Source organism: Elephas maximus, chromosome 5 (genome assembly GCF_024166365.1).
Source record: "Elephas maximus indicus isolate mEleMax1 chromosome 5, mEleMax1 primary haplotype, whole genome shotgun sequence".
Classification (NCBI taxonomy): Eukaryota; Metazoa; Chordata; class Mammalia; order Proboscidea; family Elephantidae; genus Elephas; species Elephas maximus.
Window position 1 is genome coordinate 17,186,826 of NC_064823.1, and position 72,089 is coordinate 17,258,914.

Here is a 72,089-nt window from a genome sequence, read left to right on the forward strand (position 1 = left end):
GGCACTCCACTCTATGGAGAGCTCAATACCATCATTTTCTAAGAATAAAATGAGAAGCAGAAAACTGTGTCTTTATCCCTTTGACATCCAAGAATTATTGCCATCAAAGTACTACAGCCCATGAAATTACTTTTCAGGTTACACTCATTAGAATGAGCATTTTCATTCTGTAGAGCTGTGGTTTTAACAGCAAAGAAAAGAAAAAAAATTCCCTCACCTCATAGGACAGCTGTTCCCGAAGACTGGCCCATTGATGGGATACTAATACATATGGAAGTCGTTGTAAAATCACAAATGCAGAGCTGAGAAACAGATTCCAAACATTCATAGGCCCGGGCTTGTTTTGGAAGTTTGGAGGGTAAGAATATATAGGATTCAAGTAGTGTGTTATAGCCTGTATTCCCTGCACATGTCGGCTAAAAAGGCACTGAATTACAGGCTGAGAGTTTTTTTTTTTTTAATCATATTACACAATATTAACTATATAGATTAGACATTAATCAGGAAGCTAACTTGTCTGCCAGAGCCTTTGCCACTGGTTGTGTTAACCAGTTAACAAGCAGCATCAGAGCAAAGAGATTAAGAGAGTAGGCTTTGAGGCCAGTAAGCCTGAGTTCGAATCCATGAGCCACCACTTTCTCACTGTGTGACCTTGGGCAAGTTGTTTAATCTCTCTGTGCCTGAGTTTTCACTTGTGTAAAAGAATGATAATAGTCTGTGCCTCGAGTAAGGATTAATTGTGAAAATGTATGCAAAGCACTAAATCAGGGCCTGGCATTATAGCGAGTGCTCAACAGCAGTTGGTAATTATTAGTATTATGGGGTTGGAGATGTGAGAGAGATGAATCCGGAATGGCTGTGCACCCTGCTGGCTTAGACCAAACCTGCTGAGGCATAGCCGTCCCCAGGTCATCTGAGTCCTCACCCTGCAGAGGAAGAGAAACCAGAGTCGGCCTTCTCTGATGGCTTCTGTGTATCCGAAGGCCTGGCAGTGCACTGGACTTTGCATGGTGTGTAATGCCCTGATGCATTTAGATCACTCTAGCAAGTGATACTGATATTCTGGCCAACTCTTTGTGTGCCTGGTGCTTTTATTGAACAGAAAAATTACAAGATTGTCTATAGCAAACACGAAGGCTAGTTGGAGAGATTCTGTACACCCAGGATTTTCAGCAAGCTCCTTAGAGGACCTAACATGAGTAGGAAGGAGCCCGGTGATGCACTCAGCTGCTAACAGACTCCACCAGCCCCTCCATGGTAGAAAAGACCTGGTGATCTGCTCCCACAGAGATTACAGCGTAGAAAATCCTATGGGGCAATTCTACTCTGTCCTATAGGGCCTCTATGATTCAGAATCAACTCGACGGCAACAGGTTAACATGGGGAGGAACTGTATGTACTAGATGCTGCTAGAATGCAAAGATGAGTAAGACCTCCATCTCTGCTTTCAAGTTTATAATTACCTGAGAGATAAGATTGAGATAAGACCTAAGGTGGTAGAAACCAATTGTTATGGAGTCCCCAAAGGAACTTTCCACTTTGCACATTGAACAAGACACAGTTTAATGGAAATCTAAAATGAGTTCAGTTGATAATCAGAGAACAGCACAGCATTAATTCATTTGACAAATACTGGGAATCGACCAGGTATGGTAGTAGGTACTGGGGATAGAAAAAAACAAAAAACCAAACCCTTTGCTGTCGAGTCGTTTCCAGCTCATAGCAACCCTATAGGACAGAGTAGAACTGCCCCATAGGATTTCCAAGGAGCACCTGGTGGATTTGAACTGCTGACTCTTATGGTTAGCATCTGTAGCTCTTAACCACTATGCCACCAGGGTTTCAGCATCAAAAAAAACACAAAGTCTCTGTCCTCAGGGAGCTGACATTCTAAAGGGCAAGACAGAGGATAAACAAACAAAAAAGCCAAAAATTATGTGTGTATACATACATACGCACATATATTGTATGTCAAGCGGTATTAAGGGCTATGAAGAAAAATAAAGCAAGTTAAGGGATTAGAGAGTGGTAGGGGAAGGAGGGGAAGGAGATGCTATGCAACAAGTTACTAATGATAAGGAAAATGCCCACTACAAGCAGTGCTGCAATTTCGTGCCTGCATTTTCATTTTACTGCATATTCCCTCAACGTGGTCTAGAAGCCAGCACATCTCCTATGGCCAGGGTGCTCATCCCTCTGATGTTTGCTACCTCAAATATATGTGAGTCAAGAAACAAACAAACAAAAAATCTCCTATTTAACATTGTTCTGGAAATCATAGGTAGAGCAATAAGGCAATGAAAGGAAATAAAGGACATCCAAATTGGTAAAGAGGTAAAATTATCCCTATTTGCAGATGATATGATACTATACATAGAGAATCCGAAGAACTCCACAAGAAAACTACTAGAACTAATAGGAAGATTCAGCAGAGCAGCAGCATATAAGATTAACATACAAAAATCAGTTGGATTCCTGTAAAGAGAACTACGAAAAGGAAATCAGAAAAGCAACACCATTTATAATAGCCTCCCCCGCCCCCCCCAAAAATAAAACACTTAGAAATAAATCTAACCAGGGACATAAGACTTCTATACAAAGAAAACTACAAAACACTACTGCAAGAAACCAAGAGTCCTACATAAATGAAAAAACATACCATGCTCATAGATAGGTAGACTCAACATTGTGAAAATATCAATTCTACCCAAAGCGATCTATAAATACAATGCGATCCTGATTTAAATACCAACAGCATTCTTTTTATTATTATTATTGTTGTACTTTAAGTGAAAGTTTACAAATCAAGTCAGTCTTTCATACAAGAACTTATACACACCTTGGTATGTACTCCTTGCTGCTCTCCCCCTAATGAGACAGCACACTCCTCCTCTCCACCTTGTATTCTCCATGTCCATTCAATCAGCTCCTGCTCCCCTCTGCCTTCTCATCTTGCCTCCAGACAGGAGCTGCCCACCTAGTCTCATGTGTCTACTTGAGTCAAGAAGCTCATTTCTCACCAGTATCATTTTCTGTCTCATAGTCCAGTCCAATCCCTGTCTGAAGAGTTGGCTTTGGGAATGGTTCCAGTCTTGGGCTAACAGAAGGTCCAGAGACCATGACCTCTGGGGTCCCTTTAGTCTCAATCAGACCATTGAGTCTGGTCTTTTTATGAGAATTTGAGGTCTACATCCCACTGTTCTTCTGCTCTATCAGGGATTCTCTGCCCTGTTCCCTGTCAGGGCAGTCATCGGTTGTAACCAGGCACCATCTAGTTCTTCTGGTCTCAGGCTGATGTAGTCTCTGTTTTATGTGGCCGTTTCTGTCTTTTGGGCTCATATTTACCTTGTGTCTTTGGTGTTCTTCATTCTTCTTTGCTCCAGGTGGGTTGAGACCTATTGATGCATCTTAGATGGCCGCTCGCTAGCTTTTCAGGCCCCAGACACCACTCACCAAAGTGGGATGCAGAACGTTTTCTTAATACCTTTTGTTATGCCAGTTGGTCTAGATGTCCCCTGAAACCATGGTTCCCAGACTCCAGCCCTGCTACTCTGGTCTTCGAAGCATTTGGTTGTATTCAAGAAACTTCTTTGCTTTTGGTTTAGTCCGGTTGTGCTGACCTCTTCTGTATTGTGTGTTGTCTTTCCCTTCACCTAAAATAGCTCTTATCTGTTATCTAATTAGCGAATACCCCTCTCTCCCTTCCCCACCCTTGTAACCATCAAAAAATGTTTTCTTCTGTGTTAAACTTTTTTTTGAGTTCTTATAATAGTGGTCTCATACAATATTTGTCCTTTTGCAACTGACTAATTTCACTCAGCATAATGCCTTCCAGATTCCTCCATGATACAAGATGTTTCACAGGTTCATAGTTGTTCTTAATGAACAAATAAACAAATTATGGTACATATACACAATGAAATACTACTCAAGAATAAAGAACAATAATGAATCTGCAAAACATCTCACAACATGGATGAATCTGGAGGGCATTATGCTGAGTGAAATAAGTCAATCACAAAAGGACAGATACTGTGGAAACCACTATTTTAAAAACTCATGAAACAATCTTTGATGGTTATTAAGGAGGGGAGGGGTGGGGATGGAAAACACTTAACAGACAATAGACAAGTGGTAGCTCTGGTGAAGGGCAAGACAGTACACAATCACTGGGAAGTTAGCATAACTTGACCACAGCAAGGTCATGGAAACTTCATAGACACATCCAAACTCCCTGAGGGATAGAATTATCAGGCTAAGGGCAGGGGACCATCGTCTCAAGGGACATCTAGCTCAATTGGCATTGCATAGTTTACAAAGGAAATGTTCTACATTCTACTTTGAGTAGTGTCTGGGGTCTTCAAAGCTTGTGAGCAGCCATCAAAGATACTCTGCTGTTCCCACCCCATCTGGAGCAAGGGAGAATGAAGAAAACCAAAGACACAAGGGAAAGATCAGTCCAAAGGACTAATGGACCACAACTACCACAGCCTCCACCAGACTGAGTCCAGCGCAACTAGATGGTGCCCAGCTACCACCATCGAGTGCTCTGACAGGGATCACAACAGAGGGTCCTGGAAAGAGCTGGAGAAAAACGTAGAACAAAATTCTAACTCACTAAAAAAGACCAGACTTACTGGTCTGACAGAGACCGGAGAAACCCTGAGAGTATGGCCCCCGGACACCCTTTTAACTCAGCACTGAAGTCACTCCTAAGGTTTACCCTTCAGTCAAAGATTAGACAGGCCTATAAAACAAAACAGGCAAACCAGCTCAGGGGCAGGGTCAAGAAGGCAGGAGGGGACAGGAAAGCTGGTAATGTGGAACCCTAGGTCAAAAGGGAGAAAGTGTTGATAGGTCATGGGGTTGACAGTCAATGTCAGAAAACAATATGTGTATTAATAGTTTAATGAGCAACTAATTTGCTCTATAAAACTTCATCTAAGGTATAAAAAAAAAAAAACCCTTTGCCATCAAATTGATTCTGAGTAATGGCTACCCCATGTGTTCGAGTAGAACTGCTCCATAGGGTTTTTTTGGGGCTATAATCTTTATGGAAGCAGATCATCAGGCCTTTCTTCCATGGCACCGTTGGGTAGGCTCAAACAGTGCCAACCTCAAACAGTGCCAACCTCAAACAGTGCCAACCTCAAACAGTGCCTACCTTTAGGTTAGTAGTTGAGTGCAAACCATTCGCACCACTCAGGGACCTAAAGAAACCAAACAAGTAGGTCTTTCAAAAATACATGGCTATAATATAAAATAAAAATGAATAAGGCTTTGAATGAGAGCTTAAGGAGTGCGACTCATACCTTTAGCTATGTGGAGTACTCAGAGACCTTTTCTCAGAATTCTGGCTACAGTTCCGTGGATTTAATTGGCTGAAATTCTGATAGGCACCACAAAATATCCTTTATGAAGTAAACAGGATTCTTTCATGTCAAATCAAAAAGCCGGACATCATGGGATTTTGCCTGGCTTGCAAACCAAGCTATGTACGAGAGAGATAGTCCAAACCAAACTATATACAAGATTGGTTTTTCCCTATTTTGTTGTTGATGTTCATTTGTTTGTTTTAACTCAGATCAGCATAGACATTAGTATCTCTGACATGCAGATTCTAGGATGAACAGATCCCTTGGAAGTCCACAGCTTTACTCAAACTGAACTCTTTCACTTCAATAAATAATACATGCTGTGTCCCATTGATATAAAACTGGTGTGTGGAGGTTCATTAATTCACTTCTACATTTATTCAACAAACGTATTAAGCACATGATATGTGCCATGTACAATGGTACGAGCTAAGGATCCAGAGGAGGACAGGATAGGGAGTTCCTGCCCTCCCACAGGTAAAGTCACACTTCTTTGGTGTGTTTAAGTGTGTGTTTCCCTAAACCTCAGGAGAGAAATTCTGCCTGTGGCAATGTTGCAAGAAATCTGTTGTCAGTAGTTCTCTTTTAAGAACTGCATTCCATTTCCGCAATCAAGTCATTAACCCCAGAGCAGAAAAAAACTTCTGTGCAGTCACATTGTCTAAAGGGCTAGATTATAGTCTGAATGGAAGGTGAAAATCATCAATAAGTAAAAGTGGTATACGCTGGAAACCAATACACCTTGTCTGGGTAAAACCAACCGAGCCAACATTCCCTTTAGCTTTGGTTAGGCACTAGTTAAATGGTTGGCTTGCATTAAGGGGCAATATTGCTGATAAATGTATGTCTTTAAAACGCGAGAGCTGCATTCAGCATCTGCTAAACTGGGGACGACTAAGAGAAGAGCAGATTAATGTGCAGAATATTTTGAAATAGCAATTGATGAGTCACATTTGTTTCTAGCCATTCCATCGGCTCCACAGCTCCCAGTCATTGAATCGAAGGCATCCATTGCACCAAAGTGTTTATGTAGATGGCCCTGAGGACAGCTTGGCTGCCGCCCCCCATGTATGCACACTCCTCTGGGTACGGTAAAGCGGAGAAAGTCAGCTGACAGTCCCTGAGCCCTGCAAGGAGGTTGCAGGCATGCTGAGAGGGCTAGTGGATCAGAAGAGGTCTGAGATCAAACAAGAACAGTGTGTAGAGTGTGGACTTGAAGCCTGGTTGCCAAGCATCAGCAGTGGGATGCTGCCACGAGGCCCAAAAACTAGGAAGGAGAAGCCACACCTCAAGTGAGGTCAGCAAAGTGCAGAGGAGGGGCTCAAATGGAACATGTAACTTGGGTCTCTCCTGGAAAGAAGGGTCGAGGGTGGCGAGGGGAGCATCTTAGATTTGTCCAAATGAGTACCTAACTAAATCAGTTGCTGTTGAGTTGATTCCAGTTCATAGCAAGCCCATGTGTGTTCGAGTAGAACTGTGCTCCACAGGGTTTTCAATGCCTGACTTTCAAAAGTAGATCACCAGGTAGGAACCTCTGAGTGAGCTTGAACCTCCAATCTTTCTGTTAGCAGCCAAGAGCATTAAGCGTTTGTTGTTGTTAAGTGCCATTGAGTCAGTTCTGACTCATAATGACCCTATGTACAACAGAACGAAACACTGCCATCCTTACAATCATTGTTGTGGTTAAGCCCATTGTTGCAGCCCTTGTGTCAGTCAATCTCCTTGAGGGTCTTTCTCTTTTTCTCTGACCCTCTATTTTACCAAGCATGATGTCCTTTTTCTGGAAATGATCCCTCCTGATAACATGGCCAAAGTACGTGGGACGTAATCTCACCATCCTTGCTTTTAAGGAGCATTCTGTCTGGACTTCTTTCAAGACAGATTTGTTCGTTCTTCTGGCAGTCCATGGTTTATTCAGTATTCTTTGCCAACACCATAATTCAAAGGCATCAATTCTTCTTCCGCCTTCCTTATTCATTGTCCAGCTTTTGCACGCATATGAGGAGATTGAAAACACCATGGCTTGGGTCAGGTGCACCTTAGTCTTCAAGCTGACATCTTTGCTTTTTAACACTTCAAAGAGGTCTTTTTCACCACCCAGGGACTCCTAAGTACCCAAAGAAATTAAGTATTAAACTAGAAGTGACTGAGATGTTTTGAAGTACCAATACCTCTACATTGCCTACCAGAAATAGGAGCTTGAGAGCTAAGTTGTTTTTGTTATAGAAAAACAAATTTACATTTCTACCCATATGAATAAAAAAATGTGCTATAAATTTTAAACCTGCTACACATGTCTCCCAAATCACACTCTTAAATGTACTCTCAGTAAGTGAAATGGCAGAAGAAATAGCCAGCACAATTAAAATATTTCTCTCTATGCATTGAGAGAAATATATATTGATTCACATAATTTAAATGCCTGTGTGGAGCCATCTCTGCATACTCTTTGTTCTTCCCTTACCACTGCTCTGATAACAATAAGCTCGAAGAACAAAACAACATAGCATATGCAATATACACCATGTATCCACTAATACACACTCCCATTAAAACTCACCAAAAGCACAGGACAAAAGAGCTTAGTATCTTTTAACTCCATGGCTTTTAATGAAACTGAATCTTATCATTTAGGTTCTAGACAACATGTATAGTTTTTCTATAATCAATCATATTACATTCTCTCTTGTCTTCAAATATCAAGTAGAGCACAGAGAGGGGGGCACCAGTAAGCCCCTGAGAATAGATGTTCCATAATATTTCTGGATTGATAGACTAAAAGACTATGTCTATAAGTGGATTTTTCAGCAGGAACTGGGGCATACTGCACATTCATAACTTATATGTACTGATAGAGTATATGGAAATTTAGCTGGATACTATGACATTGAGCCCCTACCCAGTGCCGAGATCCAGGATTTCTAATTTAAACCACCCAGCATACCTGCAGTGTCATCTTCAAGGATAAAAGTCCCGGTTCCCTTGTAGGGAATGAGCGTTATCTTTTGCCACCCTCAGTCTAGTTCTCCACATAGTGTTTTTACAGAGCCTCAGCTTTAAAGGCAAACAGCAAGGTGGGTTGGGCTTGGTGCTGGAAAGGTGGAAATAAATCTTTTTTGTTGAGAAAAGCTACTCAGAGTAGGACACTAAAACCATTTGTGCTGCCCAGGTCAGAGCTCCCTGAGACAGTTAGAAGGTGGGAACTGAGAACAAATCTATTACAGAAAAGCAATAAGCTTTGGAGAGCAGTGCCTCAGAGCTATCCCCAAGGAGGAAGGCGGCATTTCCTGGTGACCAGGACACGAGCCGCACAGCTATCCTGCTAAGGATTTGGTGTTGTTGCTACACCTTTGTCCAGCCTTGAAGGCCTGAGGAGAAAAAGCAAGCAGAGGTGAGCATGTTTGTGGAGATCCCGGTGCCCAGTGGACGTGTCCCTGTCCTCATGTGCTGGCAGGCTGGCAGGCTGCCCAGAAGGAGCCAGCCCAGCTGTTGGGACTGGTGACAGTCTGTTTAACCCAATGATCCAAAACCCACCCACTGCCGTCGAGTCGATTCTGACTCATAGCGACCCTATAGGACTGAGTAGAACTGCCCCATAGAGTTTCCAAGGAGCACCTGGCAGATTTGAACTGCTGACCTCTTGGTTTGCAGCCGTAGCTCTTAACCACTAAGCCACCAGGGTTTCCAACCCAATGATACTGGGAGCAAAATCCCAGCTCTCCAGTCAGTGAGACATTTTCCTGGACCAGCCTCTCATGAGCATTCGGTTCGAAGGTCATCGCAAATCAGGAAGGGCTAAAGGAATGGTGGCTTGATACATCCATCTTACCAAGGAGAAAGTTAGTTTGGATATCTTATGATTAGAGAGGCAATAATACTAGCAGCTGGAGTCATACCAGTTGCCATTGAGTTGATTCCAATTCATGGGGACCCATGTGTGTCAGAGTAGAACTGTACTCCACAGAGTTTTTTGTGTTTTTTTAATATAATTTTTATTGTGCTTTAAGTGGAAGTTTACAAATCAAGTCAGTCTGTCACACAAAAACCCATATACACCTTGCTACACACTCCCAATTACTATGACAGCCCGCTCTCTCCCTCCACTCTCTCTTTTCGTATCCATTTCGCCAGCTTCTAACCCCCTCACACCCTCTCATGTCCCCTCCAGGCAGGAGATGCCAACATAGTCTCAAGTGTCCACCTGATCCAAAAAGCTCACTCCTCACCAGCATCCCTCTCCAACCCATTGTCCAGTCCAATCCATGTCTGACGAGTTGGCTTCGGGAATCTCCACAGTGTTTTTGATGGCTGATTTTTCAAAAGTAGATAGCCAGGCCTTTTTTCTAAGGTGCCTCTGGGTGGAGTTGAACATTCAACCTCCAGTGTTTTTGTTAGCAGCCAAGTGCATTTTTTGCACCACCCAGGGACTTCGTTGTTGTTAGATGTCACCCAGTTAGTTCCAAATCATAGTGACTCTATGTACAACGGAACAAACCGCTGCCCAGTCCTATGCCATCCTCACAATGTTTGAGCCCATTGTTACAGCCACTGTGTCATTCCAGCTCATTGTGGGCCTTTCGCTTTTTTGCTGACCCTTTACTTTACCAGGTATGATGTCCTTGTCCAGGGACTGGTCCAAAAGGACATGAGACATTTGAATAACATGTCCAAAGTACGTGAGACAAATCTTCACCATCCTCACTTCCAAAGAGCGCTCTGGCTGTACTTCTTCCAAGACAGATTTGTTCCTCTGGCAGTCCATGGTATATTCAGTATTCTTCCCTAACAAGATAATTCAAAGGCATCAATTTTTCTCCATTCTTCCTTATTCGTTGTCCAGCTTTCACATTTATATGAGGTGATTGAAAATACCATGGCTTGGATCAGGCACACCTTAATCCTCAAAGTGACATCTTTGTTTTTTGTTTTCGTAACGCTTTAAAGACAAGTGGTGGACCCAGGGACTAGTTACCAACTAAGGATTCCTAAATCATATATATTATAACATTCTAGAGATGAAAGAGGCTTTGGAGATCATCTAGTTTTAGGAAAGAATCAGGAGCCCAGAAGCTAAGAGCTAGTTCACAGCAAAGCTAAGGCAAAAATACAAATTTCCTGACTGCTAATCCAGGGCTCTTTCCTTTATACAGCTTTTTGTGAACATCTAAGACATCTGTCCCTTGGTCACTCTCCTGTGTTTACATCCCCTTTCGCCTAAGCACCTGAAAGGGGTGTTTCTGAGGATAAATACCTGGACAGCATTTGCCAAGTTTTTTTAGAAAGTTTTCATTTATTGCCTACATCCTTTCTATCATTTTGTGACATTTTTCTAAATATATTTAGGTTTCTAATTACAAAGTAAAAAATAATAATTCAAAATATACATCAATAAAATATAGAAATTCCCCTGATTCCTAACCTCTAGAGATAGCCACTCTAAAGATCTGATGTATATACTTCTAGATGTTTTTATATATATATAACGTGATATGATACATGAATTAATAATTTTATCTAGCAGGATAAGAAAGCTCAAGCACATTCTCAGGCTTTTGTTACTTCAAAAGATGCATTTTTAGTGGCTGCGGGTGAACTATATTTCTAAATTTAGAATTTCTACCTAAACGGTAAGATTTCTTACCCGGGGAATGGTTAGCCAGGCCTTTGTCCATAAAGTTTGTGGCAATCCTGGTCCCCAGTGGACATGTCACGTGCTGGCAGGCTGGCAGGCTGCCCGAAAGGAGCTAGCCCAGCTCTTGGGACTGGTGACAGTCTGTTTAACCCAGTGATCCTCTTCACCACCACGCCATAGCACCCTCACCCCTCACTAAAAAAAAAAAAAAAAAATCAACATTGAGCCGATCCTGACTTATGGCAACCCCATGTGTTACAGAGTAGAACTTCTCCCAAGGGTTTTCTTGGCTGCAGTCTTTTTTTTTTTTCAACTGTTGAATTTATTTATTCATTTTATTGTGCTCTAGGTGAAAGTTTACAGAGCAAATTAGTTTCTCATTAAACAATACACAAACTGCTTTGTGACATTGATTGCCAACCCTGTAATGTGTCAACACTCTCCTCTTCTCGACCTCGGGTTCTCCATTTCCATTCATCCAGTTTTCCTATCCCTTCCCGCCTTCTCGTCTTTGCTTTTGGGCTGGCATCCCATTTAGTCTCATATACATGGTTGAACTACATGTTATTCTTTATTTTATAGACTTGTCTAATCTTTGGCTAGTGGTGCTGCGGTAAAGGGCTCAGCAGCTAACCAAAAGTTTGGCAGTTTGAATCCACCAGCCACTCCTTGGAAACCCTATGCGACAGTTCTACCCTGTCCTATAGGGTCACTGAGTCAGAATCAACTCAACAGCAATGGGCTTGTTTTTTTTTTTTTTTAATCTTTGGCTGAAGGAGTGATTTCAGTACTGAATTAAAAGAGTGCCCAGGGCCATGCTCTCAGAGTTCCCCAATTCCTATCAGACCAGTAAGTCTGGCCTTTTTTTGTGAGTCTGAATTTTGTTCTACATTTTTCTACAGCTCTCTCTGGGACCCTCTGTTGTGATCCCTGTCAGAGCACTCGGGGGTGGTAGCTGGGCACCACCTAGTTGTGCTGGACTCAGACTGGTAGAGGCTGTGGTAGTTGTGGCCCATTAGTCCTTTGGATTGATCTTTCCTTTGCGTCTCTGGTTTTTTTCATTCTGCTTTGCTCCAGACAGGGCGGGACCAGTAGATGTATCTTAGATGGCCACTCGCAAGCTTTGAACACCACAGACTCCACTCATTGAAGTAGGATGTCCCCACAGCCCACAGCCCAGTAATTTGATCTCCCAGGGAGTTTGGATGTGTCTATGAAGCTTCTAGGACTTTGCCTTGGTCAAGTTGTGCTGACTTCCCTAGTATTGTGTACCACCTTACCCTTCACCAAAGTTACCACTTATCTATTGTCTAGTTAGTGTTTTTCCCTCCCCACCTTTTCCCTCCTATAGGACAGGGTAGAACTGATCCATAGAATTTCCAAGGAGTACCTGGTGGATTCAAACTGCTGACCTTTTGGTTAGCAGCCATAGCACTTAACCACTACTCTACCAAGGTTTCCTCCTCCTCCCTAGAAACCATCCAAGATTGTTTCTTTCTGTGTGTAAACCTTTTCATGAGTTTTTATAAGAGAGGTCTCACACAGTATTTGTCCTTTTGTAATTGTATTATTTCACTCAGCATAGTGCCCTTCAGATTCATTCACATTGTGAGTTATTTCACAGATTCATCATTGTTCTTTATCATTGCGTAGCATTCCATTGTGTGTATGTACTGTAGTTTGTTTATTCTTTCATCTGTTGCTGGAAACTTGGGTTATTTCTATCTTTTTTGCTATTTGTGAATGATGCTGCAATAAACATGGGTGTGCATATGTCTATTAGTGTGATGGATCTTATTTCTCTAGGATATATTCCTAGAAGTGGGATTGCTGAATCATATGGTGTTTCTATTTCCAGCTTTTTAAGGAGGTGCCATATCTTTCCAAAACGATTGTACCATTTTGCTTTCCTACCAGCAGTGCATAAGAACTCTAATCTCCCCCACAGCCTCTCCAGCATTTGTTACTTTCTGTTTTTTTGATCCCTTCCAGTAATATTGGGGTGAGATGGTATCTCACTGTAGTTTTGATTTGCATTTCTCTTGGGTTGGGTTGTTTTATGGCTAGTGACTGTGAGCATTTCCTCATGTGTTTGTTAGCTGCCTGAATGTTTTCTTTGGTAAAGGGTCTGTTCATATCCTTTGCCCATTTTTTATTTGGATTATCGTTTTGTTGTAGAGGTGTTGGATTTTGCTATGGATTTTAGAGATTAGACATTTGTCAGATATGTCATAGCGAAAAATTTTTTACCTGTCTGTGGGTTCTCTTTTTACTCTTTTAGTGAAGTCTTTTGATGAGCATAAGTGTTTGATTTTTAGAAGATTCCAGTTATCTAGCTCATCTTCTGGTGTTTATGTATTGTTAGCTATGGTTTGTATCCTATTAATGTCATATATTAGGGCCCTTAGCATTGACTCTATTTTCTTCCACGATCTTTAAAATTTTTTGTTTTATACTTAAGTCTTTGATTCATTTTTAATTAGTTTTTATATGGTGTGAAATATGGGTCCTGTTTCATTTTTTTACAGATGGACCATTCAGTTTGGCCAGCACTATTTGTTAAAAAGACTGTCTTTTCCCCAGTTAACGAACTTTAGGCCTTTGTCAAAGATGAGGTGACTGTAGGTGGATGGATTTACATCTGGGTTCTCAATTTTGTTCCATTTGTCAATGCATTTGTCTTTGTAACAGTACCAGGCTGTTTTGACTACCATGGCTGTATAGTAGGTTCTGAGGTCAGGCAGTGTGGAGGCCTTCTACTTTGCTCTTCTTCTTCAATAATTCTTTACTCATCTGGGGCCTCTTTTCTTTCCATATAAAGTTAACACTTGATTTTTCCATCTCCTTAAAGAATGCAGTTGGTATTTAGATAGGGATTGCATTGTATTTGTAGATTTCTTTAGGTAGAATTGACATTTTCACAATGTTGAGTCTACCTATCCATGAGCATAGTGTATTTTTCCATTTATTTCGGTCTCTTGGTTTCTTGTGGTAGTGTTCTGTAGTTTTCTTTGTATAGAAATTTTATGATTTATTCCTAAGTATTGTATTTTTTTTTTTTTTATTGTATTTTTTTAGGGGCGATTATAAATGGTGTTGCTTTCCTGATTTCCTTTTCGTAGTTCTCTTTATTGGTGTGTAGGAATCCAACTGATCTTTGTATGTTAATCTTGTATCCCGCGACTCTGCTGAATCTATTAGCTCCAGTAGTTTTCTTGTGGAGTTTTTAGGGTTCTCTATCTGTAGTATATCAGCTGCAAATAGGGACAGTTTTTTTGCTTCCTTGCCAATTTTATTGCCCTTACCAATTTGAAGTCTTTTTCTTGCGTTATTGCTCTAGCTAGGCCTTCCAGCACAATGTTAAATAAGAGGGATGATAAACAGCATCCTTGTGTTGTTCCCATTCTCAGGGGGAAGTTTTCAACCTCTCTACACTGAGAATGATGTTGGCTGTTGGTTTTGTATAGATGCCCTTTATTTGGCTGCAATCTTTACGGGTGCAGATCACCAGACATTTCTTCCTTGGTGCCACTGGGTACATTCAAACCAGCAACCTTTTGGTTAGTCAAGTGCAAATCGTCTGTGCTATCCTCATTACTCCCCTGTTAATTTGTGTTTTGTTTTTTCAGGCCCAGAGATGGAAATTTAAGCTGAATCCCCTAAAGGAGTGTTGATCAAGGGTATGTGCTTGGAAAGTAAGAAGCTAGATGGCCTCAACCATCAGAAGAGCTGGTTTCCATAAGACAGCAGGATGGGGCATATAGGTTTTCTGAGTGGCAGGGGTAAATACACACACCTAGAACCCAAGAGAAGGAGCCCTAGTGGAGCAGTGGTTAAAGTATGCAGCTGAAAACCAAAAGATCAGCAGTGCGAACCCTTCAGCTGCTCTGCAGGACAAAGGTGTGGCAGTCTGCTTCCGTAAAGATATGTAGCCTTGGAAACCCTATAGGGTAGTTCTAGTCTGTCCTATAGGGTTGCCATGAATCAGAACCAACTCGACAGCAGTGGGTTTGGTTAGAGCACAGGATCTGGTTGGAACCCCATGGAGATAATTGTGTGTGTGCTCAGGCAGGCCAGGAATGAAGCACCCCCGGTCAGAGGGTCTCATTAAAGATATCAGTGCCTGTACCATTACTGAATGTTTTGATCAAAAATTCTATAGAGGAATACTAATCAAGAGGAGGGAAAATATGGAACAGACTCCTAAATTCTTGTTGAATTTAGACTGTTTGTAGCCACAGAGGCTAGATGTACCCCTGAAACTATTTCCCTGAGATAATCTTTAAACTTTAAACGAAAAATTTAGAAGTTATAAAAGAAAAAAAAATTGACATACTTAATATATAAAAATAGAAAAGTTTTGGCACAGAAAAAGATACTATTGATAAAGTTAAAATGCAAATATAGATTAGAGAAAAATTTCCGTGGATATGTCATATGCCAAAAACCAAGCCCGTTGCCCTTGAGTTGATTCCTACTCATAGTAATCCTACAGGACAGAGTAGAACTACCCCATACAGTTTCCAAGGAACTGTAAGAAAAAGACTAAAAACCTAACAGAAAAAATGGAAAAGACTATGAATTCACAAATGAATAAACACAGTGACCAATAAATGTTTGAAAATATGCTTAACTCTAGAAATCTGGGAAATAAAAACTATGGATGAGATGCAATTTCATACCACAAGATTGATAAAGATTAAAAAGCACTAGTAAACTACAGGGCCATGGGAACTCCTATACATTATAGGAGTGTAAATTGGTACAAATTTCACAATACCATGTAAAGATGAAGATAAGTATACCATCTAGCCCACCAACTCCAATGCTAGGTGTATACACCAAAGAGGCTCTCAAGGAGACAAGTACAAGAAGGATTAATGAAGCAAAATTTATAACGAATGATTGGAAACAGCATGAATGGTGTTGTATTATTTTATTTTATTGTGCTTTAGGTAAAAGTTTACAGCCCAAATTAGTTTCTCATCCAAAAATTTATACACAAATAGTTTTGTGACACTGGTTGTGATTCCCACAATGTGCCAGCAATTGATATTGTGTTTTATAAGTAAAATCAGGTAAACAAACTGTGGTGAATTCATATATCTGTCAAAAAGAAAGAATTGGTTTTACATGTGTCACATGGCTAAGTCTTAAAAAAAAATGTTGAATAAAAAACAAATTACAGAAGGATACCTACAGGATGTTCCTAGTTTAAAGTTACATATGAAGATGTATGTACACACATATATATACATGTAAATGCATGTATAAATATATATGTATATATGCAGACATATACATACATGTGTATGTGTGTGGGTGCATATATAACTGTATATGTATATAAATTTGGATGGGAACAATATATAGCTGATTTAAGATAGTGGTTATCTTTGGTTAGGAAGGGAAAGAAATAGAATAGTAGAGGAATAAAGAGTTTTTAACTATAATCCTATCTGATTTCTTTTTTAAAAATCTGAAGTGAATATGGCAAAGTGTTAACAATTGTTAAAAAAATAAAGTTGGGTAATTTCGTAGTTTCGAATTATTATCTGTTCTTTTCTGTATGTTTGAAATATTGGAAGAAATAAAAGATTCACTATGTAAGCTCCCATGAACAATGACGTCTGTTGCAGCACTGTTTATAGAAGGGGCCCAACCCCAGTGCCTATCGATAGCAGAGAGCTGAGGAAACTGTGATACACCCTACCATGGACTCTACTGGTCCACAGCTTGCAATAGGCAGAATCGGGCTTTTGTTTAATTTAATATTAAGGAGAATATGACACCAATTTAATATCTCACATTGCTGAATTAATGAAAAATGGCATCATACGATACATAGTGTTCTGAGACTGGCTGTGTAATATTTCATCATACAGAAGCAGGTGACATCATAGGTGAGTGTTTGCCCACTTGCCTCATCCTGTTTATTAATGATACATTTTCTTCCCATTGCCTCTTCTATGTCTTTGAAGTTTTGACTCAGGGAATCATTTACCAACCTCCAATTCCTCTGCGGTTATGGCCGGAATCTCTGGGTCATGTTATTTTGCAGAAGAATAAATTATCATGCAAGGGTCTTTTGGTTTGATGTCTAATTAAACTGAAAGGCCCTTAATAACTAACTCTCTCATTAATTTAAGGGAGGCAACATCAGAAAGCAATCCTGGGATCTCAGCTTTCTTCTCTTCTGTCATCAAGGGAAGTGTCACTCTGCCACCTTGTACCTCCATGTCCCCAGCACCTTTTTTCCAGAACTCACATGACCATCTCTCAATGACTCCTGCACTTTTAGGGTCATGCCAGGCAGTAGATTAAGTTACAGACATTCTCAAAGCATCTCTGCTGTCTATCCAGGGGACTAGAGAAAACGTAAAAAATGGGTGCAGGACAATCCTAACAATGCCAACAGCAGAGAAACAGCTAACAGGGGCCCAACGTCTCTAGGCCCTCTGTGCTGTCTCCATGAACTCAGTTCTGTATAAATACTCCTCCTGAAGTCTTGCTCTATCACAGAGGTTATGCCATTATTTGAAAGATTCAATAGCATTCGTACAGTGCCTTAAAGACATCCTGCTCCCTCTAAACTCTGCTTTGTCTGGTATTTTGAGAGCCACCTCTACACTTTGGATGTGTAGTCTACCGATGTTCAACAGCTGTGAAAGGATCTCTCATCTACCACGCCACCACCTTCCAAAGCCCTTGTCCAGAAATAAAATCTCATTTCTTAGGAGAAAAATGAAAAGATTTATTTTTTTCTTCTAGTATTGAGAGTTTCTTCCTACAACAGCAGATAGCATCAAAATCTCACAAAGGGGCGTAGAGACAAAGGGAAATGATCAGAAGCCTCCTGGTGAAAGCAGGTCATATCATCCTCCCTCCCTCCCTCCTCTTTCCCGGCAACACCTCCACAGGGGAAGTGCCTTCGGAAAGGACACTTGCGGGACTACACACACAGCCTTCTCTGACAAGGGAAACAGGAGTCAAATTGGCCGAGTCAAATTGATAGCTGCCCTCGCACACCGACCATTTGCAAACTGTCCCCACTTGAGTGTTTGAAAGCATCTTTTGGTCAATTGAGGACAAAGGAAATGCCCTTTTCTGTGTTGGAAGAAAACAAGTTAACTACTTCAATTGCTTCCCCTGCAGTGGCTAGCTGATCTGCCACCTTCTTCACCCATAATGATCTGGGAGCTAGGGCATTCTGACTGTGATGCTGCCATATCCAGGCAGTGGAGAGCTGGTGTCACACTGGGCGAAGCTGGGGGCCATGGGTTTTGCAGAGGGATCTGAAAACACAGAACCCACCTCCCTGAAACGGAATACAATTAATTGTCAAATGTGGTTTATTAAAGAAGAGTTTTAGTTGTAGATTATATCTCATGCATCATATGAATGCCCACCCAAATATAATAACCCCCCAAGTGCAATACACTTACTGTTCTGTAAGATGTACTTTTAACCCTCACCTGTCTCTTTCTGCCCTGTAGTAATTCTGGCCTTTACAGAGCCCTGCAGTTCAAGACCATACATTCTCCTCATTGGGATTCACTTGGAATGGCCGGTAAGCTCTCTGGTGAGGAAGCACTACTTATTTTTCTCATACTTTTAGAGAAGTCTCCTAATCGGTAATAGTGAAGAGTCTGGTGTGGGGTTGAGGAGTGTTGTCCCCAAAGAAAGAGAAAAGGAAACATGTATTTAGGCACTTCCATGTCCCTTTAAAATGCTACCAGCTATCTTTTTTTTAATCAAGAAGAGGGGTGTGACAGAAGCTGAGACTTCTCTGTGTACTGGGTTTTGGCTTCAGGAGCAGCTCATGGCCTGGGAAACAAGAGCCCTGAGGCACCAGGCTGTTTCATTTATAAACTCTCTTATGAGACAGCAGTGCTTTCCGATATACTTGGTTTTTTACAGCCTAACAGATTGTATTAGGAAGATGTGAAAACTGAAAGGTTAGGGGCTGGAGATGGAGAGGAGGTCAAGATCCCCTAGAGGCCATTCTTACCAGTGCTATGGGGATTTTATCTGCACATTGCCCCTTCTCCCCTACAGCCTTCCGGGGCTACCTCTGTTTCTTATATTCTTTGTGCTTTACCAAACAAAAAAGGAAACAGCTGCCTTGGAGTCCACTCCGACTCATGGCAACCCCATGTGTGTCAGAGTAGGACTGTGCTCCCTATGGCTTTCAGTGGCTGATTTTTTTAGAAGTAGATCAGCAGGCCTTCCTTCTGAGGTGCCTCTGGATGGACTCGAACCTCCAATCTTTTGGTTAGCAGCCAAGTGCATTAACTGTTTGCAATACCCAGGGGCTTCCATGCTTTACCACTAGTCGTAATAATCGAGCAGGAATTTAGCCATTTTGCTTGACATAATTAACTCCCAACTCAACTGTCCAGGCTGATATGAGTATGTGATTTTCTTTATTCCACACTTTTTGTGGAGTGAAGGGGAAAGGATTCCCTCTAGAAAGTGAGTGGACTATTACCATCAGTGCCCTTGTTCATTAGAGGTAAGTAGAAACTGGACTTCCAATAATTAATAAATGTATTTAAGCAGCTTATTCTGATCTTGAATAACAGAAGTTTACTGCATGCTCTTGAACTTTTTCTTCCCAATTCCTGGAATTTATTTAAAATTTGTAAGAAAATCCCATACTATGATGCATTCTGCTAGAGTGCTTTAGTGCTGAAGATATTCAGGAGTACTTTGAAGAATTAAACTAAGCCAGCACACTCCATTCCCGTATGCTTAGAATTCTTGATTCGGGTGGTGGTGGTGGGAGCACGTGTGGGGCCCTTAAGGACTACAGAATGTAAGAAACCACTGGGGAATGCCTACTGCCCCCTGCTGATAAAGATAGGTCAATATTTCTGATGACTTGCATACCCCTAAAGGATTGCATTGCAGCCACGGTCTCAGCTCACAGTGCTTAACTTGAAATATTTAGTTTTCTTTCTCCTTTCCTTTTTTTCCTTCCTACCCTTCTTTTTTTCCTTCTTTCCTTCCTTCCTCCTTCCTTCCTTCCTTCCAATCTTCCTTCTTCTCTCTCTCTTCCTCTTCTTCTTCTTTCTTTTTTAGTAAGATTGAGCACTAAAAAATCTACTACTTGGTTTTTCTTGAATTATATTTCCACTCCTCAGTTTTATTTCCAATCAGATCACTTGTTATGTCATTTTAAATTTGAGTATTCTGCACCAAACAACTGTTGCCCTGACTTACGTACCAAAGTGCTCTTACTTGTGATGATAAATACATGTATAAAACTTTTCTTAAAGCCTTCCTTTGAGACTGTATCTTGAAAGTAATTGGATGAAAGGCAATTATGGCTATATCGAGTGCTAAACCTGGAGTCATAAGCTGTTGGTTCAAGACTCAGCTTAGAAACTTATTTAGCTGTAAGACTCAGGTAAGTCACCTAATCTCTTAGACTTCATTTGTAAAAGTGTAATGATAATAACACGTAACACACAGGGTTGTTATGAGGATTAAGTGAGGTTATTTCAAAGAAAGTGTTTCTCAAAGAGCTGTATACATTTGTGAGGCATTACAACTACAGGAGTCGGTAACTATGGAGGCGCCCATTAAACTATTATCGGACAGTATTTGGAGTCAAGTACCCCAGAGTATTGTAAGAATTAAACATTAAACTTCAGACATTCATCACTAAAATTAGCATTATTACCATTGTTTAATATTTAATCCTTACTATTTTTTTTTTTTATTCTCTAGGGGACTAGACTCTGTGGAGAATGTAGATTTAGATATACACCAACTACTTGAATGCCCAACTAGAGTGCATACATGATAAAAACATCTCATAGATGTAACAGAAGAGCACCCCAAGAGGCCTTCTTAAGATGCACTTTCTTCAATAACATGGTTATCAGTTTTACACTGGTCAAGTGGGAAGCCTTTCAGCAAATCTCATTCCTCTGGGAGTAAAGAAAACACATTAGGCTGAAGGTTCTGTTTGTGGGTTGTGTTTTTTACCTAGGTTTTTCTGCTATAAAGGGTACACTATTGACAAGACAAACCCAACCAATGAGTTGGAATCCATGAAAATTCACCAAATTTGTCTGACTGCTGTTGCCCAACAATTTTTTAACTCTTTTTAATGAATGGTTTATAATATTTATTTTGGATTTACCTCTTAGAATCCTTAGTCTTTACTTTTGAGCTTTGCACAAAGAATGTGCCCAAAGAATATTCCAAAGAGTATTTGGAATTTTAAAAGAGCCCCAAAGAGTCAAACTCAAGATATTAGTTTTTGATATTTGTTCTTTTGTTGGGGTGGAGGGATTGTCATATCTTATTTCATTCTTATTCTATTCCCTGCAGGTTTTTTTTTTCTCATCTCATACCAAAAACAAAACCAAACCCCTTGCCGTTGAGTCGATTCTGACTCATAGCAACCCTATAGGATACAGCAGAACTGCCCCTTAGGGTTTCCAAGGAGTAGCTGGTGGATTCAAACTGCTGACCTTTTGCTTAGCGCCACGCTCTTAACCACGGTACCAGCAGGGCTTCACCTCTCACACAGAGCGTGCTTAATTTAGTTAACTGATTTGGTTGCAAGGCAAACATTGCAGAGAACTAACAGACAGAGTCACAATCAGAGAAGCCAGAAAAAGGTATTTCAAGGATGCTCTGAAACAGTTTCATACTATGGTTTCTGAACTTCTGAGGAAAAAAAAAAAAAAACAGTGGTGGGAAAACCAGTTTAGTGCATAGCTATGAGAAACGTGGCTCCATTCCAGTTGCTGTTGAGTCAGTTCCGCATAATGGTGACTCCGTGTGTGTCAGAATAGAACTGTGCTCTGTAGTTTCCAAGGTTGATTTTTCAGAAGCAGATCACCTGCCCTTTCCTCCGAGGCACCTCTCGGTGGGCTCAAATCTCCAAACTTTCAGCAGCTGAGCGCATTAGCTATTTGTACCACCCAGGGACTCCATAAGAAATAGGGCAGTTTCTTTTTTTTTTTTTTAATTGTACTTTAAATGAAGGTTTACAGAACAAACTAGCTTCTCATTAAACAATTAGCACACATCTTGTTTGTGACATTGGTTACTAATCCCATGACATGTCAATAATTTCCCCTTCTGGACTTTGGGTTCCTCATTACCAGGTTTTCTGTCACCTCCTGCCTTTTGGTCCTTGCCCTGGGCTGGTATGCCCCTTTAGTCTTGTTCTGTTTTATGGGCCTGTCTACTGTTTGGCTGAAGGGTGAATCTAAGGAGTGACTTCATTACTGAGCTAAAAGGGTGTCTGGGGGGCCATACTTTGGGGTTTCTCTAGTCTCTGTCAGACCAGTAAGTCTGTTTTTTTTTTCTTTTTTTTTCCTGAGGTAGAATTTTGTTCTACATTTTCCTCCAGCTCTGTCTAGAACCCTCTATTGTGATCCCTGTTAGAGCAGCTGGTGGTGGTAGCTGGGCACCATCTTGTTGTGCTGGACTCAGTCTGGTGGAGGCTGTGGTACTTGTAGTTCATTAGTCCTTTGGACTAATCTTTCCCTTGTATCTTTGGTTTTCTTCATTCTTCTTTACTCAAGACAGGGTGAGACCAGTGTAGTATCTTAGATGGTTGCTCACAGCTTTTAAGACACCAGACGCTATTCAACAAAGTAGAATGTAGAACATTTTCTTTATAAACTATGTTATGCAAATTGAGCTATATGTTCCCTGAGACCATGGTCCCCACGGCCCTCAGCCCTGTAATTCGGTCCTTCAGGGAGTTTGAAGGTGTCTATGAAGTTTCCACGACCTTGCCTTGGAAAAGTTGAGCTGGTTTCCCCAGTATTGTGTACTGTCTTATTCTTCACCAAAGTTACTACTTATTTATTCTCTATTTAGTGTTTTTCCATCCCTTAGCCTCCCCTCTCCTCGCTTGTAGCCATCAAAGATTGTTTCTTTTTGTGTGTAAACCTTTTCTTGAGTTACTATAGTAGTAGTCTCATACAATATTTGTCCTTTTGTGATTGACTTATTTCACTCAGCATAATGCCCTTCAGATTCATCCACCTTGTGAGATACTTTGCGGATTCATCTTTGTTCTTTACTGTTGTGTAGTACTCCATTGTGTGTATGTACCACAGTTTGTTTATCCATTCATCTGTTGACGGGCATCTAGTTTGCTTCCATCTTTTTGCTATTGTGAACAATGTTCCAATGAACATGGGTGTGCATATGCCTATTTGTGTGAGGGCTCTTATTTCTGTAGGATATATTCCTAGGCGTGGAATTGCTGGATTACACAGTATTTCTAATTCTAGCTTTCAAAGGAAGCGCCATATCATTTTCCAAAATGATTGTACCATTTTGCTTACCCACTAGCAGTGCATATGAGTTCCAATCTCTCTGCAGCCTCTCCAACATTTGTTATTTTCAATTCTTGCCAGTAATGTTGGGGTAGGATGGTATTTCATTGTGGTTTTCATTTGCATTTCTCTAATGGCTAGTGATCCTGAGCATTTCCTCATGTGTCTTTTAGCTGCCTGAATGTCTTCTTTGGTCAGGTGTCTGTTCATATCCTTTGCCCATTTTTTATATGGATTATTTGTCTTTTTGTTGTAGAGGCATTGGATTTTCCTGTAGATTTTAGAGATTAGACCTTTGTCAGATTTGTCAAAGCCAAAAAATTTTTCCCAGTCTGTAGGTTCTCTTTGTACTCCTTTGGTGAAATCTTTTGATAAGCAGTAGTGTTTAATTTTTAGAAGATTCCAGTTATCTAACTTATCTTCTAGATTTTGTGTGTTGTTAGTTATGGTTTATATCATGTTAATGCCATGTATTAGGGCCTCTAGCATTGACTCTATTTTTTCTCCTATGATCTTTATAGTTTCTGGTTTTATATTTAGGACTTTTATCCATTTTGAATTCATTTTTGTGTATGGTGTGCAGTATGGGTCGTGTTTCACTTTTTTACAGATAGATACATCCAGTTTTGCCAGCACTGTTTGTTAAAAAGATTGTCTTTTCCCCATTTAATGGACTTTGGGCCCTTGTCAAAGATCAGGTGACCATAGGTGGACGGATTTACTTCTGGGTTCCCAATTCTGTTCCATTGGTCAATGTGTCTGTCGTTGTACCAGCACGAGGTTGTTTTGACTACCGTGGCTATACGATAGGTTCCAAGGTCAGGTAATGCGAAGCCTCCTACTTTGTTCTTCTTCAATAATTCTTTACTTATCTGGGGACTCTTTTCTTTCCATATAAAGTTAATGATTAGTTTTTCCATCTCCTTAAAGAATGCTGTTGGTATTTGGATCAGGATTGCGTTGTATTGTAGATTGCTTTGGGTAGAATTGACATTTTCACAATGTTGAGTCTACCTATCTATGAGCATGGTAGGTTTTTCCATTTGTCTAGATCTCTTTTGGTTTCTTGCAGTAGTGTTTTGTAGGTTTCTTTGAAAAGGTCTTTTACATCCCTGGTTAGATTTATTTCTAAATATTTTATTTTTGGGGGGCTATTATAAATTTTTTTTATTATTATTATAAATGGTATTGTTTTCCTGATTTCCTTTTTGTCATTCTCTTTATTGATGTATAGGAATCTAACTGATTTTTGTATGTTTATCTTATATCCTGCTGCTCTGCTGAATCTTTCTATTAGTTCCAATAGAACTAATAGAAAGATCTTTGGATTCTCTATGTATAGTATCATATCATCTGCAAATAGGGACAGTTTAACTTCTTCATTACCAGTTTGGATGTCCTTTATTTCTTTTTCTTGCCTTATTGCTCAAGCTGGTCCTTCCAGCACAATGTTAAATAGGAGTGGTGATAAAAGTCATCCTTGTCTTGCTCCTGTTCTCAAGGGGAAAGTTTTCAGCCTCTCTCCATTAAGGCTGATGTTGGCTGCTCTTTTTGTATAGATGCCCTTTTTTTATGTTGAGGAGTTTCCCTTCTATACCTATTTTATTGAGAGCTTTTATCAGGAATGGGTGTTGGACTTTGTTGAATGCCTTTTCTGTGTTGATTGAGATGATCATGTGATTCTTTTATATTATTTATGTGGTAGATTACATTGATTGATTTTCTAATGTTGAACCATCCTTGCATACCTGGTATGAATCCCACTTGATTGTCATGTATTATTTTTTTGATATGATGCTGAATTCTATTGGCTAACATTTTGTTGAGAATTTTTGCATCTATATTCATGAGAGATATTGGTCTTTAGTTTTCTTTTTTTTGGTGCCTTTGCCTGGTGTTGGTATCAGGCTTATGCTGGCTTCATAGAACGAATTCAGAAGTATCCTTTTCTTTTCTATGTTCTGAAATAGTTTGAGTAGTATTGGTGTGAGCTCTTCTCTGAATGTTTGGTAGAATTCTCCAGTGAAGCCATCTGGGCTTTTGTTGTTGGAGTTTTTTTATTATTATTATTACCTTTTCAATTTTTTATAAAAAACAACAAAAAAAAATTTCAATTTCTTCTCTTGTTATGGATCTGTCCAGGTTTTCAACTTTAGTTTGTGTTAGTTTGGGTAGGTAGTGTTTCTAGAAATTTGTCCATTTCCTCTAGGTTTTCAAATTTGTTGGAATATAGTTTTTCATAGTACTCTGTTAGGATCCTTTTTACTTCACTTTGGTCTGTTTTAATGTCCCCCAAGAAATTGAGTAGTTTCTTTAAAAAGAAATTTTTTTTTTTTTTTTTTTACCATTTTAAAAGGAAGCCATAAAAAATAAGTTTTTTAAAAATCATGCCAATAAAAAAGTGCACCCCTTCTATTTGTGGGGACTGTTAATCAGACATAAGCCTTAGTAGACCTGTCCCCAGATTGCAGTCACTTGGTTCAGGGTATTGCTGACTCCTCTGGAAGAATACATTTTTTTCCAGTAGCAGTAAGGAACAAGGAGAACCATCAGGGCAGCAGGTAGTCACAGTGATTCCCAGTGGAAACCAATTCACTAAAGCTCTGAAAGAATGAGCTCTGATGTCTACCATGCCAGTGAGGGATACAGACAGGATTGGTGAGGCAGCATGCATCCACAAGCATCTGGTTTACTTATGTTGGTCATGACTGTATCAGTGAGAGAAACCACAGATGGGGATTTGCCCAAGGAATTCCTGAGCTCACAGGCTCATCACAAGCTCCTTGGTCCTCAGTCCAACCATTTCTATATGATCTCATTATCATCCTAATGGAACCCCATTTCTTTTCTTTCTTGTAGTCATGAGAATGTTGAAACTTGACTATCCCTTTCTTCTATCATGACTCTAAGTGTTTCGCTGACCAGGCCATATTTGTCTGATTCTACTGATTTAATAAAGTCTCTTTCTACCAACAGGAGCCCTGGTAGCACAGTGGTTAAAGCACTCAGCTGCTAACTGAAAGGTCAGCAGTGGGAACTCACCAGTCGCTCTGCAGAAGAAAGACAAGACAGCCTGCTTCCATAAAAATCTACAGCCTTGGAAACCCTATGGGGCAGTTCTACTCTGTTCTATAGGGTCACTATGAGCTGGAATCGACTGAATGGCAGTGGATTTGTTTTGGTTTTTGATATTATTACCAACAAAATATAGCTATGTATGTCCACATAATTATACCTTTTTACATATAAAATTTTCTAAAAATAAGTTTCCATGCATATTACTCAAAATAAGAATTTCTCTCCACTTTAATAAAATAAGTTTTCCTTATCAGATCTGAAATACTATTCAACAGATGTGAGTCTTATTAACATCATAGTTTTAATATATATGGGTAACCTTTCTGAAATGCTATTGAATTTCTATATAAGCTCATCAATTATTATTAACAAAGAAATATTGAATTTCTCGTATCCTTGAATTTCATATTCAGTGTCTCATGCAAAAGAAGTACTCAGCCAATGTTTTCATCTATTCTTTTCATGAAGATTTCACTTATCTTAGAAATGATTAATATGGAATTATTATAAATGATCTAAGTTTAAATAGAAGAACAATTTGTACATTTTCTGTTTATTTTTCTTTTTGCTGTGGGCTTTAACCTGTTAGATTTTACAATGTTGTAAAAGAACAGTAATCATATCCTCAGCCTGGAATCTTTTTAATGAAGGTTTTCCTCCATTTTCAGAAAGGAACATTATTCAGAAGCCTTGTAAGTTAGTCATTTCTTAAGAAGCTAGGTCATTCATTACTGTGTCTTAGCCAACTATCCAAGGTCAGCAAAATGCTATGGCATGTTCTGTTTGATGGCCCCAGGCAGTAAGCCACAGCATTCTCACTATTAATATCTCTTGACCTTTCGATTTACAAATAGAAGTATTCCTATGGCCATTTTCTCCCTGTGCATCCCTGAAAAAAAAAACAAGGATCTAGAGCTTAAGATGAGTAATATTTTAACCCATCATTCTGAGTTTTTAGATGAGAAAGGCATTGCTTATTTATTACACAAAAATTTCTGAGGCACCTATTATGTACAAGTTACCATGCATCAGAAAAACAAAGGTGAATCAGTCAGAAGTGTCCTCAAGGAGCTTATGATCCAACTGGAGAGAAGAAGTACAGCAAAATACAGCAATATAGGGTAAAAAGTATGAAGTACCACAAGAGAGGTGTAGACAAGATGATTTGGGGGTTAAGAAATGAGAGATTATTGAATTTTGTGGGGCGGGGGGAGGCAGAGAAGAGAGAATCGGTGATTAATCTGAGGAGGAGATAGAATTTGAACTTGCCCTTGATGGACAGAATTTAAGCACATGGAAAGAAGATGTAAGTGTGTATAATTCAGACTGAGAGAACAGCATGATTAAGGGCATGAAGGTCAGAAAATATGGGATAATAAAAAAAGTTTCAAGTAGTTCAGTTCAGCCAGAAAACAGAGCACATGAATGAAGAATCATGGAAAATAAAATTGGAAAATTTGTTTGAAAGCAAACCTATAAGGCTGTGAATGCCAGATGGTGGAATGTAGGCTCTATTTCATAGGCAATGGGGGCCCACTGGAGGAGAATGCCACGTTGACTTGTGCTTCAGGGGTGTTGCGATTGAATTGGAAAGGGGAATGCCTGGAAGTAAGAATACCAACCCATCGAGGTTGTTCTAGAGGCCCCTGGGTGGTACAAACGGTTTGCTCTCAGTTAATACCCCAAATGTTGGTGGTTCAAACCCGCCCAGCAGCACTGTGGGAAAAAAAAAGGCCTAATAGTCTGCTTTTGTAAAGATTACAGCCAAGAAAACCCTATGGAGCAGTTCTATTCTGTAATACATGGGGTTGTCACGAGTCAACTCAATGGTAGTGGGCTTCGTTTTTTTTGTTTGTTTGTTTTTGAGTATGTCCTACAGTGGTCCAATAAGATATAGGCTAGGGTCTATAGAAAACAAAGCCTGAGGCAAGAATTAAAGTGCTGATACTTTATATAAAAAAAAAAAACCCAAAAAACAAGCCCATTGCCATAGAGTCAATTCCAACTCATAGCGACCCTATAGGATAGAGTAGAACAGTCCCATAGAGTTTCCAGGGGGCAGCTGGTGGATTCAAACTGCTGCCCTTTGGTTAGTAGTTGTAGCCCTTAACCACTGCACCACCAGGGCTCCCATACTTTAGCAGGAAGGTGCAAATCCAAGCCAGCAGGCCTGAGGTAAAAAGAAAGAAGGTAAGGAAGGATGCCTTACATCTGCTTTGTGATGAGCCAAGATAAGAAACAGCAAGTTGCTCAGCAGGTCTGTCCCTTTGGCCCGTGGGACATCTTGGAAAGGGGTGCAGAGTGGAACCTCATCTAGAACTCCCCGAGAAAAACAAAGGAGAGGAAGTTTATCTTCCTAGCTACCTTGCATTGCCTGTTTCTCATTAGTGAAAACTTGCCCCCTTGTTAACTCCTTCACGTTTCCAGATTGCATTCCATGATCTCTTCAGCCACTGAGGATGCCAGACTCCACAACCTGATGTATGGTGTTTCATCCAAGTCTGGAAATGATGGAAGAGCCAAAACTCCAATTGTGTGCTGGAGGAATTGACTCTGTGTGTGTGCGTGTGTGTGTGACAGAGAGAGAGAATAATTAAGAGACAGGGGAGCCAAGGGGACAGGTCCATCACTTATGAGGAAAGTGACTGGTGAGTTCCAGCCAGTGCAACTGTATTGGTGGGGGGAACAAGCAGGGGTGATAGCTGAGCAGCTGAAGGTCCTAGAAGTGGGCAGTGGCCAGGGTATCTAAGGTATCTAAGGGTGAAATGATTCAAGAGAAAAGAAGGAGCACTCATACCACAGTTGGGGAGTAATTCTTTTGAGGGGTAATTATCTCCTTGGGTTAAATTCTTACTCTCTGCAGCATTATTTAAAAAATCGCCTCCCTTTCAAGTATGAAGACTGAGAATCATTGCTTTAAAGATATTTCTGTGTATGAACTATGATAATAAGATCTGAGTATTACATTTCTTTCATTCCAGTCCAGTGACTTGGCTATCATAAGGTTTTGGCATATTCAGCCCTAGTCTTTGGAAGAGGAGTTTAGAACTATGTAATATCAGGTTCAGCATTATTAAGTAACATCTATCATCTGAGGATGAGACTACAAACACCCGTCTGGACATAATAGAACATGGTTAGCCCTCTCGTTTGGGATTGCAAGGAAAATAAGGCAATACAGAAAGGGCCCAGTGCCCCTAAGAAAAAATTCTCAATTGCAAATCATTTTTGAGTACTACGGTTGAAATGCAATAACTTACCGTCAAGACTGAAAAGGGAAAATAGACCTTTTCTCCATTTTATTATTTTTTTAACATACCAAAAGCTGATGCTAGCAAAATGTCTTCTTATTTTTTTCTTTTTAATCAAAAACAGACTTTGTACACTGGAAAGAGAATTAGACTTGTAGTCAAACAGGCTTCAAATAGCCTCTGCCTCTGTGTGAAGCAAATAGTAACAACTCGTTTAGAAACTCAGCCCCCTTGGCTGTAAAATGTGGATAATCACACTTACTCGTCTAACCTCAGGGACTGTTTTAAGAACCAAAGGAGAGCCCTGAAAATGCTAAAGTGCTATTCAAAGAGAACACACTGTGCTCCACCGGTGTCAAAGATGGTCCTCTATAAAGGAGCAAAGTCAAGGTACAGCTAGAACCATACAACCAAGACACGCTTGAGGGCCAGAGAGAGCAGAAACCAAAAAAAAAAAAAAAAAAAAATCAACCCTGTTGCCATTGAGTCAATTCTGTGTTAAGGTGACCCTGTATGTTACAGAGTAGGACTGAATTCCATAGGGTTTTCTTGGAAGCAGATCACCAGGCCTTTCTTTCACGGTGCCACTGGGTAGGTTTGAACTGCTAATCTTTTGGATAGTACATAGATGCAAACTGTTTGCTGTTGAGTCGATTTCAACTCAGTGACCCTATAGGACAGGGTAGAACTACCTCATAGGGTTTCCAAGGAATAGCTGGTAGATTCTAACTGCCCGATGTATAGTAAACCCATTACCCATTGCTGTCGAGTCAATTTCGACTCATAGCAAACCTATAGGACAGAGTAGAACTGCCCCATAGTGTTTCCAAGGAGCACCTGGTAGATTCGAACTGCCGACCTTTTGGTTAGCAGCCATAGCTCTTAACCACTATGCCACGAGGGTTTCTGATATATAGTAAGCATTCAATAAACATCAACTATAATTGTTACTGATTGTGATTTTTAATGTGATATTGTAAAAAGACCAACAGCTTTGCATCCTGACAATCCTGTATTTAAATCAGCTCTGTCAATTACAAGAAGTGTAACCCTGAGCAACTTAAGAAAGCTTTTTGAAGTTGAGTTTTGAGATAACGAGCAATGCTTTTAGAGTGTAACTATGAGCATTTGAAAGGTGTCTGAAGTAGGGTTGAATGGTGGCTCCCCAAAAAGATACGTCCATGTACTAACTCCCAGACCTGTGAATGCGACATTATTTGAGGAAAGGGTCTTTGCAGATGAATTAAGTTTAGAAATCAAGACAGGATCATCCTCGATTATCTGGTTATCTGGTTGTACACTAAATCCTATGACAACTGTCTTCATATGAGACAGAAGGGAAGAGAACACAAAGAGAAGAAGCCAATGTGACCGCGGAAGCAGAGATTGGAGTGATGTAACCACATAACAAGGATGCTTGGAGCCACCAATAACTGAAAGAGACAAGAAAAGATTCTATCCGAGAGCCTCCAGAGGGAGCATGGCCCTGTCGACACCTGGATTTCAGACTTCTAGCCTCCTGAACTGAAGGAGAATAAATCACCACTCTTTTAAGTTATCAAGTACATGGCAATTTGTTCCAGCAGCCATAGGAAATTAATACTGTATCAAATAGAGTATGATGCTGGCATATGATAAGTGCTTAGCAAATGGTAGCTACATAGGGGATTCCTCACCTGTGCTCACTAGCTCCTCAATGAGTAAATACCAGTGTAAATCCATAGGTGGCCACCTGAGAGCCTGTTGCCAGGAAGCAGGAGGCACAGTTAGCTTCCAGCCCGTGCTAAGATAAAAGCCTGACCTTAGTTTCTTTAACACCAGGCTCTACCACAGGCAATTGACACCAGGGTTCTCCCATTTTATGAGCACAGATCCTGTCTCATTATGCATTGGAGAGCTTGTTCTCCTAAAACTGTCACTGCCCCAAAGGTTTAGAATTTAAAAATTTACCCACTGCCATCTAGTCGACTCCACTTCACAGTGACCCTATAGGACAGAGTAGAACTGCCCCACAGGGTTTTCAAGTCTGTAAATCTTCACAGAAGGGAAGCTGACTATCACATCTTTCTCCCGAGGAGCAGCCCGTGGGTTTGAACCACCAACCTTTCAGTTAGCAGCTGAGTGCTTTAGCCATTGTGCCAGCAGGGCTCATCAGAGTTAAAAATAACAATAACAAAATAAAAATAACAACAACAAATCTGCCTAGTTTAGTTGCTACTCTTTTATCTTCCACAATGGGTGAAGCTGCTCCCAGAATTTTTATAGCACTTCAGGATGAGAGAGGCTATTATTGAGAGAAGAACCTTTAAGTGTAGTGCTCATTCCTTTGAACAGAAATTGTTGTTGTTATTTTTTAATTCTCAACAAAAACAAATCTTTGTTCAAAGGAATGAACAATACACTTAAAGGTTCTTCTCGTAACAATAGCCTCTCTCATCCTGAAGTGCTAGAAAAATGCAGGAAGCAACTTCATCCAGGTGTGGAAGATAAAAGAATAGCAACGAAACCAGTAAGTCAAACCAAGGCAGGGGAGCAACCCATCGTCTCTGGACTGAAAAGGGCTCTGAATGCTAACAGGCAGAAATTACTCTAAAAAGGAGTATGCCGGTATGTATGAAACTCTCCTGAAGCCTGTTTTTCTGAGCTTCGCCTCCCAGGACTTTATTTTTAGACCTGGAAATATTTCTATTACGGTAAAAATTTTGGTATTTACCATAACGATACTGTGATAAATTTTTGAGAAGTTATATTTAATCATTTTGAGAATTATAAAATATTTATTAATATCAATATATGCAAAAAAGTTAATTCTGTGTGGATTATGCATTTGTTTCTGTTTCATATACTTCATTGTGTTCTAGGTGAAAGTTTACACAGCAAATTAGATTCCCGTTTAACAATTTCTACACAACTTGTTCCACGACATTGGTTACATTTTTCGTAATGGGTGAACATTCTCATTATTTCCATTCTTTATGTTCTGTTTCCAGCAGCCTAGCTTCCTGGCCATCCTTAGCTTCTCATCTTCATTTTAGGGTACATGTTAACTGTTTGGTCTCACACAGTCTATTATTTAACAGAGCACAGTATTCATGGGTGGTATTGTTTATTTTATAATCCAGTCTATTATTTGGAGGAAAAGCAACCGCTGGGAGTGGCTTCAGTTCCAAATTCAAAGGGTATCTTAGGGCGACAGTCTCGGGGCTTTCTCTAGTCTTTATCGGTCCAGCAAGTCTGGCCTTTTTTAGGAACTTGAGTTTTCTTCTACATTTTTCTAACTTTCTGTCCAGGATCTTCTATTGTGTCCCTGGTCAGAATGGTTGGTAGTGGTAGCCGGACACCATCTAGTTCTTCTGGTCTCAGGCTAAATGAGGCTGTGGTTCATGTGGGCATACAGTTGTCTTTAAAAGCGACATTTTTTGCCTCTAATAGATGTGGTGAGTTCCTTTTTTTAATATATTTATTTTTTTGGTGGCAATATACACAACCAAACATACATTTGTTTACAATTTCTATGCGTATGGTTCAATAACATTGGTTACATTGTGTCACTATTCTCACTACCTCTAAGCATATTGTTTCAACATCATTAATTTAGGCTCTCTGCCCCTTATTTTGTCCCTTAAAGTTCTCATCTGTGCTTTAGATTAACTACAGTCAGATAATATAGATAATTCTTTATAAGAGTACTATGCTCAAGGCAAACTTTTTTTTTTATTTATTGGTGAAGCAGAACTCTTGACATACTACACCCAGGGTCCACTGTCTTAGGCATGACTCTGTTGGTGAGGCTGAAGATTTACACACCGTGGATGAGATGGTGGAAAAATGTGAAGCATTATTTTAAGTTTCTATGACTGATTTCAACTCTGTCATGAATCATCTTCCTGTAGGGTGATGGTAAGAGCAAACACTTACTTGGTGACTACTCTGTGTGCCAGGCACTCTTCTAAGTGCTTGAGATAATTTAACCATTTAATTCTCACACAATCCTAGGAGTTAGTACCAGTAGGAGCCCCACTGAGCAGATGAGCAACTTGAGGCCAGAAATTAGTAATTTGCTCAAGGCCACATAGCTAGTAAATGTCGGAGCTGATTCTAACCCAGGTTGTCTGGCACAAGATCACATGCTCTTCATCAGTATGCTGTTGTTGTGTGCTGTTGAGTCAATTCTGACACATAGCAACCCTATATGACAGATGGAATAGAACTGCCGAATAGACTTTCCTAGGCTATAATCTTTAAAGAGCAAATCTCCAGGTCTTTTCTCCCATGGGGCGGCTGGTGGGTTCAAACCGTAGACCTTTTGGTTAGCAGCCAAGAACTTAACTCTTGCACCACCAGGGCTCCTTGTCACTATGCCAAGCTGTGAGAAATAAAATTAAGCTGGCCAATTAAAATATCTAGTCCTCTTGGGTTTATCACAGTCTATTTCAGATAAAGCCAATCATTTTTGGGTAAATGCTCAGTCATGTCTTCATGTCTATGGGAGAGGGGCCCCCGATGGCCATGTTGTCCTCTGGATATCTGATGGTCTAGTCTGGTGCTTGGGTATCTGGTCAACATCCACTGCTGAGCATGCAGCTGGGAAGACCTGTGGTCTATTCTCGTTGTCTCCTCACCTGGCTAGTCTCTGGCGCTGGCAGTGTCTAGTGATTGGCTCTCTCATGCTGTGAGACACTGGTCGTGAGCGTCTAGTAGGCCACCTCTTCTACAGCTTGTTGACGTTGGGTATCCTGTGGAGGTGTGTCCATCCCCACCTCAACATCCACTTCCTGGGCTTTGGCACCAAGTCCCTTCAACCTGCTAAGCTGGTTCTTGGTCCTCTCCAGATATACCAGAAACCTAGGAATACCTGCAATGCCAACCTCAGCTCCAGGGAAGAAGAAAAGTTAGCCTTGACCTTTCCTGACTCTCATTCTCCTTCCCAGACTCTCATCATGCTACCAAGTCACTTCCAAACCACCACCAGATGCTGCTCCAAGGAAGCTTACATTGTTCCCAGGCTGAACTCAGGGAGGTTGAAATAAAAACCTTACAACTTAAATGTGCAAAAAAAAAAATGTTGTTAGGTGCCTTCGAATTGATTCCAACCCATTTTTTTTTCATAGGGACCCCATGCACAACAGAACGAAACACTGCCCAGTCCTGTGCCATCCTCAGAATTGTTGCTGTGTTTGAGCCCATTGTTGGAGCCACTGAGTCAATCCATCTCATTGAGGATCTTTCTCTTTTTCGCTGACCTTCTGCTTTACCAAGCATGATGTGGTCTTTCCTGATAGCACGTCCAAAGTAAGTGAGATGAAGTCTCATTATCCTCACTTCTGAGGAGCATTCTGGCTGTACTTCTTCCAAGACAGATTTGTTCATTCTTCCGGCAGTCCATGGTATATTCAATATTCTTCACCAACACCATAATTCAAAGGCATCAATTCTTCTTCAGTCTTCTTTATTCATTGTTCAGCTTTCGCATGCATATGAGGTGACTGAAAACACCATGACTTGGGTCAAGCGCACCTTAGTCCTCAAGGTGACATCTTTGCTTTTTAACACTTTAAAGAGGTCTTTTGCTGCAGATTTCCCAATGCAATACATCATTTGATTTTTTACTACTGCTTCCACGGGCAAAAAATGTAACCGTCTCTTATTTTCTATTACAGATTTCAACTTGTTATGGGCTCCCACACCCACTCCATAGCAGGAAGAATGGGAAAAAATAAAAAAAACTTAATTCTCAATCTCTTCTGCTTTCAGAAGGCTCTTTAAGGTTAACTTAATGTCTTTGGGGTATGCAGTTCAAAACTAAATCCCCTATCAGCACTGAATCTTCCATATTCCTCTGAGGGGCTCTTCTCTCCCTCCTCCTTCCCAAGTTGGCCTCTAGGGAGAGGTGGGATTGAGAATAGAAACTGGTCTTTAAGTGATAAGGTGTCTTCAAAGGACTTTGTCGGTCTGGTTGATCTCTGAGTGCCCTCTGCTGGTGTCCACCAAGGTGTGGCTAATCCTGGTTGATCTTAGGGCACTATGCTGGAACCCACTGCTGTACTCTGGGGTCCCTACCATTTGCCTCTAGCTATGAGTTGCTATGAGTCAGAATCTACTCGTCAGCAACAGGTTTTATAAGGTCTCTACTCTTCATGATCTCTTTGTCTTGTCCCGAAACCCGTAAATCCACTATTTTCTCAGAACTCTTGCACATCCTTTCAAGCTCATGTGGGAACCCCAGGGTCTCCTGCATACCACTTAGAGGTACTGGGGATCAGGCACTACCTCAGGTCAGTCTGTTTGGACATCTCCATCAGCCCACACTTTCTCAAACTCTCTTGCTCTCAAACTATCTGTGGTTTCTATCATATCTCTTCTTCACCCTTTGGCTGAGGTCTGGAGAGCTGGGGGTGCTGGATCCCTTTTCAGGGACACAAACAGTATCCTCACCCTGGTTGTATTTCCTCCAAATCTCTGCTTTCCCCCTTTCTACTGCTTCTTTTTTTCTAGTGGAAACCTTCCTTATATCCTCTGTCCTCACTATACTACACTTGTAGTAAAACTCTATGATCCAAATTGGCTTTTGATATATGAAAAGGAGTCTTGGGAATTAAAAAGAACTCTTCTCTCTCAGCAAAGGCTGTTTTCAAGTCTAATGTCTTTCTTTGGATTTATGGACTCCGTTTTCCTTTATACTCCAACAGTCCTGATTATCCCCAACACAATATAGACACCTCTAACTGAATGGGGAAGGTCACACAAAAGGAAGGACAAAAAAGAAAAATATATTAATATATTTTAAGCCTACATTATTTCCATTGCAAATCTCTGGGGGTTTACTGAGTCCACACTGTCCCTCCCCTCCCCATTCTCCCTGCAGAGATATGATTATGTATATAGTTCTGGTAGTCTGAAGACATTTGGAGAATTCTACCTTTCTTGTTCCACAACACAGTGATGGGAATTGGGGAAGATATTGTAGATTGGTTCACTCTATACTGATTGAAACCCCCTCCTACCCTACCCTCCTATGCTATTACAAGTTGGAAGGCAAAAGAACTGCATTTCTCGTACTTCCTTACAGTTAGGATTCTGTATATGACCTAGGTTCTACCAAACAGATACTCCTCTCCCAGTGAGAGACTTGGAGGTGGAAGTGAGTAACTTTAGATAGTGCCTGAACCCTCAGTGACACAGGCTTTTCCAATTAACACGGTGGAAAAAGCATTTGGGTTTTCCTGGGGTAGCTGTGGAAGCATTTCTGCCATCCAGTCCTGACACCTCTAAGAACAGTCACATGGTGTAGTTGGGAAATTCTTCTGCATATGTTGTACTTGGCTGATTTGTTCTTGGTTGTGTAGTCTCTAAGCCTGGTTCTGATCAGAGATTCTGTGAATTACCTAATACCCTTTAATATATCCTTGTCCACTTTGACTTCAGTGGAGTCTGTTCTCTGCAACTGAGAATCCTGACCAATGCAGAAACTCTCTATTACCCCTGTTCCCCTCACCTCTCATAAGATAAACAGAAGTGTAAGCTTGTTTATGGAATTCACACTAATTACTATAAAAAGACACTACAAAACCAGAGGGATCTCTGTCTTAGTTAAAGCAATCTTGGTTTTAAAAAAGACACACCAACTTCAGCTATCTTTAGCCTAAAAGGAGAATTTACTAAAAGGATATTAAGGAATGTCTGGTTCTCTGGGAAATGGAAAAATCTCAGGGGCCAAGGAAGTCTCTCTCTTTCCCTCTCTTCTTTATGCTTCTCCACGCACAGTCCCTGAATTTCTATTACTTAGGTTTCAGCCACAAATGCAAACTATTTCTTGGCAACATTCCAAATTCTTGAAAGAAACAATTTTGCCTAGCAGGGTCAAGTTTCCCACCCTAATCCAATCATATGGTCAGAGGATAGAATCATGAGGGGAAAATATGGCTATGGAGTAGAGGGGAGTACTCAGAGAATTAGGATAAGATGACAGGCACCACCAACTCTTATACCCTCACACACCTGTGTTTAGAAAGCTTACATTCCCAGAGTTCAGTTATGTTTGAGTGGTAGTCAGGGATCTACAGTTCAGCTCAATATAATCCAAAACTACTGACGCTTCCGTAAGACTTCCGTGGTGCTTTTGGGAAATGTCTGGGTGGGGAAATACTGCAAAACTATTAGAGGCCATCAGGTTTTCCCTTTGTAGATGTGGTAGGCATTATCCTGACTTCCAATGAGCTTTTCCCATTTGCCCCACCTTCTCCAATGTTGTTACTACTAAGTGCCCAAGACACACAGTTTGTCTAGGAGGAAGTCCATGCCCAAGGTGAGGACATTGTAGGATGGATTGCTCTGATTTTCCCTTTCCAGAAACAGTAACAAATATCCTAAATACGCTATGGTGGTTACACTCTAAATCCTTACAGCTTGTAAGACAGCACCAGGAAGCTCCAGTCCAGCATATAACCAGTTTTACCCAACTAAAGCTCTCACCAGACATTGGCAGACTTCAGGTCCTCAGTAGCATTTACTAATTTAAAACAGTGATGCTGAAAAGTTCCTGAATGAGACTAAAAATTATGGTCAAAAAACACTAGGACTCACCCATGTACCACACTATGTACCACAGAAGCAAAATGGAGCTTTTCCTACTGTCTCAGAATTTTGGGTAAAGCCCCAAAGCTGATGGCAAGAAGTACTAAGTACACAAAATCAAAAGAAAAAAAAAAAAACATGGGAAAATCAGCCCAGTAATTACTACTCCGTGCGGACTGTATAACACCGTTGTTGTTTTTAGGTGCAGTTGAGTCAGTTTCGACTCATAGCAACCCTGTGTACAACAGAATGAAACATTACCTGGTCCTGCACCATCCTCGTAATTGTTGTTATGCTTGAGCCCATTGTTGCAGCCACTGTGTCAGTCTACCTCGTTGAGATCTTCTTCTTTTTCACTGACCCACTACTTTACCAAGCATGATGTCCTTCTCCAGGGACTGAACCCTCCTGATATGTCCGAAGTATGTGAGATGAAATCTTGCCATCTTCACTCCTAAGGAGCATTCTGGCTGTACTTCCAAGACAGATTTGTTAGTTCTTTTGGCAGTCCATGGTATATTCACAATTCTTCACCAACAACGTAATTCAAAGGCATTAATTCTTTTTTGGCCTTGCTTGTTAACTGTCCAGCTTTCACATGCATATGAGGCTATTGAAAACACTATGGCCTGGGTCAGGTGCACCTTAGTCTTCAAGGTGACATCTTTGCTTTTTAACACTTTAAGGAGATCTTTGGCAGCAGATTTGCCCAAAGCGTCTGATTTCTTGACTGCTGCTTTCTTGGGCATTGATTGTGGATTCAAGTAAAATGAAATCCTTGACAACTTCAAACTTTTCTCCATTTATCATTATGTTGCTTATTGGTCCAGTTGCAAGGATTTGTGTTTTCTTTATGTTGAGGCATAATCCGTACTGAAGGCTGTATGTAGTCTTTGGTTTTCATCAGTAAGTACTTCAAGTCCTTTTCACTTTCAGCAAACAAGATTGTCTCATCTGCATATTGCAGGTCGTTAATGAGTCTTCCGCCAATCCTGATGCCTCCGTTCTTCTTCATATATTTCAGCTTCTCAGATTATTTGTTTCTGACAGATGTGTGGGGGTATATAACACTCGAAATTTGAAAATAAGGGTTTTGAAGGGACCACGTGGGAGGAGAGAGGTCTTTAACAACTCAGAGGGAATGGGCAAATCAGTGTTGAGGGGAGACGGTTACCTTACTCTCTACCTGGTTATTTGCAAAGCTTTCCAAACTCATAGGTCCAATTTCTGGTTCCTCTGTATAGCAGACTTGATATTCTGGGAGACCCTCCTACTATAAACACTGTATTGCATGAAACAAAATTTTTACTATGCTGCTTGATTCAAATTAAGTAAAGGAAAGTAATTGAGAAGGGGGAGCAAAAACAAAACCAAACAATAAAACCCTTGATATGGAACCAGAACTGCAAGCCGGGTGCATACTTGAAAGACAGGATTTTCTGAGGACAGGTGTTAACAATGGTCCAGAAACAGAATCTTGGGCTGGAGAGCAGACTAGATTCTATGAGTAAGCAGGGCACAAGGGGACACTAGCTGTGGGGTATACTGCGAAGGGTCATCATAAGTCAGCCTCAGAGTCAAAGGCTCTGAAAGAACCCTCAGGGTATAGGGACAAAATTATAACAGCGCTGGTCATTTCCACCTTGTCCCTAATCCTTCCTTCTTGGCTGCACAGAGAGAAGGAAGAAAGAACCAGAGAAAATGAAGGAAGGGAGAGAAAAACTCAAAGAAAAGACCACATTTATCTTCTTTTTTTTTTTATTGAGGATATTGGAGCTGCGGATTAGGCCTAGTATGGGAGCAGGGAGAAGACTTAACTTGATTGGACTTATTGTTGTTGTTAGGTGCTATCGAGTCAGTTCCTACTCATAGTGATCCTGTGTACAACAGAATGAAACACTGCCCACTCCTGTGCCATCCTCAAAATGTTTGCTATGTTTGAGCTCATTGTTGGAGCCACTGTGTTCATCCATCTCACTGAAAGTCTTCCTCTTTTTCACTGACCCTCTAGACCTTACTAAGCATGATGTCCTTCTCCAGGGACTGATTCCTCCTGATAGCACGTCCAAAGTACATGAGGCAAAGTCTCACCATCCTCACTTTGAAGGAATATTCTGGCTGTACTTCTTCCAAGAGAGGTTTGTTCATTCTCTTGGCAGTCCATGGTATATTCAATATTCTCCTCCAACACCACAATTCAAAGGTGTCAAGTCTCCCTCATTCGTTTTCCAGCTTCCACATGCCTATGAGATGGTTGAAAATAACATGGCTTACCTTAGTCCTCAAAGTAACATCTTTGCTTTTTAACACTTTAAAGAGGTCCTTTGCACAGATTTGCCCAAGGCAAATATATCATTTGATTTCTTGACTGCTGCATCTGTGGGCATCGATTATGGATCCAGGTAAAATGAAATCTTAGACAACTTCAATATTTTCTCCATTTATCATGATGTTGCTTATTGGTCCCGTTGTGAGGATTTTTGCTTTCTTTATGCTGAGGTGCAATCCAAACTGAAGGCTGTAGTCTTTGATCTTCATCAGTAAGTGCTTCAAGTCCTCTTCACTTTCAACAAGCAAGGTTGTGTCATCTGCATATCGCAGGTTGTTGATGAGTCTTCCTCCAGTTCTGATGCCGTGTTCATATAGTCCTGCTTTTTGGATTATCTGCTCAGCATACAGATTGAATAAGTATGGTGAAAGAATACAACCCTGAGGCACATTTTTCCTGATTTTAAACTACACAATATCCCCTTGGTCTATGTGTAGGTTCTGCATGAGCACCAGAGCCGGATCAAGGCATGTTGGGGTCCTAAACACTGATAAACTGTGGTACACCCTACTCTGTTTATTCATGCATTCGAACAGGATATGTGAGTTATATATACACATATGTGTGTATGTATATATATATAAAACTACATACACACACGTGTGTGTGTGTTTTAGCTATCCATGATGTAACTTCTTTTTAAATGTGACTATAATATTAGTGATTGAACACAAAACTTAGGACATAACTCTATGCATAAATGCTACACAGTTAAAACATAAATTGACTGAATTCATTGCAATGGTCAACTTATTCTAGTTCCCTCACTTTTGTGCGTCATCTGGAACTGGAGTTCCCATTGGTTGTTTACCAAGACATGCACAAGAGCATACCCTTGTGTTTGCATCATGGCAAAGAGCATTGCTGACCCTTCTGGCTGGAGTTGCTGGATCAGCATACGTGGATGTACAAGGTGGTTCTCTCAAAATGAATCAGAGACCTGTTATCTATTAATATAATCTGTCCTTGCCCAGTAATTGCTCATGTTGGATGCAATTGCATATTGGGTGAATGTAGCAAGAGTTAGACTAGACAGCCCACCCACACCTCTTTTTTATTGGAAAGAAATAGTGTACTCCCAAGAGACCTGTCAAGGTAAGGACTTTCAATTACACAGGAGAAGACCATAGGAGATAGATGTCAACAAAAGTGTTGAAGTGGTAGGGGGCTCATAGCTGAAACAACCTTGCACTTGGGCACCCTCGTGACCTCACGTGAACTTTATATCTGGCCGGCACATTCTGACACACTGGAGGTGGTATCAATTTCATTTAGTGCCCTGCCAGCTTCCTTTCACTGTGGTGCTGGCTTTTCCTTGTCTCCTGTCTACTTGGCTTCTATGAAGCTTTGCTTTGGATAACTGGTACCCCTGTTTTGTTGATGCCCTAAGCATGTACTTATCTTGCCTATCGGTAATCCATCCCTGATGAGCACAATTGTTTTGGAATTCCCATTCTTCACAATGTTATCTGTAATTTGTTTTTCATCCACACAGTCGAATGCCTTTGTATAGTCAATAACACACAGGTAATCATCTTTCCGGTATTCTCTGCTTTCAGCCAGGATCCATCTGACATCAGCAATAATATCCCTCATTTCATGTCCTCTTCTAAGTTTCAGCTTGAATTTTGGCAGTTCCCTGTCAATGTACTGCTGCAACCATTTTTGAATTATCTTCAGCAAAATTTTACTTGCGTATGCTATTAACGGAAACCCTGGTGGCGTAGTGGTTAAGTGCTATGGCTGCTAACCAAGAGGCCAGCAGTTCAAATCTGCCAGGTGCTCCTTGGAAACTCTACGGGGCAGTTCTACTCTGTCCTATAGGGTCGCTACGAGTTGGAATCTACTCGACGGCAGTGGGTTTTTTTTTTTTTTTTTATGCTATTAATGATATTGTTGACAATTTCAACATTCTGTTGGATCATCTTTTTTGGAATGGGCACAAACATGGATCTCTTCCAGTCAGTTGTCCAGATAGCTGCCTTCCTAATTTCTTGGCATAGATGAATGAGCACTTCCAGTGCTCGTTCAATTGGTATTGAATGCTGAATCTCAATTGGTATTCTGTCAATTCCTGACACCTCGTTTTTCACCAATGCCTTCAGTGCAGCTTGGACTTCCTCCTTCAATACCATCAGTTCTTGATCATATGCTACTGCCTGAAATGGTTGAACATTAACTAATTCTGTATGGTACAGTGACTTTGTGTATTCCTTCCATCTTCTTTTGATGTTTCCTGCATTGTTCAATATTTTGCCCATAAACCAAAAAAAAAAAAAAAAAATTACTGCCATTAAGTTGATTCTGACTCATAGCAACCATATAGGACAGAGTAGAACTGCCCCATAGGGTTTCCAAGAAGCACCTGGGAGATTTGAGCTGCCATCCTTTTGGTTAGCAGCCAAATGCTTAACCACTGTGCCACCAGGGCTTCTGTTGCCCATAGAATCTTCAGTATTGCAACTCAAGGCTTGAATTTTTTCTTCAGTTCTTTCAGCTTGAGAAATGCCAAGTGTGTCCTTCCCTTTTGGTTTTCTAATTCCAGGTCTTTGCACATTTCGTTATAGTACTTTGTCTCCTCAAGCTGCACTTTGAAATCTTCATTCAGCTCTTTTAATTCATCATTTCTTTCTTTCACTTTAGCTACTCTACATTCAAGAGAACGTTTCAGAGTCTCTTCTGACATCCATTTTGGTCTTTTCTTTCTTTCCTTGTTTTTACTTCATACTTTAATACAGGCCTTGCAAATGGCTGGAAAGCTATGGGTAAAGAAAGAAGAGCCAACAGAGCATGTTTGTAGGCAGTGGTGAGTGGAGAATAAACTTCATGGAGTTCCATCCACTTAATAAATAAGTTATCCACTCTCACAAAGACATCAGGTGGCCTGATTCTGCTTTGTAGTTGTCTCTCATGATTGCGTATAAACTTTGGAGAGATTCTGTAAGGAAGCCCTGAAAAATCACCTGGACAGGAACTAAGGAAATCTGGAGTCCACACAACAAATTTAAAGTGAATCTCATGGTTCACGTTAACATATACTTGTAAATGTTAGTTGCTGTCAAGCCAACTCCGACTCAAGGAGACCCCATCTATAAGAGAACAAAACATTGTCCAGCTCTGTACCATCTTCACCGTCACTGGTATGCTCGAATCCATTGCTGAGTCCACTGTGCATTCTGAGTGCCTTCCAACCTAGGAGACTCATCTTCCAGCACTATATAGGACAATGTCTATTGTGATCCATAGGGTTTTCATTAGCTGGTTTTCAGAACCAGAGCACCGGCCTTTCTTCTTTGTCTCAGCCTGGAGCTCTGCTGACACCTGTACACCAGGGGTGACCCTGCAGGTATTGAAATACCAATGGCATAGTTTCCAGCATCATAGCAACTTGTAAGTCACCACAGCATGACAAACTGACAGATGTTGTTGTTGTTTTTAGTTGCCATTGAGTCAGTGCCAACCCATAGTGACCGTATGTACAACAGAACAAAACACTTCCCAGTCCTGCACCATCCTCACAATCGTCGTTATGCTTGAGCCCATTGTTGAAGCCACTGTGTCAATATATCTTGTTGAGGGTCTTTCCCTTTTTTGCTGACCCTCTACTTTACCAAGCATGATGTCACTGTCCAGGGACTGATCCCTCCTGATAACATGGCCAAAGTATGTGAGATGCAGTCTTGCCATCCTTGCTTCTAAGGAGCATTCTGGTTGTACATCTTCCAAGACAGATTTGTTCGTTCTTTTGGCAGTCCATGGTATATTCAGTATTCTTTGCCAACACCATAATTCAAAGGCATCAGTTCTTCTTCTGCCTTCCTTATTCATCGTCCAGGTTTCAAATGCATATGAGGCGATTGAAAACACCATGACTTGGGTCAGGCTCACCTTAGTCTTCAAGGTCACATCTTTGCTTTTCAGCACTTTAAAGAGGTCATTTGAAGTAGATTTGCCCAATGCAAATTTTTTGATTTCTTGACTACTGCTTCCACGGACATTGATTGTGGATCCAAGTAAAATGAAATCCCTGACAACTTCAAACTTCTCCGTTTATCATGATGTTGTTTACTGGTCCAGTTGTGAGGATTTTTGTTTTCTTTATGTTGAGGTGTAACCCATACTGAAGGCTGTGGTCTTTGATCTTTATCAGTAAGTACTTCAAATCCTCTTCACTTCCAGCAAGCAAGGCTGTGTCTTCTGCATATCCCAGGTTGTTAACACATCTTCCTCCAATCTTGATTCCCCCTTCTTCATAGAGTTCAGCTTCTCGGATTATTTGCTCAGGATACAGATTGAATAAGTATGGTGAAAGGATGCAGCCCCAGCATACACCTTTCCTGACTTTAAACTATGCAGTATCCCCTTGTTCTGTTTGAACAACTGCCTCTTGATCTATGTAAAGGTTCCTCATGAGCACAATTAAGTGTTATGGAATTCCCATTATCCACAATGTTGTCCATAATTTGTTATGATCCACAGAGCCGAATGCCTTTGCATAGTCACTAAAACACAGTAAACATCTTTCTGGTATTCTCTGCTGAAAGCAGAGGATCCCAGCAGGATCCATCTGACATTCAGGAGTGATATCCTTGGTTCCATGTCCTCTTCTGAATCCGGCTCATTAATTTCTGGCAGTTCCCTGTCTATATACTGTTGCAGCTGTTGTTGAATGATCTTCAGCAAAACTTTGCTTGCATGTGATATTAATGACATTGTTCAATAATTTCCACATTCAGTTGGATCACCTTTCTTGAGAAGAGGCATAAATACGGATCTCTTCCAGTCGGTTGGCTAGGTAGCTGTCTTCCAAATTTCTTGGCATAGATGAGTGAGCACTGCCTGTGTTTGTTGAAACATCTCAATTGATATTTCGTCAATTCCTGAAGCCTTGTTTTTTGCCTATGCCTTCAGTGCTGCTTGGACTTCTTCCTTCAGTACCATTGGTTGCTGATCATATGCTACTTCCTGAAATGGTTGAATGTTGACCAGTTCTTTTTGGTATAGTGACTCTGTGTATTCCTTCCATCTTCGATGAATAGCAGTCGGGTGGTGGATACATGTAAATACCACAGTCCAAATCATACTCACAGGAAACATATTTAAAGAAATGTCTGGTATAAACCAGTTAGTACAAAAGGTGCTTCCCCTGGATCTTTATCATAAACAAAATGGCTCTGCTGTATTTCCTCTATATCTGGGGAATTTTTTCCTTTATTCAGAAAATAATGTCAATTTGACCTTTAACACTCCGGACAAAAGATGAAAGGTAAGTGAGGGGTTCAACAGAAAAATGACGTGTCTGTAATCAAGTTGTAGGATTAGAAAGAATGGATCATTTATTTTGTTACATTTGTGTGATCACAATCAAACAATTCCAGCCCATGTTTAAAAGCAGGATAAAACTTCAGATTAATGTGGATGAAAAGAATGAAAACCATCACAGGTCATTGGGTCTCATAATGTGGCACAGTAATGTCCCATAAACACTACACTTTCTTTTCTTTGCAGAATTAGGTGCTGAACCTAGTTAAAATGATGGAGTCATTTTAACTAACTCCATTTTATCAGCTTCTGGTTTTAGATAAAATTTTTCTTACACATAGTTGACACTTCGAAGACAAATATTTATCTTAAAGGTTTTATTCCATATGAATTATGTGTTCACGTCTAAATTCTCAAAAGTTTAATTTCTTAAGGTTTTAAACAAAGATGTGGAAGGGCTCTTAGAGTCCCTCAGTCATTTGAGAAGGGGACTGGCTGAAGGAAAGAGTTCCTGTGACCTTCGTTGTAAGGAAAACTTCATTAGAAGCCATAAAACGTTGGTGGATTCTATCCCTTTTGATAAAGCAGTAAACAGTGATTTCACTAGCCTTCCATAGATGACTTACATTTATATAACACCCGGCAGTGTTCAAAGGGCTTCACAAAAAGTGTAGCCATTACAGCTCTGGATCAGTTGAGGAGGTCTGGCTCCTAGTCTATTACAGACCAGCTTACGGCCTCTAGCAAGACCTTCAAACTTTTTGAGTTTCAGTCTCCTCATTTATAAAATAAGGAGCTGCATAAATCATCTCATTATCTTTTCCAAGCCTAAGATTCCATGGTTTTGCCCTCTTAACAACCAACATGGCCTCTCTGGCAGAGGCCAGTAAAGCTTGGTAAGCTGTCTGTGGACTCATATGATGGTTAAGGAGTCTGGGGGTGCCCCAAATGCTTAAACACTCACCTACTAACTGAAAAGTTGGGAGTTTGAACACATTCAGAGGTGTCTCGGAGGAAAGGCCCAGCAATTTCCTGGTGATCTGCTTCCAGAAAGGTCACAGCCTTGAAAATCCTATGGAGCAGTTCTAATACTTTGCCCACGTGGGGTCTCCATGAGCTGAAATTAACTCCATAGCAACTGGTTTGGTGCTTTTTTGTTGTCGTTGTTACAGTTAAAACTGATGTGCAAATCATTCAGACAAAGCAAAAAGAAAACCACTTTTCCAAGTACTCTTCATGATGTGTATGCAATTTACTTCCAAAAAAAAAGACAGTATTTTTATTGCTGGTGTGAGTCCAAACCTTACATAGTAATGCACAATGCATCTGGCTATTTTAAAGTGCTAAGAAGTTTAGTGACAAGTGTTCTTCCTCTTCTCTTTTTTAAAAAATATTAGGCTGCTTTGGGGGTAAAGAGAAGATGGGGAGGTGGAGCTTCAGTAATCCTTTCAAGGACACATTTTTACTTTGGCAAATGGATAGTTCTCCAGAGGAAAAAAGAGATTCTTTTTCAACCACGTAGTTTTCCAGGAACAGGAAATTCATAGCAAAATATCTCCCTGTGTTTTGAGGTAGTCACAACACTACAACACCCAAAGGCCCATGCAGAGAAAGTCATCTATAGATCTTTGTATTTCATCCACCATTCCTTTCCATATTCTTTATTTAAAATATGTTATTGTTGTTAGGTGCTGTCCAGGTGGTTCCTACTCGTATTGACCCCATGTACAACAGAATGAAACACTACCTGGCCCTGTGCCATCTTCACAGTCTTTGTTATGCTTGAGCCCATTGTTGCAGCCACTGTGTCAATCCACCTCATCGAGGGTGTTCCTCTTTTACGCTGACACTCTATTTCACCAAACATGATGTCCTTTTCCAGGGACTGGTCCCTCCTAATAACATATCCAAAGTGCATGAGACAAAGTCTCACCATTTTTGCTTCTAAGGAGGATTCTGGCTGTACTTCTTTCAAGACAGATTTATTCATTCTTCTTACAGTCCGTGATATATTCAATATTCTTTACCAACACCATAATTCAAAGATGTCAATCCTTTCTCAGTCTTCCTTATTCATTGTCCAGCTTTCACATGCATATGAGGCGATTGAAAACATAGGCACACCTTAGTCCTCAACTAACACTTTGAAGAGGTCTTTTGCTGCAGATTTGCCCAATGCAATATGTTGTCTGATTTCTTTTCTGCTGCTTCTGCGGGCATTCATTGTGGATCCAAGTAAAACTAAATTCTTGAAAACTTCAATATTTTCTTCATTTATCATGATGTTGCTTACTGGTCCAGTTGTGAGGACTTTTGTTTTCTTTATGTTGAGGTGCAATCCATACTGAAGGCTGTAGTCTTTGATCTTCATCAGTAAGTGCTTCAAATACTCTTCACTTTCAGCAAGCAAGGTTGTGCCATCTGCATATCTCAGATTGTTAATGAGTCTTCCACCAGTCACAGTGCCATGCTCTTGTTCATATAGTCCAGCTTTTCTGATTACTTGCTTAGCATGTAGATTGAATAGGTATGGTGAAAGGATACAACCCTGAAGCACACTATTCCTGATTTTAAACCACGCAGTAGTCACTTGTTCTGTTCAAACAATTGCTTCTTGATCTATACTTAGGTTTCTCATGAGCACAATTAAGTGTCCTGGAATTCCCATTCTTTGCAATGTTACCCATAACTTATTATGATCCATACAGTTGAATCCCTTTGCATAGTCAATAAAACACAGGTAAACATCTTTCTGATATTTTCCGCTTTTAGCCAAGATCCATCTGACGACATCAGCAATGATATCCCTCCTTCCACGTCCTCTTCTGAATCCAGCTTGAACTTCTGGCAATTCCCATTTAAAACATATATACACCTAAATTTACACACACATAGGAAATTTAAATCCAAGTATCTTTCTACATACCTATTATATGCATATTTAAACCAAGTTTGTAAAACAAGATTAGTAAAAAATATTTAGAATAAAAAAATTCTGATCTTGTTCAAGTTACCCTAATAATGTAGTACTGTGATTGCTAGTCAGGGTCCCATGACACTTTGGTATGTCAGAGAATGCTTCATATGTGTGCTAACAAATTATGAACAATGTGTAGAATTTATTTCAGCTACATCCGAGTATTAATGCTCTTATTATGATGCCCATCAGATATACCACAGAGCTGAATGGGCAGAATCAACACGATGACAGGAAGACAACTTGCTGTGACATAAGAGGCAGTGGTGATATCAACGTAAAACAAAAAGTTGTTTACTAGAGCAAGTGAGGGCTGGGTCTTTAGAAATCTGAAGAGAATTAATAGATTGTTCTATTCAATAGATTGTTCTATTAAATAGTAGCAAAGTGATAGAACACAACTAATATGAGCTCTTACATCATAGGAATGATTGTTTTATATTGTTCCTGACTTGTTAATTTTCTGTTTCTTCACATATACTGACAAAAATTCTAACACTTGCAAGTACGTTGTAAACATCAGAAGGATGAGATCCATAGCTGTAAAACATTTTGTGTTTGGTCCTGACTTCCCCATAGTGCCCAAACATCAACACCTCATTACCCTCCTACGCATTTCATGAGGCCGTTGGGCCAATCCAGTTGTATTCTGATCTGTGGAGGCCATAGAATAAGGCCCTGCTTGGGGGAGGTTGATGTCTCCTAAAGGGGTGGACATTCCCAGTATCCATCATCCAAGGAAAAAGGGCCCCTGGCTTCAAAAAATAGCCTGAAATATGTAGGAAGGGAACTCTTATCTCTCTCTGAGATTTTGCCTGAGGCCACCGCCGTGTGGTAGGGGTTGAAGATGATTTCCTCTAATGGAAGTAGAAACAGAGCAGAGAGGTATCACATAAGCTGAATGTGTAAACCAGATCGCCTGTTTTTATGTTGCCTTTAGTATTTATCTCCCTTTGGTTATCCCAAAGTTTTTGGAACCTAAAAATTAATTTAACAGTTGCAGTTTGGCCACAGCCAGGACGTATACTTGGAAGAATTAAAAAGACAGTGGGTCTACCCTTGGGTCTGAGAATTACTGGAAGAGAAGCTCCCCCAGGGCTTAATATAGAAGCAGCATAATAAGCAAGAAATCCACAAACGGAAGGGGAATCCTGGGAACAAGCACTGGTCATAATACCTGGTGGTCCCTCCCAGGCTGCAGATTCTTCTTTCATTGCCAAGCTTTGCTGGATACCGTTTCGGTTTTACCAAGGGGTCTCACAGATTCCTTTATACACATGAACAGGAGAGCGGGGGTGGGGTGGTAAGTTTGAGCACTGTACGAAAGCCAGGACCAAACCTAAAATGTCATCTCAACAACGATTGACAAGCCTTCAGAATGAGATACTGATAGAGTTTAAATTTCAGAAGGAACATTAACCCATTCATACTGTACTTTGGCAATTATTTCTAAAGATCTTGAATTTAGTATATGCATCTGAAGTCACATTTATACATTTTTTAGCCGTTAAATTATGAAGGGTTTTAATTGGAACAAATTCTGGGATTTCCTAATTCAAGAGTATTAAGTTTCTCAGCCTAAATTCTTTTATTAAGTGCCTGCAGTGTTACTTGTGAAGACAGCTGGCTGCAATTCCTAAAACTAAACTGGAGTTTAAACCCAGTAGGATTTGTGTTTATGGGGACAAGAGCGGAAGCCAAAGTGAAATAGAAGAATGAGATGAGAATCCAGATTAAAAATTCGCTTATGAAAACCAACAAGTGGTTTGCCTAGTATCCAGAAAATCGTCTTAACCCTTTGTCTGTCAGGACTGTGGCATGAAGCATTTAAGAGATATAGGCCAGGCCATGACTGAAACTTCTAGAAAACCACAGAATCACACTCTGATCTATAAATTCTTCTGTCTTTAACAAATCTAAAGCAATAATCTTCTCAACAGCAGACAACAGCAAGTACCACAGTATTTAGTCCTGGACATCCTTGTTGATGCTTATAATATTATTTGACTGAGGATAATCTCTTCCACGTAGGGAATAAATCGACAAAACTATAAAATTAATGTCTATATATTAGTTCCTAAATTCTGATAGTTATTCTTTTTTTTTTTTTTTGTTATTGTACTTTAGAGAAAGGTTTACAGAGCAAATTAGTCTCTCATTAAACAATTAATACACATATTGTTTCATGCCGTTAGTTGCCAACCCCACGACATGTCAATACTCTCCTCTTTTCGACCTCGGGTTCCCCATTATCAGCTTTCTTGTCCCCTCCTGCCTTGTCCCTGGGCTGGTGTGCCCCTTTAGTCTTCTTCTGTTTTATGGGCCTGTCTAATCTTTGGCTGATGGGGGAATCTCAGGAGTGACTTCATTACTGAGCTATAAGGGTGTCTGGGGGCCATGGTCTCAGGGTTTCTTCAGTCTCTGTCAGACCAGTAAGTCTTTTTTTTTTAAGAACTAGAATTTTGTTCTATGTTTTTCTCCAGCTCTGTCCAGGACACTCTATTGTGATTCCCTGTCAGAGCAGTTGGTGGTGGTAGCAGGGCACCAACTAGTTGTGCTGGACTCAGTCTGGTGGAGGCTGTAGTCCCTTAGTCTTTGGACTAATCTTTGCCTTGTGTCTCTGGTTTTCTTCATTCTCCCTTTCTCCAGACAGGGTGAGACCAGAGGAATATCTTAGATGGCCACTCAAAAGCTTTTAAGATACCAGACACTACTCACCAAAGTAGAATGTAGAACATTTTCTTTATAAACTATGTTATGCCAATTGAACCAGCTGTTCCCCCAGACCACGGTCCCCACAGCCCTCAGCCCAGTAATTTGTTCTCTCAGGGAGTTTGTGTCTACGGAGCTTCCATGACTTTACTTTGCTCAGGTTGTGCTGGCTCCCCCAGTATTGCGTACTGTCTTATCCTTCACCAAAGTTACCACTTATCTATTGACTAGTTAATGTTTTTCCATCCTCTCCTCTCCCCTCCCTCATAACCATCAAAGATTGTTTCTTTTTGTGTTAAACCTTTCCCTGAGTTTTTATAGTAGTGGTCTCATACAATGTTTGCCCTTTGGAGATTGACTTATTTCACTCAGCATAATGCCCTCCAGATTCATCCATGTCATGAGATGCTTCTAAGATTCATCATTGTTCCTTATTGTTGTACAGTATTCCATTGTGTGTATGTACCATAGTTTGACATTCATTCATCTGTTGATGGGCAGGTAGATTGTTTCCATCTTTTTGCTATTGGGAACCATGCTGCAATGAACACGGGTGTGCATATATCTATTCATGTGACAGCTCTTATTTCTCTAGGATATATTCCCAGGAGTGGGATTTGCTGAATCATATTGTATTTTTATTTCTATCTTTTTATGGAAGCACCATATCATTTTCCAAATGGTTGTATCATTTTGCATTCCCATCAGCAGTATATAAGAGTTCCAATCTCTCTGCAGCCTCTCCAACATTTGTTTTTTTTCTGTTGTTTTTATTCGTGTCAGCAATGTTAGGGTGAGATGGTTTCTCATTGCGGTTTTTATTTTTATTTCTCTAATTGCTAGTGATCTTGAGCATTTCCTCATGTATCTGTTAGCCTTTTGAATGTCTTCTTTGGTAAAGTGTCTATTCATTTCCTTCGCTCATTTTTTAGTTGGGTTATTTGTCTTTTTCTTGTACAGGTGTTGGGTTTTCCTGTAGATTTTAGAGATTAGACCTTTGTCATATTTGTCATAGCTGAAATTTTTTTCCCAGCCTGTAGAATCTCTTTTTACTCTTTTAGGGAAGTCTTTTGATGAGTATAATTTTTAGAAGATTCCAGTTATCTAGCTTATCTTCTAGTGTTTGTGTATTGTTAGTTATAGTTTGTATCCTATTAATGCCACGTTTTAGGGCCTCTAGTGTTGACTCTATTTTTTCTTCTATGATCTTTATACTTTTTTGGTTTTGTATTTAGGTCTTTGGTCCATTTTGAATTAGTTTTGGTATATGGTGTGAGGTACGGGTCCTGTTTCTTTTCTTTTTTTTTTTTTTTTGCAGATGGACATCCAGTTTTGCCAGCACCATTTGTTAAAAAGACTGCCCTTTCCCCCATTTGGTGGACTTTGGGCCTTTGTAGAAGATAAGGTGACCATAGGTGGATGGATTTACATCTGGGCTCTCAGTTCTGTTCCATTGGTCAATGTGTCTGTCGTTGAACCAATACCAGACTTTTTTGACTACCTTAGCTGTATAGTAGGTTCTGAGGTCTGGTAGTGTGAGTTCTCCTACTTTATTCTGCTTCGTCAATAGTGCTTTACCTATTCAGGGCATCTTCCCTTTCCAAATAAAGTTAATGACTAGTTTTGCCATCTCTTTAAAGAATACTTTTGGTATTTGGATCAGGATTGCATTGTATTCATAGACTGCTTTGAGCAGAACTGACATTTTCACAATGTTGAGTCTACCTATCCATGAGCATGGTATGTTTTTCCATTTATATAGATTTCTTTTGATTTTTTGCAGTAGTGTTTTTAGTTTTCTTTGTAAAGGTCTTTTACATCCTTGGTTAAATTTATTCCTAAGTTTTTTTTTTTTTTTTAGAGGCTGTTGTAAATTGTATTGTTTTCCTGATTTTCTTTGTATCATTCTCTTGTATCCTGATACTCTGCTGAATTTTTCTATTAGTTCCAGTAATTTTCTTGTGGAGTCTTTTGGGTTTTCTATGTATAGTATTATATTATCTGCAAATAGGGACAGTTTTACTTCTTTCTTACAGTTTGGATGCCTTTCTTTTTATTGTCTTATTAACTCTAGCTAGCCTTTGCAGCACAATGTTAAATAGAAGTGATGATAAAGGCACCCTTGCCTTTTTCCTGTAATCAAGGGGAAAGTTTTCAGCCTCTCTCCATTAAGAATGATGTTGACTTTTGGTTTTGTATGGATGCCCTTTTATTATCTTGAGGAATTTCACTTCTATACCTATTTTATTGAGAGCTTTTATCAGGAATGGGTGTTGGACTTTGTCGAATGCCTTTTCTGTGTTGATTGAGATGATCATGTGATTCTTTTATATTATTTTTGTGGTGGATTACATTGATTGATTTTCTAATGTTGAACCATCCTTGCATACCTGGTATGAACCCCACTTGATTGTCGTGTATTATTTTTTTGACATGATGCTGAATTCTATTGGCTAACATTTTGTTGAGAATTTTTGCATCTATATTCATGAGATACCCTGGTGGCATAGTGGTTAAGTGCTATGGCTGCTAACCAAAGGGTCAGTAGTTTGAATCCGCCAGGCGCTCCTTGGAAACTCTATAGGCCAGTTCTACTCTGTCCTATAGGGCCACTATGAGTCGGAATCGACTCGACAGTGCTGGGTTGGGTTATTCACGAAAGACATTGGTCTGTAGTTTTCTTTTTTTGTGGTGCCTTTGCCTGGTTTTGTTATCAGGCTTATGCTGGCTTAACAGAATGAATTCGGAAGTATCCTTTCCTTTTCTACGTTCTGAAATAGTTTGAGTAGTATTGATTTGAGCTCTTCTCTGAATGTTTGGTAGAATTCTCCAGTGAAGCCATCTGGGCCAGGGCTTTTTCTTTGTTTTTTTACTTTTTTAATGTTTTCTCTTGTTATGGGTCTGTTCAGATTTTTCATCTTTAATTTGTGTTAGTTTGGGTAGGTAGTGTGTTTCTAGATAGTTCTCCATTTTCTCTAGGTTTTCAAATTTGTTGGAGTAAAGTTTTTCATAGTACTCTGTTACGATCCTTGGTATTTCAATTTGGTCTGTTGTATTGTCCCCCATTTCATTTCTTATTTGGGTTATTTGCACCCTATCCTGTTTTCCTTTTTTCAATTTGGCCAATGGTTTGTCAGTTTTGTTGATCCTTTCAAAGAATTAGCTTTTGGTTTTGTTGACTCTTTCTATTGTTTTTCTATTCTCTATTTCATTTATTGTTGCTCTGATCTTCATTATTTCCTTTCTTCTGGTGGCTGTGGGCTCCTTTTGCTGTTCTCTTTCCATTTGTTCATGTTGTACAGCTAATGTTGTGATTTTGTCCTTGTCTTCTTTTTTGGTGTGTGTGTCTATTGCTATATTTGACCTATGAGCACTGCCTTTGTCGTGTCCCAAAGGTTTTGGTATGATGTGTTTTCATTCTTGTTTGATTCTAGGACATTTTCTATTCCTTCTTTGATTTCCTCTATTACCTAGTGATTTTAAGCAAGGCAGTATTCAGTTTCAGTGTATCTGATTTTTTTCCTTGCTCTCTCTGTTATTAATTTCTACTTTGATGGTGTTGTGATCAGAGAAGATACGTTGTATTATCTAAATGTTTTGGATTTTGTTGAGGGTTGCTTGTGCATAAGGCACAGTCTATTCTGGAGAAAATTCCTTGTGCATTGGAAAAGAATGTGTACTTTGCTGCTGTTGAGTGGAGTGTTCTATATATGTCTATGACGTCAAGTTGGTTGATCGCGCCCTTTAGATCTTGTGTATTTGTTGAGTTTCTTTCTAGATGTTCTGTCCTTTACTGAGAGTGATGTGTTGACATCTCCTATTATTATTCTGGAACTATCAGTTTCTCTTTTCAGTCCTGTTAGAGCTTGTTTTATGCATTTTGGAGCCCTGTCATTAGGTGTATAGATATTTATTATGGTTATGTCTTGACAGTGGTTTGTCTTTTTAATCATTATATAATCATTTATATATATTTAATCATTATATAATGCCCTTCTTTGTCTTTTGTGTGGATTTTGTTTTAAAGACTTTTTTATCTGAGATTAGTATTGCCATTCCTGTTCTTTTTTGGTAGCTGTTTTCTTGTTATATTTTTTTCTTTCCTTTGATTTTTAATAAATTTATGTCTTTGTTTCTAAGGTGTTTCTTTTGTAGACAACGTATTAATGGGTCCTTTTTTTTTTTTTTAATCCATTCTGTCACTCTCTGTCTCTTTATGGGTGCATTTAAGTCATTTACATTCAGTGTGATTATTTACAGATGTGAGTTTATTGCTGTCATTTTGTAGTGCTGATGTTTTCTTTGTTTCTCTTAGTCTTCTGTGCTGAATTCCTTTTGTTTGTTTCCTTTGTTTTTGTAGATATTGTGTTTACTGCAACTTTATGTTTTTCTTCTTTATTTTGATGAGTAGGTTTGTTAACTTTCTTTGTGGTTACCTTGAAATTTATCCATATCTTCCTAAGTTTAAACCAGTCTTTTATTCATTTTTAACACCTTGACTTCCTCTCAATTTCTATACCTATACCATTCATTCCCTCTTTTATTGTTCTGATGTTGTTGTCATTTACAGATTGACCGCTCTGGTTCCCTTTTGAAAATTTTTTTAGTTTTGTTTTATCTTTGAGAGTTCATTATCTAGGTTGGTACCTGGCTGATGGTGTCTTATGTACTAGATTCAGGTTGTTGTTTGATGTTGTTGGTTCTCTAACCAAAGGAATCCCTTTAATAATTTTTGTGAGTTTGGTTGAGTTTTTACATATTCCCGTAATTTTGGTTTATCTGGAAATGTCCTAATTTCACCATCATATTTTAGTGAGAGTTTTGCGGAATATATTAATCTTGGTTGGCACGTTTTTTCTTTCAAGATTTTATATATGTCATCCCATTGCCTTCTTCCCTGCATGGTTTCTGCTGAGTAATCAGAGCTTAGTCTTATTGTTTCCCCTTTGTATGTGACTTTTCATTTTTTCTCAAGCTGCTCTCGGGGTTCTTTCTTTGTCTTTGGTTTTACCAAGAGTGATTATGATAAGACTTGGTGTTTTTCTTTTGGGGTCTATCATATATGGCTTTCATTGGGCTTCTTGGATGGTTGGCTTTTTGTATTTCTTGATATTAGGGAAGTTTTCTGTCAGCAAATCTTCAATGATCCTTTCTGTGTTTTTCATTTTCTCCCCATTCTGGAACTCCACTCACACAAAAATTTTTGCTTTTGATTGTATCCCACATCATTTTTAGGGTTTCTTTCTTTTTTCTTTTCTCTGATTTTTCCTAATACAAAGTAGTATCCAAGGATTTGTCTTCAATTTTGTTGATCATATCTCCCACTGCTCCAAATTTGCTCCTAAAACCTTATATTGTATTATTTCTGAAACTTTGTCATTTATCTTTTGGATTTCTAATTGTTGTTTTTGTATGATTTCTAGTTGTTTATTTATTTTGACATTTTTTCCTGTATTATTTTCCTGAATTCTTCCATTGTTTTGTCTGCCTTTTCCATGATTTTGTCTATTTTTTCCTTGTTTTTGTCTGCATTTTCCTTCATCTGTTGGAGAACCCTGAATATTAGAGGTTTGAATTCCCTATCAGGTAGTCCCAGTGGCTTTTCTTCTAGCAGAAGGTCATCTGCTGTTTTATTTTGGTTGCTTTCTGGAGCTTTCTTCTCCTTTTTTTTTTTTTTTTTAAAATATGTTTTGATACTCTCTGCTGTCTCTGGGATATTCAGGAATTTTTTTGTTGTTGTTTATTGATTGTAGATTTGATTGTTTCTTCCTGCTTTTTTTTGTTGTTGTTTGTTTATGCCTTGGCTGCAGGCTGGGTGTGTTTTGTTGCTTGCTCACCTGTGGGCATGATACTTCTCACCACCTTGTCCAGGTGGGCAGGGCTAGTCACTCAGCTATGGTGCAGAAAGGCAGGTCCAGTGTGAAGGGCTGGATATGGGTAATTTGCAGCACAAACTAGGGGGTATGGGGTGGGGCTGAGGGTCACAGCAAGGTCCAGGGGACCGCACCAGTGCTGCTCATAGGTGTGGCAGTAGGTGCATGGTGCAGATACACAGGAGAGAGAGGGGGGGATATGATGTGCAGAGCTAAGCAAGTGGGTAAAAGAAGAGACAGAAACAAAGCAAAGAAAGTTTTTTTAAAAAAAGCAAAAAATGAAGTAAAACAAAAAAAGTAGATAAAATGGCAGCATGGTAGGGTTCAGCAAGAGGCACTGGCAGGCCCAACGAAGCTGTGTGCTTGTGTCTCTCTAGCCGAGTGGTGTGGCTCAGCCTGTTGAGAAGCAGCATGGATGGTTCACAGGGCTAGGTGGGTGGTAGAAAGGAAAGGAAAGAGGAGAAAGAGAGAGAGGAACCCAACGAACAAATAAAAATAAATAAATAAATGAAAACAACAACAATGAAAAAATGGTAAGGAAGCCAGCTGTTGGAGGCAGGGCAGAATTGGGGTAGCAGCAAGCTGATGTGTCTCTCGCTGGGTGGCATGGCATGGTCAGTCAGGAAGGTGAAGAGGCCTAGGTGGGAGACAGATGAAAAAGGAGAAGGGGGAAGATAAATAAAAATAAAAAATATGCCACTGAGGGAGCCAGCCTGTGGGGGCAGTGCAGATTCAGGGAGGCTGTGTGCCAGTGGCTCTTCAGCCAAGTGATACAGCACAGCCTGCCAGGAAGTTGGGGGCAGCGCACAGGGCTGGGTAGATGGGAGAAAGGAAATGAAGGAAGGGAGAGAGAAGAAAGAATAACAAAAAAAAAACAATAAATAAAATGGTGCTGAGGGAGCTGGTCGGTGACAGTGGCACAGAGCTGGGAAGGCCACACGTGGTGACTCTCCAACTGAACTGTGCAGCACGGCCCCTCCAAAAGGGGCAGGGGAGGTGCACAGGGCTGGGTGGACGGGAGAAAGGAAAGGAGAGAGAAGAAACAGTAAAAAAGAAAAGAAAAAAAAAGAACAAAGCAAACAAACAAACAACAAAAAAAAATCATGGCCTGTAAGGAAGAGGAGAGGATGGCATATAGGGCCAGCTGGGTGGGAGAAAGGAAAGGAAGGAAGGAAGACAGAGAGAGAGAGAAGCAACAAAAAGGCCAAAAAAAAAAAAAAAATCAAAAAAACAAAACAAATGGCTCTGAAGGGGCCAGCTGGTGGGGGTGGAGTGGACCCCAGTGGCAGTGAACTAGTGTCTCTCCAGCCAAGCAACCATGGCCCATTGGAAAGCAGCAAGGGCCATGCAGAGGGAAGAAGGCTGGGGGGTGGGAAAGTGCATATAGCTGATTACCAGGTGCTCTGTTTCCTCTTGGGAGCTCTGTGAAGTTGTCTTCCCATACCCACTGTCTGCGTTCTTTGGTGGCTGTAGTCCAAGATGGCCACATTAGCTGGTAGGGGACCCCCACTTCGTAGCTCTCCTGGTTCTCTGTTCTCTGTCAGTTTCTTATTCTATTCAGTGCTTGATTAAGTTTTTGGTTCCTTCATTTGGTACTTAGGGTTCCAGCATTGACGTTTGTATCTGTTTTACTTAGTTTTTCAGGTCTTTGCTGCAGAGAGACAGTATGGTGCTTCTGTCTATAGTGCCATGTTGGCTCCACCTCTGATATTTATTCTAAAGTAAGAGGTGGTACCCTTACCTCATCCCAAAATTTATCTCTAAATTATAAAAAATTACAATTTGAAAGATCAAAAATTTTTTCAGAAACCATGAAGAAATGGTGTAATGTATAAATTTTAACTACCAGTACTCAAAACCAGTCAAAGAGTGTTGCAAATATCATTGATAACAATGTCGTTCTATGTCAAGTATAGAACCTGTTGTTCATATTTTGAGAGACACTTTCCCTTTTAATAACAATGAATTTAATAACAATATGACCCATCTACATACTTTTTAAAAGATCCCTGGGTGGCAGTAAATGGTTTGTTCTTAATCCCTAAGCGAAAGGTTGGTGGTTCAGGCCCACTCAGCAGCACTGTGGAAGAAAGGTCTGGCAATCTGCTTCTGTAAAAATTACACCCAAGAAAACCCTACAAAGCAGTTCTCTGTAACATATGAGTCACCATGAGTGGGGGGCCCACTTGACAGCAGCTAATAACAACACATACTTTTTTTTTCCTTCTGACAAGTTTTTTCTTTTTTATCGTGCTTTAGGTGAAAGTTTATACCCAAGCTCAAGTTAATTTCTCATTCAGAAATCTCTACATAAATTGTTTTGTGACACTGATTGCAATCCCCACAATGTGACAGCACACTCCCTCCCCCGTTTCCACCCTGGGTTCCCTGTGTCCATTCATCTAGTTCCTGTCCGTTCCTGCCTTCTCATCCTGCTTTTGGACAGGAGTTACCCATTTGGTCTTGTATATTTGATTGAACTAAGAAGCATGTTCCTTAAGAGTGTTGTTTTTTATTTCATAGACCTGTCTAATCTTCATCTGAAGAGTAGGTGTCTTAGTCATCTAGTACTGCTGTAATAGAAATAACACAAATGGATGGCTTTAACAAAGAGAAATTTATTCTTTCACAGTCCAATAGGCTAGAAGTTCAAATTTAGGGCATCAGCTCCAGGGGAAGCCTTTCTCTCTCTGTCAGCTCTGGAGGAAGGTCCTTCTTTTCAATCTTCCTCTGAGCTTCTCTGCACAGGAACCCCGGGCCCAAAGGATGCGCTCTGCTCCCTTTGCTGCTTTCTTGGTAGTAAGAGGTCCCCAATTCCCTGCTTGCTTACCCTTCCTTTTATCTCTTGTAAGATAAAAGGTGGTGCAGGCCACACCCCAGGGAAGCTTCCTTTACATTGAATCAGGGATGTGACCTGAGCAAGGTGCTACATCCTACATCCCACCCTAATCCTCTTTAACCACTGACAGAGATTATGATTTATAACACAGAGGAAAATCACAAAATGGTGGATAACCACACAGGACTGGGAATTATGGCCTAATCAAGTTGACATATTATTTGGCGACACGATTCAATCATGACAGTAAGCTTCAGGAATGATTTCAGTTCTGGCTTAGCAGAGCATCCAGGGGCCATAGGTTTGGGGGTCCCTATAGTGTCTGTCAGACTAGTCAGTCTGGTCTTTTTATGTGAATTTGAACTCTGTTCTAAATTTTTCTCCTGCTCTGTCCTGGACCTTCTGTTATGATCCCTGTCAGGACGATCATTGATGGTAGCTGGGCTCTTCTGGTACTTCTGGTCTCAGGCTGGTGAAGTCTCTGGTTCATGTGGTCCATTAGTACTTTGAGCTAGTATTTTCCTTGTGTTTTTGGTTTTCTTCATTCTCCTTGCTCCGAGCATGGTGGGACAAACAGATGCATTTTAGATGGCTGCTCATAGGCTTTTAAGACCCCAGACACTGTTCACCAAAGTAAGACATAGAACATTTTCTTCATATACTATGTTATGCCAATTGACCTAGATGTCCCCCAAGACCACGGTCCCCATTGGCATAACAAAATGTATTAAGAAAATGTTCTGCATCCCACTTTGGTGAGAGGCGTCTGGGGTCTTAAATGCTAGCTAGCAAGCAGCCATTTAAGATGCATCAATTGGTCTCAACCCACCTGGAGCAAGGCAAAATGCAGAACACCGAAGACATATGGTAAAGATGAGCCCAAGAGACAGAAAGGGCCACATAAACCAGACACTATATCAGCTTGAGACTGGAAGAACTAGATGGCGCCCAGCTACCACCAATCGCCGCCCTGACAGGGAACACAACAGAGAATCCCTGATGCAGCAGGAGAAAAGTGGGATGCAGATATCAAATTCTTGAAAAAAAAAAAAAAACAGACTTAATGGTCTGAGACTGGAGGGACCCTGAAGGTTGTGGTCCTGGACCTTTTGTTAGCCCAAGATTGGAACCATTCCCGAAGCCAACTCTCCAGACAGGGATTGGACTGGGCTATAAGATAGATGATGATACTGGTGAGGAGTGACCTTCTTGGCTCAAGTAGACACATGAGACTATATGGGCAGTTACTGTCTGGAGGCAAGATGAGAAGAAAGAGGAGGACAGGAGCTGACTGAATGGACAGGGAGAATACAGGGTGGATAGGAGGAATGTGCTGTCTCATTAGGAGGAGAGCACCTAGGAGTACATATCAGGGTATGTAGAAATTTTTATATTAGAGACTGACTTGATTTGAGCGTTTCACTTAAAGCACAATAAATAATTTTTTTTAAAAAAAAGGACTATGGTCCCCAGGCCTCAGCCCCAATCGCTTCTATGCTTTTGCTTTGGTCCAGTTGTCCTGACTTCCCCCATATTGTGTATTGTCCTTCCCTTCACTGAAGTGACACTTTTCTACTATCCAGTTAGACAACATATAGCTTTTAAGGGCTCTTGATAAGCCACAGGGGAGGTTGGTTGCTAGCCAAAAGGTCGGCAGATTGAATCCACCAGTCACTCCTTAGAAACCCTGTGGGGCAGTTTACTCTGTCCTATAGGGTTGCTTAAGTCAGAATGGACTGTACAGCAATGAGTTGATGAGCCACAACACACCTTTTAAAGATCCTGCCAAGGTGGGTTCAGGAGAGAGATGACTTTAGGTGGAGCAGGAATTGAGTCTATCGTTATGGCTCCATTAGCATCAAGGTCAGCCAACTGAGTTCAGCCAGCAAGGCTCATCTGTGTTGACTGATGTGAGCATGGGTAGGGCAAGCCAGCCTCATCCTGTGACCATCATTCTCTCTTTCAGGCTGCATTGCAACACTTGGCATCATTCTTACCTTAATTTGTGTTCAAACATAATTTGTTAACAGCTGATATTATTTTTCTTTCTCCTTGAAGTGTAAATATTCATTGATAAAAAGGGTGAATGGGCTAGTAAACAGAAATTTAAGGACTAAGACTCACTTGTTGTTACAGCTGGAAGGAATTGAGTCCAACATCAATACTCTACAGATGAGAAAACTGTAGTGTCCAAAGGTGAAGTCCCTTGCCCAAGGTCATGCAGTTATTGAGTGTTAAAGCCGAGACTAGAATTACATCCTCCATTCCTGAACTGGTCTCCATGGTGAAGGCTTCTGGACTTCACACTGGTATGTGGAGGAAAAGAGTTGCCTGGGTAGGAATAAAAAAAGCTTTGATCCCCAAATGGCTCAAAACCTCTTTTAAAAAGTGATTTTGTTGGCAAGACTGGAGCTCTGCGCTGGCAATTCTCTGTTGTCTGATCTCCACACGAACCAAAACTGTGGCAGTGGGAGCTGGGAACTCTGGCTGCTGGAGGGTCAACGTCTGGGCAAAGGCTAGGAGAGCTCAGGCACCACCTGTAGTGCTGTATCAGGGTCCTGGAGGCCCCCACGGTGATGGGCATTAAGTCTGAAAGGGGTCTTAGAAGAGGAGGTTGCAGCACTCACTTAAGTGGAAGTAGGGCATTCGGTGGGTCTTCAGCAATGATGAGTTGGAATCGACTTGATGGCAACGGGTTTGGTTTTTTAGGGATTCCCATATTTGACAACCAATACACGTGTACCAGCACATACAGTCCGGAAATTTGCCCTGCATATATGCCCTTTTCAAATGAAATACTTGATGAAATACCCAGTTTATAAATTTCCCTAGAGGTAAACACAATACATTATGCTGCTACGTGAAATGTTACCTGAAGTATGGGATATGCCTAGTGGACTTGAGGTGCAGGGTAAATCGTAGTGTGTAAGCCCCAAATCTCAAGCCCTGGTGGCATAATGGTTAAGCGCTTGGCTATTAAACAAAAAGTTGATGGTCTGAGCCCACCCAGCTGCTGTGCAGGAGAAACACCTGGCAATCTGCTTCCATAAAGATTAAAGCCAAGAAAACTCTATGGGGCAGCTCTACTCTGTCACATTGGGTCGCTGTGAGTCAGAATTGACTCGATGGCCCCCACTAAGAACAGGCCCTAAATCCATCCAACCTTTCACTTAGAGATGGTCACAAATCTCCCCCCCACCCGCCACACCTCTACCCTTCTTTACTCCTAGTCTTTCAATACACACACATGTCATTACATAAAATCAAAAGCCGTTGCCATCGAGTAGAGTCCTACTCATAGTGACCCTATAGGACAGAGTAGAACTGCCCCATAGGGTTTCCAAGGAGCTCCTGGTGGATTTGAACTGTCGACCTATTGGTTAGCAGCCGAACTCTTTAACCACTGCATCACCAGACCTTGTAAACTCATGTATGCACACTCAGGTAAACACACACACCCACAAACACATCCCAGAAAAAGTAAACATCACAAGGAGTTTTGAAAAGAAAGTCACAAAAAGACATGAGCTATGGGTGTATGTGTATGTGTACAAGGGCCCTTGGCTTATATATGAGCCTGTTTGTTGTCCTTAGCTACCTGTTCCCCTGCTCCCAACAGTTTTGACCCCTAGGAATGTCTATGACCATCAGGTCATCTTTTCTAGTCAGGGCCAAGCAGTGAAGTCAAAGAACATTACCTGGTAAAATGTGCTTTGGCCTGGATTTTCCAGGAGAGCTCTTTGGACTTGCCCAGAATTCACCCAATTACTGAAGAACCTTCTTTCATTTAGTTTTTGTGTTTCCTGGACAGAACCCAAGAGGATGATATTATTATAGCAGGGTTAATCAAGGTTACCCTGTTCTGAGTGGTGGACAGTAATGCCTAGCCCCAGAAAAGGACCTGTTTTTCAGGGTGGTGTGATCAGTGTTAGGCAACAATCTTGTAAGCCATCTTTTACAAGGAGGCCAGCAAGATCACAGAAGGCACTACCCAGTTTGCTCAGAGACAAGCTGTTTCCTAATCAAGTTTTCTTATCCTCAGAGCTATGGAAACATTTTCAAAGGTATTATTCTCGGCAGGTTTCCAGTAATTCAGCTTTTCCAGACTTATCCAAATGGCTTCTGAAATATTTGCTATTTGTTGAGAGCAGCTTTCAGGATGAGGTAATTAAAAGAAACCTATCAATTTGAGATTTTTTCCCCCCGTGAGTAAATAATGTTGACATACTGTTCAAATAAACCCACAATTTACTGCAATCTGTTTTTAGACAAACCCTCCACTTTAACCTCCAAATGGGAAAAACGAAGAGACTTTCCTCTTCTCATTTAATCAAGAACATATGTTCAAAGATAATACCGGAGGCTTATTCTGGGAAGCGTTCTGCTCTTCCTCTGACAGCGACGCAGTGAGCTCACAAGGCAGCCTCGACACATAATGAAAGCAAACGCCACCATAAATCTCCTGCGCCGCGGAGGTCGCTTCGGAAAATCGCCTGCTGCTCAAATCAGCGCCGGCTATGCCGAGACACACTGAGGGGACAAACGCCAGCCGTGATCGACACCAGCAGGTATGCGCCAAACCCAGGCCGACCCAGGCCGCTCCGAGAGAAAACGATGCGGAGGCAGCAGGTGTGCGTGCGTGCTGTTGCCACACTACGTGGGGACCCTGCGTGTTCCGGGTGACAGAGAACCAGCAACTTCACCACAAAGAGTAGTTGCTTTCCCCTTCGGGAGGAGAGCGTGGGAGGCACCAATTTTCATTAAACCTAAGAGCACACACGGTGGCAGGAGGCCAAAACAGTCCACAAAATTGAGGCTTTTAAAAACATCTGTTAGGGGCTTTGAGATCCTAAGAAGCGAGAAAGAGCGAGGACTGACTGAGAGTCCCTGCCTTTCATTTCCAGACTGTGAGTCATAAAAGGCTGCGTAAATCCCGATCGCTAGAATAGGCTGACCCGAGTCTGGGTTTACTAACACCTAAAGTATATTTCATGGGAATTAGATTTAAATATCAACTTGATCATGAAGCTTGAAAGGTTTTTCTCCCATCACAGAAGGCAAAGGAGGCCTCTGGAACCTGGAAGGAGTTTTCTGACTGCAAAGGTTTACTGTAGCATAAAAGAAATTATGGAGATTTCCCCACCAGGCATAAGGATGTGATCACTGTAGGCACCTGTGGGCCCAAGCAGGTTACCATCCAATATCCCTTTAAACACCAAATTATGGACTATTAGGCCGCTGCTTCAAGGCTTCCACAAATGTGAAACCTTGACAAATTCCCAAATAAAAGCCATAAAACCAATCATTTTTTAAACCTGCATAAGTGACACCAGGAAAATTACAGCAGTGTGGCAGGCCACTGTGAAATAAAGCTGCCATAAAGAAGCTTATGATGCTGTCATGGAAAAGGCAATTAGAAGGTTACTTTCTCTCAGGCCTGAGATTGGTTCTTGTTCTTTCTACAGCCCCCTGCCTTCCACCTCCCTCCTGCAAAATGGATCAATCTGTAATAAGTAGTAGTTATATATCATAAGGCAGAAATTCCTTTTAGTTGTTCCACTATAAAAAAGCATCCAGATTTAGAACTTGACAGGAACCAGTATCGCCTGCCCCCCGAGAAGCGGCGGAAAAGTCTTGTGTGTGTCATTCAGCCAGCATGGAGCCTGGGTTTTTTAAAAGCTTTAATGTGAAAGGGATAAAAAACCTGGGCGTTAAGCAATTTGGCTGTGGATAGTTAATGCATCAGCCATGCTACAGAATGGGAGCCCCTGACTTAAAATGAGAAATTGAAAACTTACACACTCTCTAGGCAAGGTGTAAGTAAATGTAGAAGGGTAAGCAGAAATCAGCTGAGTACCTGCAGAAATGCCATTAGAAAGACTAATGACATGTTCAAAGTGGGCTTACATAAATGCTGTGGTGTCGTTTGCAGATGTGTAAAACAGGTCTGGCTTTTAATTAGCAGGAGCCATGCCTCTCTGTGTTTACCTGGGGACACCACTTCACAGAAAGAATGTCCTAGCAGGGCCTACATAAAGGCCACAAGGAAACAATGACTTAGACTCCATGTGGGGTAAAGAATTTAACTTTACCTGAAGAATTTGGTCTTTGTCATTGATTCCTGAGAGATAACCTCTAAAACCTTGGAATTTCCCTAGTGATGGAAGTGTCTTTGATGAGGCTTCCAGACTACAACTGAGGGCTTATGCTAATGAGGTAATGAAGTGAGGCCTGACCAGGCCAGAAAGACCACCAAGTGATATAATCCAGCCTGGTGGGGGAGCATGATTCAATCAATCATGCCTATGCAATGAAATGAGGCCCCAGTAAAGGCAGACCAGAAGCTCCATGAGCTTCCTGGTTGGTGATAGACATTTGCGCATGTGAGAGAGTAGTATGTCCTTTTTTGGGACATGGAAGCTTCACATTAGGAACCCTTTCAGACCTCACCCAATGTGTCTCTTCATTTGTATTCTTTTTGCTATAATAAAACTGTGATTGTAAGTATCGTGTTTTCTGTGAGTTCTGTGAATCACTTTAGCAAATTATGGAACCCAAGGGAGTGATGGGAGCCAGGTGGTCAGAAGTGAGGGATGCTGGGAACCCCTGAGCTTATGGCTGATGTCCTGAGGGGGATAGAGGGAACCCTTGAGTTTGTAGCTAGCAGGTCAGAAGAGACAGTGTCATGGGGACTCCAAGCTTGCAGCGGGTATCTGAGGTCTTAGCAGACTTAGCAGTCAGGAGGACTGTGCCCTTTACCTTGTGAGGTCTGACCTAGCTCTGGGTAGTTAGGGTCAGAGGGAGAAGTACTGCATGTGCAGCTGGTATCAGAACAGGAGTGGAATTGAATTGAATTGATCCTTAGAGTTTGGTGTCAGGTAAGTGGGATTTGGTTTTTTCCATGCACTCCAGGGCACATAGCTCTTCAATGGTGGAGCCAAGACCGGAACTCATTTTTCTGATCTCTAATTTCTACTCTAATACACATGTGGTAGGCAGAAAAATGGCCCTGTAAAATATCTATAGGGTTGCTAGGAGCTGGAATCGGCTGGACAGCAATAGGTTTTAATGGAAACCCTGGTAGCGTAGTGGTTAAGTACTATGGCTGCTAACCAAAAGGTCGACAGTTTGAATCCACCAGGTGCTCTTTGGAAACTGTATGGAGCAGTTCTACTCTGTCCCGTAGGGTCACTATGATTTGGAATTGACTTGATGGCAATGGGTTTTTTAAAAAATATCTACATGTAATCCCTGGAGCTGTGAATGTTTTGTGGCAAAAAAAAAAAAAAAAAAAAACTTTTTGATTTGATTAAATTAAGGACCTTGAGATGGGAGATTATCCTGGATTAGCTGGACGGGCCCAATGTAATCACTAGGGCTCTTGAAAGGGAAAGAGGGAGGCAGGAGAGTCAGAGAGGGTTTGGAAGATGCCAAATTACTGGCTTTGAAGATTGAAGAAGGGGCCAAGAGCCATGGAGTATGGTCAGCCTCTAAAAACCCAGTGCTGTCAATGGTCAGCCTCTGGACACTAGAAAAGGCAAGGAAATGGATTCTTCCCTAGAGCCTCCAGAAAGAACACAGTCCTGTCAACACCTTGATTTTTGCCCAGTGAACCCCATTTCTGATTTCTCGCCCCAGAAAGATAGGAGAATAAATTTGTATCGTTTTAAGCCACTAAGCTTCCAGTAATCTGTTACAGCAGTGTAGAAAACTAATACAACTCTCTAGCTGGGGATTGCACCCCCCCTCCCCATTTGATCTAATCACAGCAGAGCCATTATCTCAGTGCTGGTCAGAGTCTTCATAAAAACATTAAGGACAGGACTCAGGTGCTTCACAGAGGACACGTGGGAACTTGATACCCACGTGCCAGCCTGACCTTGAGCACAGTTTTGAAGTTGATCCAATGGTGTAGCAAAGTGGGGTGGTTGGCGGGAGCAGTCTGCCCCCTTGGAAAGGAGTGTTTTATCTCTGACATTATTAAGAATCCCCACAGCAGATTTTTAGTAGGTTTTGTTATTGTTTTTAAATTCTCGGTGGACAATAAATGCGTCCTCTTATTGCCTGCTCCAGGGTGGACTGGTCCCACTACCATCCCCCTTCATTGGTCTTTAGCACCTTCTTATTCTCCTTGTGGAGTCCCTGGGTGGTGTAAATGGCTAATGCGTTTGTCCATTAGAGTCCACCCAGAAGCACCTCGAGAGAAATGCCTGGCAATCTACTTCTGAAAAATTAGCCACTGAAAACCCTATGGAGCACAGTTCAACTGTGATACACATAGAGTCACACAAGTTGGAATCAACTCGCCAGCAACTGGTTCGTTTGGTTGGTTACTCTCCTTGCAGGCACCTTCTTCCTCTTATGGACCCTCACAGGCTCACTTCTGTGGGTCCTCTTTCCCACATGAACCATTCCTAAATGGGAAGTTTCTTCCTAATTGTCAATTGATCCATTCTGACAAATTACTTGGTAAGAACTTAAAGTATTTCCATCTGTCAAAAAGTTTCCATATATTAGAATACTCTGTGTTATATGAGCAGTTTAACCAACCCCATCCCCATCCCTCCTGCCCCTGTAAAGTCTTCAAAACTCAAAAAATTTCATCTCTAATAGTGGCATTCCAGCTCTTGGTTTGGATGGGTCTTTCCCAGAGTATCTCAAGTCACACCATATAGACATGGGATTTGGAGTCAGACAGGCTTTGGTTTGACTCCCTGATTCCCCATTTACTAGTGATGTGACCTTGGGAAAATTGCTTAACCTATCTAAGCCTCGGTTTCTTTATATATAAAGTGGAAACCATAACAATGATCTTGCTGCATTGTGAGAAATTAATAATATTTTATCTTTAAAGTGTTTAGCACAGAATGTGACCCACGGGAGCACTCCATAAATAGTGATGGTAGTAGGAATAAGAGCAATACTTGGTACATATACCCTGCCCACAGCCGTATCTCTAACTCCCAATTCCAAGGCAGTTATAAGCATCTAATTCATGTGGGGGAAAGAAATTTTAGATTCTGAGTGTTGGAAAAGAGAGCCATGAAATGTGTAAAAACAGCCAGCATTTACACACTGCCAGTGAGGTATCTTCTTTTTGGATACTTGGCATCACCAGGGACAAGCAAGTCACAGGAGAGAATATACAGCCCTGTCCAAAAGAAGCTTAAGGTTTGTGGGGAACAGATATAAAAACATAATTACTGCATCCATAACTCTGCACTGAAGACTTAGGTACAACAAAGAGTGATAAGGTGATCCAGGAGGACAAAATCTTCCTAAGGAAATAAAAAATGAGGTTGCAAAGGAAATGCCTTTTGAGTTGGGTCTTGAAGGATGAGTAGGAGTTTTCCAAGCAGAAAATAAGAGAAAGAATACGTTAGGTAGAGGAATATGTGAAGAAAGAGAGAGAGAAAGAAAGAGAGAGCAATTAATAGAGAACACTGCCAGGAAATATAACAATAATTTTGAAATCATTACAACAAATTAAATCCATTTCAACAAAGCGGTGAAAGCCAGGGGCTGTGGACCACGGCCACCCGCACTGAGTCATCAACAACCAACTTTCTCTGGATCTACTACAAAGTGATTTCAGGGTCGCCCTAAACAATTCATTCTTCCTCGACCAAAAACAATGCCTTGAGAATTCACTGATAGCCACAGGGCAATCAGTACTAATCAGGTAGTACGCACTGGCCCGAAGTAACAAACCATCCAGAATCCCCATGTATGAATTCATACTTAATCAATACTGCCTTATATGAGGGGAGGATTTTTTTTTTCACATTCCAAAGCATTTTAGTAAGATGCTGAGAAAAATCAATAACTTATTAAATGCCAGTTACCTCATTAAAACAAACTATTAATCACTTTTGTTGCTATTATATTGAACCCACAGATCTGATATTATACCTTTTATAGTGGCGTGTATGCTCACCGGTCTACTCCATTCATTAGAAGAAATGATAGAGCTTATGATGACAATGCTATTAAGAAGAAAGGTTTAATTTGAGAACCACTCCAGGCTTGCAGAATGACCACACAGTGCAGTCAAGACGGGGCTACTACAGGAAACGAACTCCTTGCTCATTATTGAAAGAAAAAACCCAGAAGTTACAAAAAAGGGAAAGCTATGGTATTGTGTTGGCAAAGACTATTGAATATACCACGGACTGCCAGAAGAAAGAACAAATGTCTTAGAAGAAAAGCAACCAGAATGCTCCTTAGAAGCAAGGATGGCAAGACTTCAGTTTGCTTACTTTGGACATGTCATCAGGAAAGACCAGTCATTAGAACAGGACATCATATTTGGTGAAGCAGAGGGTCAGCAAAAACAAGGGAAATCCCCAGTGAGGTGAACCGACATAATAGCCAAAACAACAGGCTCAAACAAACATATCAATGATCGTGAGGATGCCACAGGACAGGGCAGTGTTTTGTGCTGTTATACATAAGGCTGCTATGAGTCACAGCCAACTTAACAGCACTAACAACAACCAATGATATTATTAAATGCTGTAACTTTAGTTGGGAGTGGTCAACATTTAATTGTTAGAGATAGGAGTAACTTTATATTACTGAAATAACAATAATTGCTTGAAGTATTTCTTGCACCTGAAATATTTGAACTATCGTTCTTGTGACACCAAGAAATGGAGTTATGTTCATTTCCAGGTTTAAGATGGTCTGCATGATGGTAAATACATATATGTGTATATATAGTGAAATGAAAAAGTAAGACCCGTGCAGCTATAGTCGTAGTACAGTCCTCAGAAAAGGAAGACATTTGGTATTATTTCATTGAACTGCTAGGGGGCTTATTTCCCTAGAGACAGTTAAATTTTTAATCTTTTTGAATACAAACTTCAAAAGTTGTCCCTTTCATTGCTGTTCTGCCAGCATTTTCTTTGAATATGGAGAAAGTTTGAGCTACATGTATATGAATTTGTGAATAAGTTACTCTTGTTACTGGTGGACAAGTCCCCTTACTTAAAAAGTAGGGTCAGCATTGTGCAAGCTAAACTTGGAAAATGCTGAGTTAAACAAAATTATCTCCTTAAATTACTTAGGATGCAGGTACTGTCTAGTAATCTTTGTATAGCATTTCTTAAAGATAATTAAGAAATTGTGATAATTAAACTCAATAATAGAAAATAGCTATTTCATTTGGAGGTGGCTAGTATTTGTATATTTTTTCTTAGAGCTTCCACATAGTAGTCTTCCACATACTGCATGATACGGTGGAAAGAACACAGATGCAGCATTTATTAGTCCTGGATTCCAATTCTGTCTAAACCATTCTCGAACTGTGTCCTCAGGCAATCACTTCATGTTATGGATTGAATTGTGTCCCCCAAAAATGTGTGTCAACTTGGCTAGGCCATGATTCCCAGCAGTGTGTGATTGTCCTCCATTTTGTGGCCTGATATGATTATCCTGTGTGTTATAAATCCTAGCCTCTATGCCAGTGGCTATAATCTTATTTGGGAATGAACTATCCATTACATTAATGAGGCAGGACACAATCTACAAGATCAGGTTGTATCCTGAGTCAATCACTTCTGAGATATAAAAGAGAGAAGTGAGCAGAGAACAGATGGACCTGCTACCACCAAGAAAGAACCTGGAGTGGAATGCATCCTTTGGACCCAGGGTCCCTGTGCTGATAAACTCCTAGACCAAGGGAAGATTAATGACAAGGACCTTCCTCCATAGCCCACAGAGAGAGAAAGCCTTCCTCCAGAGCTGGCACCCTGAATTTGGACTTTCAGCCTCCTAGACTGTGAGAGAATAAACTTCTGTTAGTGAAAGCCATTCACTTGTGGTATTTCTGTTATAGCAGCACTACAGAACTAAGGTATTTTGCTTCT